Source organism: Poeciliopsis prolifica, unplaced genomic scaffold, assembly GCF_027474105.1.
Source record: "Poeciliopsis prolifica strain line A6 unplaced genomic scaffold, Auburn_PproV2 SCAFFOLD012, whole genome shotgun sequence".
Taxonomy (NCBI): Eukaryota; Metazoa; Chordata; class Actinopteri; order Cyprinodontiformes; family Poeciliidae; genus Poeciliopsis; species Poeciliopsis prolifica.
The window spans coordinates 834,415-906,503 of record NW_026562387.1 but is presented as its reverse complement, the minus strand read 5'-3'; the positions used below and the strand labels follow the sequence as shown (position 1 = coordinate 906,503).

Here is a 72,089-nt window from a genome sequence, read left to right as displayed (position 1 = left end):
TACGCTAAGCCAAAAGGAACGACAAACGACAAGCTTCCTGGAAATGTCGTTGAAATAGTTATATTTTTCTTTGAAATGTGTGTTTTTACATATCTGTGACAGCCAATCACCAATACCATCCTCCTCGCTCTGATTGGTTGTTTCCAGTTAGCATGGCATGAGAAAGACAATCTGTGTCACCACTTTCAGTGGTGCTAAAAACTGTCACATAGTCATAGTTTCAACACGTATGTAAGAAACATAGTGGAGTAAATGTACAACAGCTGGAAATGTAACACAGAGATTTATGGACTAAATCTATTGCATCCAGAAAGTATCAACAGCCCTTCACATTTTTCACATTTTGCTGTGTTAGATCCTTTTATTTCCAAATTGTATTTAACTGATCTCCCTCCTCAAAATTCTACATGTGAATAACCCATTTTGACAGTGTGGAAATTGGAGTCTTTTCCAATGGTTTAAAGACAGCAAGGCGGATGTTCTGGAGTGGGAGAGTTTAAGCCCAGACTCAACCTGATAGCTGTCAGCCAATCCTCACTCATGGAATAGCTTAGACAGAAAGAATAAAGGAAAGCTTTGTCTTGATGTGCAGCATTGAGACCGATGCACACAGATTCCGTGCATCCACAAAATACTGCAATCATTTTTATGGCATTTTATGGCAAATATTTCTTGGTCATTTTTTTAGAAATCAGTTTTCAGTTTGACATTTAAGGTTTTTGTGTACGTTTTAAAAGCTCAGTTTTGTTGATCTTGACTGATTTATGAAAGCAATAAAAAAGCGTAAAACATCCGAGGGGGTGGACAGGTTTCATAGGCAATCTAACCTAAAAGTGCAAATACAAATGTTCTGCTGTAAAGAAATGCCAATGCATTTCTCTGTATGATGTGTCCACATTTCTGTCAAGCTTACAATAATAATAAATGAAATAATAAGCACTGATCAAAACAATTCCCACTGTTGCTTCAGGTAATGTCACATGTTCCTCAGTGTGATTCTGTCTGTTACCATGTCAGAAATAAACACGGAAAGGAAGACCACAAGTTGATACAGTCAGGCTCTTCTCTGCAAACCTTTCCGCTGCCGAGCATCTCCCTGAGCATCTCTTGATAATCTTTATCTTGTTTGGAGGACAGATAAAAACTTCTAATATAACTCATGTCAGAAGAACATCTTGACCATATCCTGTCATAGAATTATCAGATGAACTGCTCAAAAGCCATAGAGATGTGGTGTACCAAAGTTGCAGCTATTACTGAAGAATTTTGTTATATAAGATGTGTTTGGAACTGTGTGCAGACTGTGTCAAGTTCTGTGTTATCATGTTCTGAAATCAGGCAGAGACATGCGCACAGAGTCTCCATCGAAACTTCCTTTCTTTTGGTGAGACAAGCCGCTTAATATCAGACGGACTTTCGCAATCATAGCCCGAAGCTTCTTGGTCGGATCACTGGTAAGAAAAGTAATTGCTGCTTTTGAATAATGCCTTTTTTCGCAGATTTCTATATTCTATTTGCTTACTGTAACATGGTTTCAAAATTATGATTTCCAAATCTCAACACATGGCATAAACTGTGAATTCTGCTTTTGACAGATTTCACACAAAGATGACAGAAACAAACAATAGTTATGCTACCAGCTACGCCTCAGAGGAGCCAGTTGAACTGTGTTTGAGGGATGATGACAACAAACTGGGAGCAAATCTGTCGTACATTTACTACTTCATGTTTGTCTTCAGTGTTATCACCAACCTGTTGGTTCTGGTTATCATCCATCGGTGAGTTATATATATATATATATGTATAAATGCTAAACCCTTATATACTCATAATAGATGAATGTGTTAGCTCAAGGTCTTGCATGAATCTCTGACAGAAAAAAATGAGCTTATTTTTACATTATTAACTCAAAGCTTGTATTATAAAATCCTCAAACAATTTTACTTACTCAACAGTGGGTGAAATAAGTGCTGAGCACTGTATTGTTGTCACCAATTAAACATTTCCAAAAGAGGAGATTAACACAAAATTCACATCAGATGATGGAAACAACTCCAGCATTCCACGACAAATTAAAATTCAACACAAATTATGGGTAAATGTTAGGTTTATTTTGTTCCCCAACCTGCAAGAATCAACCAAAAACACAAGTTACTTTTCTGCAGAAGAGGGGAGAAGAGCTGCCAAACGCTGTCTGGGATCAACTCCTCCGGCTCTCAGTCCCCAACTGCATTTTATTATGTTAACAAACAAAGGGGTTGGTCATTTCACAGAGTCACACATTCTTCCGTGGACATGCCATTACTAGGACCTAAGGATGACCTCTATAAATCCACCCCTCAGGACACAGTTAATAGTTAACACAGCTTTTAACACAAGAATGTATAAACATTTCTAACCCTTAAGGAAACACCTGGAGAAACAGCTAAAAGTATACCATAAAAAAAAGGAGTCAAGAAAACAACACACAGAATATTATGAAAACATAACCTTTCAAATAGAAGTAAATGAACTTAGAGAAAGTAAATGAACTTAGATAATTTTCATAACAGTAAAACATTGGAATAAAAGGAAATATTCCTCAAGAAATTTCCTATTATGAAGATTCCTCATGTGACTTTGTTTTGCAACTGGAGATGTGCTGGCACAGAAAACAAGCTTTCATCAAGAGAAACATACAAATCTATATATTTCCCTGTTGCTAATAATCAGGGGTATTGCAACAGGAAGGACGTCCTCCATAAGATACCCGCCATGTCCATCATGCACAGGGCTGGAGGTTGGCGGAGGCTGCTGTGTGAGGGCGACCCAATGGTGAAAGGACAAAAGCAGAGCATGTTGCCCTGTTCTGACAATGCTTTAGCAACTATTTGTTTTATTTGATTCTAACTAATAAAAGCTCATTTAACTTTTAAGAAAATTATTGTCAGACATTGAAGCCATTCAAATATAATCAAGATTGTTGTTTCTCTCAACATTTGGACATGTAGACAATCCAGTCTAGCAGTTGTACTTGAAGGCACCACTAGAGATTTCCCTAGTGGCGACTGTGGCTGTGTGGCAGAGTTGTCGTCTTGCAATCAGATGGTTGTAGGTTCAATTCCAGCTTCCTCCTGCCATATGTCAATGTGCCTTAACCCCAAATTGCCTACCGGTCTGCATATGGGTGAATGTGACGCTAGTGTAAAGCGCTTTGAGTGGTCAAAATGACTGGAAAAGCGCTATATAAGTTCAGTCCATTTACCATTTAGAGTTCAGCAAGAGGGAAAACATTGTGATGTCTGACCCCTTGTCACAATCCCATGGATCTTTGTTGGATGTCTGCCATTCCTCCAGTGACTGAGTAAAGGTCACTGGTGGTTTACGCTTGGCTCAAGTGGGCAATGGAGTTCAGTTTAGACAAAGCTATTTATTTAGTCAACATCGTATATCAACCATTATGTATTAAGCTTTGGTTTAAGAATCTTTGGAATACAAACTCCAGGGATATGTGAGAACCTCTCTAAGAGAGCTTTAAAGAGCCAAACAATCTGTAATGTGCATTGATACAAACAGAGGAAAGCTAGCATCCACAGTCCTCCTTATTTTCCCTCTTGAGGGTCCAGCCAATCAGAGACAAGGAAAGTAATATGCTGCTCCTCAATTGGCTGCTTTGCATATGCCAGACAATAGCATATCGAGTGGCATTGTATCAAGGGTTTTCAGTTTTCCAAACTGAATTTTATTTGAACACCTTAAATTAAAAATTGTCATGTTCGGCGTTTTTCTGTGTTTGATTTTGAGTTTTTTTTGTGTCCTGAGTCTCCTCGCATTCCTGTCTTCTCCTTGATTACTCCCAAGTGTGTCTCCTCTCCTTGATTACTCTCTGTCTATTTAATCCCTCCTGTGTCCTCTAGTTCACATCTCATTTCATCGCAAGTTTAGCTGTGTGCTGGCCCTCGTAAGTCTGGTGTTAGTGTTCAGCGCTGGCTTCCGCTCCGCTCTGCTGTGCTGCCTGGATTCTGGACTGTTTTTGGACATTTTTCATCATTACACCATCATTTCACTGCAACCTGGGTCTCATAGTGTCTGCCATTATCATTAATTTGGAGTTTTGTTCCATAGAAAAATCCACAAATAGGTGATTCTGGGGGTCCACTGTAGCAGATGATAGTTATAGTGAATGCTTTGTTTTGGTGTTTTTTTTTTTTTTGTTAAAAATGTTGATAAAACTGAATGTGTAAAGGTTTAAAGCTATAGCATATTTGGCTCATGTGCATCCCGAACTGAAATACCTGGACTGAAAATATTCGGTATGAATACCTGCATCATTAAACCCCTTATTAACATCCAACTCTGCTTTTGACCTCTCCATTATGTTCTCCCTGACCTATCTGCTGTGTTCCTTCGCCTTCATGTTGCTGTTTATCCACTCTTGTTCTCTATTGGACCTCTGAGGCCTCCATAGACATCATTTCTATTTGATACTGCTTCCCACGGCCCACTGCTTCCAAGTGGGCCGTGGGAAGCAGTATGGATGAATATAAGAAAAGAACAGTTACACAAAAATGTATCACTTTAAAAATGGTTGGTGGTGTGTTTTGTTGCAACCTGGTAGTGTGAAATAAACTTTAGTGGAGTTTGAAAACCCAATATGTGTTTAGGTTTATGTCTGGTTGAACGATGCGTGTTTTTTTTTTTTTTTTCTTTTCTGGGGGGAATTTATTGCAATCCGTCGGGGGCCTAGTAGATCTTTGGAAACCACTGGATTAAACAATATATAAACTTGGAATGGTGAACAAGCTGAAACGTTTTCTGCTTTTTAACAATATTCCACAAAATTATCACCTTTGGAAACTGAACCAAGAATTTCACCTTAATGTTTTCTTCGACCTGTGGAAGTTTGAGAATGTAACTATGCTTCCAAAATAACTTAATAGCTTTAAAATCTTCCCTCCAGGTTTGAGAAGCTGTACACTGTGATCAACATCTTGCTGGTCAACCTGGTGACGTCGTCCCTGATCTTGATGAGCAGCCTTCCCTTCCAGGCCGTCTACATGCAGATGTCTACATGGATTTTTGGCTCAGCTATGTGCAAGATTGTCTTCAGCGTCTACTACCTGGGTTTTTACAGTTCTGTTTTCTTTCTAACTCTGCTAACACTTGACCGTTATCTTGCTTTTGTACATGTTATGCCTGTAGTACATGTAAGGAGTCGACGCAATGCAATCATTTCCTGTGCAGTGGTGTGGGTGATCAGTGGTGTGGCTTGCATTAGGCCCATGATCCTGCATGGCACCTTCAAGCATTGGGCACTGAGCACTGTGAGGAGTTTGCTCACATTGATGGTATGAATGTAGAGATGCTCAATAGATCCGGATTTTATATTCAGCTTTTTGTCTTCTTGATCCTCCCTCTGGCTGTTATCATATTTTGTTACATTAGGATTGTGGTCACCATTAAAAAATCCCGATCAACTGCTAAATTCCATGCAGTCAGGGTGATATTTATGATCGTAGTGTTGTTCTTCATCTGCTGGATCCCATTTAACATCGTAGAACTCCTGCATTATAAATACGAGTCTGATTTGAGCTGTGAAGCTAAAAAGAGTCTCGGTTACGCTCTTCATGTCACCCGCAACATGGCGTACATTTACTTCTGCATCAGTCCAATGTTTTATACATTTGTGGAAAGGAAATTCCAGGAGCACTTCAAACAGCTGCTGGTGAAATGGTTCCCAGGCCTAAAAAGGCACATTTTGGTCAACGAAGGCGACAGAACAGCAATTCCCACGGTAGGAACTGAATACAGTGATGGTAAGCAAAGTGAGAGTTTCTTAAACACTCCTGAAAAAGCTCTGTGAGTTTGCTCACATTTCCACCGAGTCAACAGAGAGCATAGAAACGAGGGGGGAGGCTTTCATCCTAAAAAACACTGCATGATTGTTACATGCAAGAAAACGTTCTATGAATGGTTCTTGCACTTTATTTTGACATAGTAAGCACCTTAATAAATTCATTAAATAGAGCAATAGTCATCAGACTGTCCAGACTGAAAGTATCTTTAGAGAAAAAAAAATTGCAGCTTTCTTCCCCTGCCTCTACAAGACTGATAAAAAATGTGTCAGTTTCTGTTTCAAGTAAAAAGTTAAGAAAAAGGAGATCCAAGATTTTGCTGAATTTGATATTTCTTTGAGTATCAAATAAATATTTGATATTTCTCATTTTGTATGAACGAAGCATCCCTTTTTATTATTGTGTTCTGTGTTTCTTTCAAAATGGGGAAGCGCTAAAAAAAGAGAACCACTTCAAAAGTTGGAGTTAAAAAATGTAATAATCATTTAATCATTATGATGTAAATTTGTACAAAAGCTTTGCATTTTGTAGGAATTGCTTGGCCTGAAATTCAGCTGGAATTGTTGCTATGAATATAAGATCAAAAATAGGGTTGGCAGTATTAGTCTCACTTTTATATTTCAACATTTTCATGGTCACATGCGAGGTTCTGATACTGCTCATGCAATGCCTTATGTATTACATAAGATGTTAGCAGTTTGTTTTGAACAGATGTGTAAGTTTTAAAAGAGCTCTTGTGTCAGCTTCCCAAACTCCAGTTTCTTAAAAATGTTTTAGATATGGACTCCAAATACAGTGCTAACAGGTGAATTTTCCACCAAAACATTTGGAGTCCACAGAAAAGTCGGGAGACGTTTCCAGTCACTGCGGCTGAAATGGAGTGGTTTAGGTCCAGTGATCAATTATTAGATCTGGTCATAAAAAGTCCTGTTAAACAGTGGCAACATGCCCTTCAAATCCTGTGCTTGTGTATGCTTTCTTCCAGAAACCTTTAGAGGTCGGGTTGGGCAGCAATGTATTAACATGACTTATTCAGGGTGCCGGGAAACAACAAAGATATTGATCGGAATATCAAACTCAGTATCAAACAGATTCAGATAAGTTGAAACCATGTTATGCATGTGTATGTGTGTGTTGCTCAACACCAATGTCTGTGGTTTATGTGAAGAGCAGATGATGTTGGGCCTTCATTGCGCAACGTTATCTTGCCGTGTCAGCATTTTGTGACTTAGAAGGCATTTTGTAAATATGCTGGCCAAAGCTGTAAAGAAAAATAAGTCATCTTTATTTTTATTTTTTAAATATCGGACAGCTTTTAGAAATGAAAAACAAAGCCTCTCCTCCCCATCAAAGAAGATTGAAGTCGGCACCATTCTGTCTCTTACTACAGAATCAGACACACGAGAAGAAATCAAGCAAAGGTGACTGAGTTTTCAGGAACACAGCTGAACGAAAAACGCTTGTCACAGATTTGACATGTTTATGCTGTGGACCTCCTGCAGTTAAAATATATGTAAATTTTTATATGCATGTTTTCCTTTAGTGTCTTTTGTCCTGTGATGTCAGGGCAATGTAAGTCTCAGTTTAGGGTTATCAATATTACTTCACTGCACAAAATGACATAGAGTAATCCATTTAGAGCATTACTCAGAAGATAGTACTACTGTATATTATCCTGTTAAGGCTTACTAGTGTATGTATGTATAAGACAGTATGTAATTGGATTCCACCCAGTCCTTGTTCAGTAATCAGCATGTGCTTGTTTTTGTTTTTGGAATATTTGTTGCAGAGAATCTGGAGTTTATTTCTCAGTTGTTTTTTCTGTTTTAATTTCTTTTTTCTTTTTCTTTTTTATATCTAGAAGTAAGAATGATCTGGCTCCATGAAAAGCCACATGACAATAATTTGTCATTATATTCTTCATGTTATTCATATGTTTTGCTATTGCACAATAAATGTATTGCTTTAAAAATAAGTCCTGTGTTTTATCTTACATGTTATTACTGAAATGAATCCTTCAAACTGACTGACTGAATATTGATCTTATGAAGTCCATCATAAGCTATGTTTACCAATTGATTTTTTTTAAATGAAAGAAAAAAAAATCAACTGAATTTAATTATTACTCAACAAGCTGAACTGAGAATCCACATAATGTCAACCAGGAGCCAATTATATGAAGACGAGGGACTGTGAGGAGAAATTAGTTCTACTGCAGAATCCATCAAATAGATCTGAGAAAGCCTGATTAATTCACAGCAGCTGCGTTTTCATCAAAAATGTGCATGAAACTTTGTCGTTTTTCCACTAACGTAAAAAAACAACAACAAAAAAACAATTTCACAATTGCAGTGTTTCTATTGAATAAGACTTTAGTAGCGCAATAAAAATCAAACATGAATAAGCTTGTTCATCCAATAATTCTTCAAAAATTATGCAGCACCATCATCCTCATCATTCCACTGCAAATGTTTTTCATTGAAAAACTTTTTTTTTTTCAAAATTGCTGCGTCTCTATTAAGCAAATTTATTTTGATTTAACTTTGCACCATTTTAAGGTCGATGGAAATGAAGCCAGTCTGAGTCAATCTGTTTCTTCAAACTCTTCTTGATTGTTGTCTACTTAGGAACACCTTGAAGGCCAGGGAGGAAACACACACACCCACGCACACAAACATGCACCGAACCCCCGAGGACAAAATAGCTGCAGCATAAACACAGAGGAGAGGCTGTCAAATTTCTGTTATCTACATGATGTGTTTCTGATTCCCTTTACATCGCAGTAAATCAGGAGATGCATTTTAATGCGCCTTCTTCGACAGATTAAAAGCACCTTTTGAAAACAACTCTTAACATAATATTTAATAATCCCACCTTTAATCTCCACCTCTTTTCACTGATGATCCTTGGAACAGAAACAACGCTGCAGAATTTTCAAAGAACACTTTATGTAACAATCAACATCTATAAGTGAACTTTTTCCTCCAAAGAGTTTTTGCAGAGCCAGTGATTCGTATTTTTGACAGTAGGCAGACAGGAAGAAGGGCGAGGAGAGGGGGGAAGACATGCAGCAAAGGTCGCCGGGACCGGGAGTCGAACTCGCAACGCCCACGCCGAGGACTAAGACCTCCAAACGCGGGGCTGTGCTAACCACTGTGCCACCCCATCACGCCCCGTCTCTAAGTGGACTTAAGCTGCAGCTCCTGCTTCATACGGTGAGATTTTTTCGACTCACGTAGAAAGCACACATCTCCTGAAAAACACTGACAGCAGTAATTATATGGGTGAGTCACATTTCCTTTGAATGATTTTAATGTTTTAACAATTTGGCTACAAAAATACTGTTCTTTTAATCAAATCAATTGCTTTCCATGCCACTTTCTCTCTGTGTATCATAAGCATGGCGGGCTGCCAGGCTTTACTTGCATCCCGGGCCGGATAAGCTTTGTGTGTTTATTTATTTTAAATATGTTTTTTACACGCCAGGATTAAGGGTTTACAGCTGAGGCTCTGAACTTGGTGCGGCAGCTTTCATTCAAAATGTTTTCTTTGGAAGACGTTCTTTTAGAGCAGGTTTTTCTCCACCAGCTTTTCTTTGATCTCTTTATGAAAGATGTGTTTTGGGACACACACCAACATACTCATCAACTATCAAGGCAGGTGAGAGTTGCAAGGTTCATGTACATATAACTCTGTGAACAAAGAATCACATGTGGCGTGTGTGCTTACACCTCACACACCCTCACTCAGTGTGTGTTCTGCATGCTCTAGCCTGTGTCTACACTTACAACTAAACAGTGAAAATAAATGAACCAAGCACCAGCCAGTCAGACAGGTCTCTGTCATCCAGAGTTTGGTAATCCTGCATTCGCTCAGAAAAAAAGCGAAAAACAAAAAAAAGACAACTAGTCACAGCCAGCAAAGCAAAACGATGCACCAAACGTCAGACAAACAGCTGGATTTTGGTAAACACAAGAAAACTTAACACAATAAATACTAGAGTTTTGTACCATAAGATAAGCATACTAATGTCCTTATTCCACATCCATTTTAGATAAGATTTCTTATGAAAGTTACTTTTCTTTTAAATGTGACCAACACTACATAGCTTATTTTAATGACAGATTACTTTATCAGGATTTAACTGAAGTGCATACATTTGTTATCATTTCTGATCTTAATTACCTTGTGTTTATCTTTTCTGTGACTTTATAGTTAGTAATAAAAGTTGTTAATAACATAATCACCTGATTATGGAGCCTAGCAGCTGCTGGAAGGAAGAATCTATGATAACGCTCCTTTGTGCGTTTCGAATGTAGCAGTTTGTCTGTAGCTGCATTTGTATAGAAATGCAGCTACAGACAAACTGTAACTGCATTTGCACAGAAAACATTCAACATTCTGCTAATATTGAAAAAAACAACAACATAATTTTGCAATTATGCTATTAGTTTTTTGCAACTAATAGCACATGAATAAGGCAAAAAACCTGGAACTCCCTCCTCTTCCCACCACTTTCTATCTTTGCTTTTTTTCCCCTTTTTTTACCCATAACAGGAATTGGTTTGTGATCATGTGACTCATGGGATGGTAGAAAATACATTAACTTCGAAGTGGCTGGAAAGAAAAAAAAACCTCATCCTTGCACAAGAACTTTTTAATGAAACAAAACCCAAGTTTTTCAACTTTGGGATATTTCTTTCCATTGAGCAAATTTATTTTTGTACTTCCAATTTGCACATTTTTGAGGTCAATGGAAACACAGTTAGTAAAGTTCAGAAACAGGTTCATGCATCATGTGGGGCACATTGTCCACACTGTTTAACTCAAGCTAAAACATTGATGCTGTTTTAGCTTGGGTTCTTCTGCCTCCCTCCACCTGCACTGGGTTAGGGGGGCCACCCTGGAGCGGCCCTGTCCAATGTGCTTAACTAACCACTTCCTATTGGATGGAGATAAGCTGCTGCTCTAATAGGCTACACTCTGAGTCAGAAATTTGACCATGAGGAGCGCCGTCCGCACTTTGATAGATCTCAATTTGAATGACGCTGGATGTCAAGTCATTAGGTGTAGCAGCGTTGACAGTATCACATTGTTTTCATGAATATGGTAAAGTGAATATTGTTGAATTCAATCACAAAAGATTATGAGTGGGTTTTTTGTTTCATTGTGAAACAAAAAAACAATGTGAAACAATGTGTTTCATTGTGATCAACATATTTATTGTTAATCACAATACAATCAACAATATTGTGATTTTTTTTCATGCATGGTTTTCATGCCTAAAGAATATGAAGTGTTGGGCAGGAATTTCCTGTTCCTGTTTTTCCAAGTGTTCCATGCAATTTTAGGAAAACAAAAGCTTACAACCATTATGCCCATTAACAGTAAACTTCCCAAATGACCCAGTAATCTTGCTAAGTGATGTCTGCCCTATTTTAGTCAGAGGATGTTCTCTGTGTGTGTATGTAGTGTATGTTTGTGAGACTTCTGACTCCACAAGGATTAACCAAAACTCCAAACAGTTGAGCTCTGGTGGGGCTGCTGGTAATGGGGAGAAATTCACTTAGGGGAATATGCCCATTATGAAATAAGCCCTTATCAATGTTTGATGTAAACAGCTGCTCTATGTCTTTAGCATGACTAGATGGCGTGTCATAAAACAGAGCAAACAGAAGCAGAATGCAACATTTACAATTGGATGTTTTACTTGTTCTTCAGGTGTAAAAGTTAATCTGATTGATTGTAGCAGTTTTAGAATTAATATCAGAATCTATTACAAGTCTTTTCCCCATTATAGTCTTAGCTAAAATGGGTTATTGTCAGTTATTGATGTTTAGAAGGAGCTTAACTGTCGATTGTTGGACTTTTAATGTACCTGAAACTGTTTTTACCGTTGATCCAGTCAAAGTGCCTGATGAGGGATATGCTCCACAAATACTAGTTTTGTTTAGAAAGCATTTTCTAGTTATTTGAATTACTGTAGTTCTGGCAGATTTTGTAGAGTATTATGTAAATTTTTCCTTTGCATTAAGAAACTTTTTTCTCTCTCTTCATCTTCGTCTTCCTCTCTCACGCTTTCTCTATGGTCAAATTCTGTTTATTTTCCATTTGTTCAGTACCATTTTGTTTACAACACCGGGGACTGCAGGAAGCATTTGTCATCCATTTACTTACAAATCGACATTTGTGATTTCAACAAGCAATTAGAGTATGGAAAAGACCAGAAATGTTATTAGGTTTGCGTGCTCTCATAGTCATGAGAAATTAGAAGCAGCAACAGTGGAAAAGCTGTCAGTGCCCACATATTGTCTCTAAATGGACTAAGTGCAAGGGTGCTCAAGTTCCAGTTCTCGATAGCTACCATCCTACAACTTTTAGACTTGTCCTTACTCCAATAGCCCAGGATCAACTCTGAACAAACCTGCAAACAAGCCATTCATGTGACTGAGGTGTGTTGGAGCAGGAAAGCATCTGGAAGATGCAGGATGGTTTCTCTCGAGGACTGGACCCCTGATTTAGTGGTACAAAACAGGATGTTCACTTGACCTGTTAGAACCAACATGTGAAAAAACGTGTGAAAAAAATTGAAGACATTTTTAAGGGGGAAAACACTTTTTCATAACGCTGTACCTACACCATGATCTGATCAAAAAGACTGATGCCAGGCCAGTGGATGTGGAACATTGTGGTGAAGTGGGGCCTGAAGAATCATTCAACAGTGAAAACTTGACCGATAGAGAACATCATGCTGCTGGACCTTTGTGGGTAGTGGAGATCAGGGAGACGCGAAAGACTTATTCCAGTGGGAAGAATGAATGAATACATAGTTCTCTGTTCATTTTCTCTGTCTTCCCCCTTAACATCTAGTGATTGCTTACCTTCAGAACTAAATGGATGTTGATGGGAACTGAAAGAAGATGCAATGAAAGAATCTTCCCAGCAATCAAAGCATGAATCTCAGCTCCCCCTTCTGAGAGTGATGATTATTGATCCTTTGACTCATGATAAACATCAACAACTAGTTTTAGCTAAGACTATAATGGGGAAAGACTCCTAACAGATTCTGATATTAATTCTAAAACACCAACAACCAATCAGATGGACTTTTACACCTGAAGAACAAGTAAAATATCCAATTGTAAACAGTGTCACAGTCAGGCTTAAAAGGTTGTGTTCCATAGAAAAAAATTTTTTTCAGTGAAAAGAAGACATATAAGTATATGCATCTTACACTGAAAAAATGTTTTCTTTATGAAGATTTTTTTGTTTTTGGCGTGGGAGGGGTGGGGGCCGTCTTTTTTATTCTTTGACTGAAAATACTGTGATTTTATACCGATAAAATCACAGTATTTTATCACTGTGATTACGTGACACAGGAATAAATCCTTCATAGCAATCCCAGTAAAAATGTTGCTGATTTTTGCACTGCAATACCTCCCACTTCGGAAGGTGTAAAATATTAGCATAAACTGCAGTGGAAAATAAAACATAGAATTGATTTCAAATGCCAGAAATCATCTGTCGTGCTTCTCAGACCAACAGCAGGTCTGAAGTGAGGGCAGATGGGGAAGTTGGGGGACTTGGGTGGGTCAGGGATTGAATGGGGAGTGGGTTAAGCCTGTGGGTGGTGGGAGAATTTAGTTCATCCTGTTCCTTGGGTCGAGTTGGTCTGTGAAGTCTGTAGGTCCTGCACAGTTGGTGGAATGAGTCTCAGTCTTGTTGAGACTTTTCCGGTGTGAACTCGCTGAAGGAATGGCGCTCCTGCTCTGGCTGGCCTGTGATGGCTTTGGGGGTCCCTGAGAGAACTTTATGCAAGACCATGGCTGAATGGATTGTCTGTGCAGAGCCTGACATCCCCTGAGTACACAGCGTAATAAATCTGATGTGGTGCACTATTCTCTCAGAAATGCTTAGCTGACATAGTTAGAAGAAAACATTAACACAAAATTTCTGCAAAGGTTCTGAACGCTGAAGTTAATTATAATTTTTTGTGTTGCAATGATTGTAAAAAAGTCTTTGCACTTCAGCTCTTTTCTCCACAATGTTATGTCAGATACCAGGCGTTCTTTTCAATAGTTTTGATGGGTAAATGTTGCATTTCTAACAACATTTACCCAGTTTCTAAACTGGAAACCTTTTAGCAGCCTGCTGGGCACAATTAGATTATTGTACTTGCATTCTTTATTCAAATTTATGCCAGCTGCTGCCCAAACTGTGACTCTGTATACTCCATTTTTTGGAAAGAAGGTTGTTGGGTGTGTAACAGTTACTTTGTAGCTGCAGGAAAAGAGTCAACATGTTTTCAACATGATCATCAAAACCAAATTATTCTAGAAATCTCAAAAGCTAACAGCCTGAGTCAACAGATATTCCCTGGAACGTGGAAATGCATGTTGTCTTCAGTTTCATGCACAGACAATCTTTTCATGCGCACTCTCAGATCTCTGATACCACAACTATTGTTAACCCCAAATTATTCAAACACCTGGCATATTTTGGTTTAAACATTTTATCTAAAAACTAGATTTTTTTCAAAATTGGTATGTTTCCATAAAATGTTCACTATTCTGCCAAATTTGCTTTTTGCATTACAGTTTTAGTGTCTACTTCTAGAAACAGTCCAAGAGTAAAACAACAAAAACAAAACAAGAAAAAAAAAAAAAAAAAAAAACGCACCCTGCCATTTTTGGGAATATGTAAATGTTCTGTTGGTGTCTGCAAAAGAACATGTTTCACAAGCCTCTAAATCACAGGTGCCAAACTCCACACCAGGAGGGCCACTGGCCTGAAACTTTTAGATGTGCCTCTGCTGCACCACACCTAAATAGAATGATGACAAGAATAATGTGCCACAAATACTGTTTTTATTTTGCTGCCTTTTAAGTTTTAATGACAAATGAAAATATTTGCTGAAGTACTTATCGCTGGAGTAATTTATTTACTAGGCTAATTTATTTAAAATCCTCTGATGCCCCAGAGGATTTTTCATGAAAGCTGATCTCACTGAAGCTGTTTCCATGTCCTCTTATGGTTATGTCATTACAGTTTTTTCTTCATGCAAAACAGGCTCAGATGAGTTCACAGACACTCCAGTCCAACTGTCTTCATTTTGGTACAGGAGCTCTGTTAGACTCAGAGAGATTTTCAGAGTCACTGCTTGAAGCTGCTGTCAAACACGAGGTAAGAAAATTCATTCTAGATTTTGATTTTATCTTACATACAATCTTCTCTCATACAGTTGTGATTTAGTTATGCTCTGCTTTTTGTAGATTACCATAAAATATTGTATGACCTCTAACTGACAACATGACTTTGTGAATTCTACTTTTGACAGATTTTACACAAAGATGACAGAAACAAACATCAGTGATATTGCCAGCAAAGCCCCAGAACCTGAGTTTCCACCATGTAACAGGGATGATAACAAAGTGCGTGCAAATCTGACTTACATTTACTACTTCATGTTTGTCTTCAGTGTTATCACCAACCTGCTGGTTCTGGTTATCATCCACCGGTGAGTAAATCACTGTTTTATTTTTTTTACAGTAGTTCCAGACACTACTGTAAAAACCTTAGAAGAAAAATAGAACGTTAGATCTTTGTGTTTGGCTGTATTTCTTGCTTTCAATTTAAATAAGTTTTCATTTTGAATGGAACCACTTGTGGTGCAAAGAGAAGCATGCTTCCTTTAAGGCACGCAAAGTTTACAGAAAATATGATATACATTAATACAAACTTTTATCATAATTTCTTCCCTACTTATCAAACATTTACATTGACTAAAAAGTAGGATAGTCAACGTTGATGCGCTAACACATGCGATTAATCTGAACATTACATGACTCAGATTAATCAAACTACTATTTTGACTGAAAAGCTTATAGTTCACAATTATGGGCTTGACACATTGAGTGAAAGACAAACGTTTTCTGAGAGAGCAGACAGCAACAAAAGTTGAAAACGTTTCAACTCTTTTGCTGCAAGTACAGCTATGTGTACGCTCAAAATCTTCCGAGCACAAATTACTCTTGTTGCTCAGGTGGGTGACAAGACTTTTTCACTGATTGACAGAACTAATATTAAAATACTTTAACTCTTTCGATGTTGATCAAATTGATATATTCGCTTTTTGCTGTTTGATGTAGACACAATTTCTAAGAGGAAATTTACAGGCTACTGTAAAGTCTTCAAAGCACTTCACTTTTTCCAATGTTATGTTACAATCGTATTCCAAGATGTATTAAATTAATTTCTTTCCCCAAAAGTGTACACATTAATACCCATTAGAATTTTTTGGAGTGTTTTGCAACTGTATTAAAAGTAGAAAACCAATAAATCGCATCGGTATAAGCCTTGGGTTAATACTTTGTTGATCCACCTTCTAAAGCAATTCCAGTCTCTCACCTTTTGAACTTGATGCCTTCAGCTTTCCTCTCCTTCCTTTAGCAGTTTGGCTCATTCTTCTTTGCAGTTTTTCTGATGGAGCTCCATCCAGCTCCATCTGATGGAGCTCCATCCAGCTCCATCAGGCTGGATGGAGACGTCAGTCAGTTTCAGATCTCTCCAAAGATGTTCATTCAAATTCAGTGGTTCTGAAAAACCTTTCATATTTGGCCATGTGCTTTGCGTCGTTGTCTGACTGTGAAATGAATTGCAGCTTCAGTCTTTGGTCAAGATGCTCTGGAACGACTTTGTCACTGTACATTGCTGCATACAGTTAGATGATATTGGATAGGTTACCTCCAAACATGTCACCTGGCTTTAAGTTTAACCTTTGTCTCATCTGACTGGAGAATCTTATTTCTCTGTTCTGAGAGTCTTTCAGATATGGATCTCTCGCAGTCACCACATGGCTGGAGCAGCAATGAGCAGCCAGGGCCGCCCAGTGCTGCTTACAGCTTCACTTTTCCAGGAGTCTGCAATAATTATATTTAGGAAGTTTGTGCTGTGATAGTAACAGTGGGTGAAAATCGGCATAATTTGTCCCAAAAGGTTTGTCAAGAAGAGATAAAAAAATAACTTTCATTTACACATCATGGCCAAAATTTTGAATTCCAAACAACGAATGAACTAAACTTAATTAAAATTTTCTGGCTAACATACACACAGATCTTCTATGAAAGGTACTTCAGTCTTGTGTAAAATTAAAGCTACTGATAATAATTTGTGCTCTGACTGTTGGAGAATTGATGTTTGTACCAAACTAACACTTTACAATCTTCCCTCCAGGTTTGAGAAGCTGTACACTGTGATCAACATCTTGCTGGTCAACCTGGTGACGTCGTCCCTGATCTTGATGAGCAGCCTTCCCTTTCAGGCCGTCTACATGCAGATGTCTACATGGATTTTTGGCTCAGCTATGTGCAAGATTGTCTTCAGCGTCTACTACCTGGGTTTTTACAGTTCTGTTTTCTTTCTGACTCTGCTAACATTTGACCGTTACCTTGCTTTTGTACATGTTATGCCTGTAGTACATGTAAGGAGTCGACGCAATGCAATCATTTCCTGTGCAGTGGTGTGGGTGATCAGTGGTTTGGCTTGTGTCCAGCCAATGATTCTCCATGGTGTCTTTTCCCAAGAAGACACTGAGCACTGTGAGGAGTTTGCTCACATTGATGGTATAGATCGAAAGATGCTCAATAGATCCAGATTTTATATTCAGCTTTTTATCTTCTTGATCCTCCCTCTGGCTGTTATCATATTTTGTTACATTAGGATTGTGGTCACCATTAAAAAATCCCAATCGACTTCTAAATTCCATGCAGTCAGGGTGATATTTATGATCGTAGTGTTGTTCTTCATCTGCTGGATCCCATTTAACATCGTAGAACTCCTGCATTATAAATACGAGTCTGATTTGAGCTGTGAAGCTAAAAAGAGACTCGGTTACGCTCTTCGTGTCACCCGCAACATGGCGTACATTTACTTCTGCATCAGTCCAATATTTTATACATTTGTGGGAAAAAAATTCCAGAACCATTTCAAACAGCTGCTGGTGAAATGTTTCCCACAATTACAAGATCATATTTCTTTCAACACAAACAACACAACAACAAGAAATTTGTCTTAAGAAGTGAGTTTATCTCTGAGTTTGTCATCATTCACTCTGAGTCAAAACAAATACTTACTTACAACTGCATTCATGCTTTTTAAATTTCAGACCATCTTTTCTGGCTATAACAACCCTCACTTTGACCTAATGTATTGTTATCATACTGAAAAATATTTGTGGATATTAGTGCAACTAAAGCTCATGATTGTGAGTGTTTATGTCATACAGCTAAGCCTTTTGAATCATTTCATGATTTGTTTACAGGTCTACCATGCAGTTCACACACCTTATGGCCAAGTTTCAAAATGCAGCTTGCAAAAGAGTAATAAAGGAGACAAAGCAAATAAATAGACAACAGACTATTTAAAAAAAATAATAAATTTTTTGACCTACATAAAAAATGCTATTTTGAGGCAAACGACAGGGAAACATGGTGGATGTGAAGATGAATGAAGGTAATACTGGAGGAAAATCTGTTAGAGCAGAATCCTGGTCCTAGAAAGGAACCATCTAACAGGCTTTAGATGCATCCCTGCTCATACACAACTCAATCAAATAATTACTTCTTTAGCATCACATTTGACAAAGGCGTGGTAACGATCCATTCATTTGATTCTGATGTGTGTGAACAGCACACACATCAGAATCACACCAAAGCTTAGAGGAGAAAGGGCCTTCTATGTTTCTGCCCCTAAGCTTGGGAACGCGCTACCGTTAAACATCTGACAGGCTCCCTCACTGTCCATTTTTTAAAACCTGTCTGAAAACGTATTTTAATCAACTGAGCCCAATGTTCCCTCTAATTGTTCATATGTCTGGGCGTACACACAAGCTTCCTGGGCACACTGCGGACCACTGTGAGCATCATCAGTGTACACAGCGTGGCCACGCACAAGTATCATAAATCTGGGATCATAGAAAGTTGCATTGCTTATTAAAAAATCAAATTACATCAGCAATTTTCATTCTTTTGCTTTGAATTTAAGTGATTTGCTCAATTAAAATAAAAAAAAAAGAAAAGAAAACATTGCTGTTCATGAGATGCATGCTATAAGTAAGAGTCCTGCTTCAGCCAGGGTGAGAAATGAGACATTACACCTTTCAGACATAAATGTTTGTTCATATTAAAACATTCACATTTTGCACAATGAAATGTTTTCTGTAGCTTGTGATGCAGTATAAATTCTTGTAAAATATTTAATTACAGTTTTTTTTCACGTCTGCCCTTCTCACTTCTTCTCACTTCTCCAGTGGTTGTACACTTTGCCCAGGTTGATGGTCAGTCTGCTTCTTGCTATATCTACTTGAATTCAGCATATTTGACTGTTAATGGCCTCATAATCTGTGGGTGGAGGAGAATGGCCTCATACTTCTTTGCCAGTGTACAAATGTCTGCTTATCTATAGTCAAAAGTCTGAACTCAACATTTCAATATCAATGCAGACCATTCCTTTCATTTGATTTGATTCCATTTGATCTTAGAAGAAGTGAATTTATTTTTTTTTACTTTGGCTTGGTGAGTGGATGTCCCACGTAGACATAATAAGGTGATGGCTTTCACGTTTCCTAACTCTACCGCACTATTCTCACCTGCACGGCGCTATGACCAAGGCACGTAACCCACGTAGCCCAGGTTGATGGCTGATTGGCTACACAGCCAATCAGCACAATGCTGATTGGCTGCGTAGCGAAAGTGAACCGTATCGTATCATTGGCTGGATTCCTGTCACTCACTGAGTTCGATCGCAAAGTAGTACGGAAAAAAAAAAAATTTATTGGTCCATAGTCAACTGATGTCTGAGCTCAATGTCCACTTTACGTTGGACTTTATTTTATGCACTACATAGATTTTCTTGTGCGCAGCTTAGAGGGAACACTGACTGAGACCTGATCTCACTCATTTTATTGGTGTTGATCCAACTTCATTTTTATGCTTTCTTTATCATATTTAACCATTACTGATATTCAACTTTGTTTCAGTTGCAGTTGGTGTTAAAGTGTTCATAAATGAAGTTGATGTTTATGATGACAATGACATGACTTAGAACAAAGTGTGTAAAATAGATCATAATTTACACAATACACCAAAATTCTAAATTTAGAAATTTACAGATAATCTCCCGCTAACTTGCAAAGAGGGATTGATACAAAATGTAGAATCAATATAAGAAAGAGTCATAATGCTTCTCTATAAATATATTAGCCAAATCTCTCATTATATTTTGTGCTGTTCTTTAAAAATGCTTTAAAGTAGTACAAGCTAATAACTCCAAAAAACATAAACAAACACTACCAAAGCAATGCCAAACAATCTCTCTCTAAAGATGAGGTGGAGGAGACCCAACACACTACGTAAGGGGTTCCCAAGTCCAGTTCTTGAGATCCACCAGCCTGCAACTCTCAGATACATCAGATGTCCAACACAACAATAAAATCAATGGCTCATTACCAGGCCTAGAGAGCTGAATGACTGCTGATGAGAGAGTTCAGACATTTGATTCAAGTGTGTTGGACCAGGGATATATTTCAAAGTTTGCTTGATCTTGAACATGGACTTGAGGCCCTCTGCACCGGAAAAAAAGAGAAGCAAAAGCAAAGCTGAGTAATTATTGGGATGAGTTTACTGGCAGAGGAAACATAACTGAGCTGAATGAGTGTTACTGAGAATCTGTGATTAAATGGAAAAGAATTTAAAATGGGGCCCTCTATTGTCATGTTCCCCATGTTACACACAGGAACATTTTTGGATTGGGTTTTTGGATGGGAAGCTTCACAGTCTGCTGTAACTCCAGTTCAAACACGATCGAGACACCAAACTCCAGGCTAATTTCCAATAACTCAGTTAACATGCTTACTTTGTAACCTTAAATGTACAGTAATCACTTCATTCATCAATATAATCGTATAAATCGAGGTGATTTTGTTTTCATGTGTTGTTTAGGGTGCTATGTTCAGTGACATCATAACAATTACAAAAAAAGATCTAACAAAAATCAGCAACAAGAAAAGCTTAACCAGCAACAAACCTGTATATTACATCTTGGTTGTGCTTTGTATATGAATCCACTTTATTTTTATCATTGATGAAAAAATGTCTGTCACATCTGTATTATAATGAAATTAACATCTAAATTATTTTTAGATGTTATAATTATATTCTGTTTTTTTTTTCTTTTTGTCTGCTGTGTGCTGAGCAACTTGCATCATGATGTTCTACAATGTATTTTATTTTATTTTTTGGTATGGAGTCGACAGTAAATTAAGATGTGAATAACTCATAAACGTTCCTACAGACTATGCTATTAATATGTATGGATATAATTTATTTTTGCTCTTGATATTAAATAAATATCTTTAAAACTGTAACTTGTTTTTTTTTCTGTAATATTATTGGGTATTCCAGGAGAAATTAGATTCTATTATGGTCTTTTTCTAATGGAAAAAGAAAAAAAAAGAAAGTCAGAATTATAAAATGATGAAGATGAGTAGAACCAAACAGATGAAGTGGATAGAGGTGGTATTAGGAGCTGGAGTTTTACTGCTGCCCTTAGCTTCATAAATGAAACAATGAATGACACTTACCTCTTGTTGGATTGCATGATCCAGAAAGTAGTTCTATTACTCTGTGTCCAGTCTGGTAACAACTGATCTGGTCTTTTTCAGGTGTCGGTCTGGGATTTCACATTCAGTACCAGTGTTCTGATTGTCTGCGCTACCCAGTGGCAGCAGCAGTAGCAGCAGCAGTAGCTCTGAATTCATCTAACTGAGTTGCTTCTCCTAGCAGCTGTAGCTCTGTATCTTTGGTCCTGTGTTGGTTCATGGTTTCACATTCAGTACTGGCGGCATTCGCAATAGCTCCTTTAACATTTGAGCGCTTGCTGTCTCTGATATTTCTCCCAGCATTTTTCACTCGCTAGCTACTGTTGGAGTTTAGGCATCTTAAAATCTTTCAGCACTGCATTTGGTTTTAGCTCAATCACCTATTAGACCCTTCATCAGTTTTGCTCCAAATCTGTCTTCTGGAGAGAAATGTTGAGGGCACAAATTGGTCTTTTGGAAGTTGTGTTCAGCTCTCTCCCATTGTGCTCTTTTCTTTTCACGTGGAAAGTGACCCAAACTTGCCACTCGCTGTTTTTTTTTAATAACAGCCAACGGTGACACATTGTGGCATTTTCTAAAATTACAGTCAAATGCAAAATGATAAACAACAATTCAGACAAAGTTTCTGTGTTTACGTTGTAGATTCGAGTACAGAACAGACCAAAACGTGTTATCTATTCAGCAGATGAACAGATGGCGACATCCATGGGTGAAAATATGACAAATGATGTACATTTTTTGAAATAATTATGAGTTTTTTCATGTCACAAGCAACAATTCAGATAACAGGAAAATTATATATTTAGGCCAAAATGTTGCACCAATCATTAGATTGCATAATTTACACATTAAGCAGTACTCAATAAGCCCAACAGAATAAATCTTCATAGAGGCAAATAACAAAGATGAACAAAGACATCTGGAATGACGTACACAACTGACATGTTTCACACATCCACACCGCCAGGGATGCTCTTTAAACCAAAATTATTCTGGTAAACTCAAAGCCTAACAGCTTGAATCAACAGATATTCCCTGGAACTTGAAGATGCATATTTGCGCTTCAGTTTCATGCCCAGACAACAGACAAGGACTTCCCTGCAGCAAACAGAAAGAAGCGGGGACAGACTACTGTCAGTCTCATACCTTATTTGGAAATGGGACCAATGTACTCTGGAAGTGAAGGGGGCGGTATTCTTATGTTATTTGCAGCTCCTGTTTTTATTTTCGTTTGAAATCTGCGATATATCTTTATCCTTAGGAAGGATTTTATCACTCTCAACATGTATTTGAACTTCTTTCTTTTATTTACTTCAGTGCAGCTCACAGTTTTTAACAAATTCTGTAACTTCTAAATCTGCTCCTCAGTCACTTCTTTTCAGGTCTCATACTGCCTCTAGTGGCATGTGGGTGGTGACACAACTAATCTAATTACATTACTAAATCAGAGTACCACAAAGTCTTTAATATTTACTATTAATTTCTGCATTTCTGGCACAGTAAAAGATAAGTTATGTTATAAAACACAATATTTTATAAAATTTTCTTAAGAATGGTGAGCTTAATTAAATGACATACATATTTAATTAGGTTTAAGTGTGTGCAATTGTTTCCTGCACATATTCAAATTTCTATCTGATGCCACATCTATTGTTAGACCCCACATTATTCAAACTCCTGGAACGATGGGTATAAATTGACTTTCATTTTCCAGCCTGCTTCTTATGACTGGAAATTATATGAAGATTTTGGAGTCTCATCTTGCATATGATTGGGAATCTGTGGAGGTAGTGAAATATCGGTGTGATGAGTTCCAAATAAAACATTAGAACTCATCAGTAAATGTAAAGAACTGGAGTTCAAATAAAGATTAGCCAGTAATTATTGAAAAATATATAAATAGCTTTTCTGTGTAATGTTCATACATACCAGTAAATAATATGTTTATTTAGGATAATCAGAAACAATAAAATATACTTTTTTATTAACCCTTTTGGTTTCTTGATCTTCATGAGCTGCATTTCCACAACAATGTGTGGAAAATTTTCTGTTTTATTTATTTATTTTTTTACATTAACAGAATTTCAAAATTTTTTCAATGGCTGTGTTTCCATTAAATAAGATACAGTTACAATAAGTAAGTCATTAAAAAATTTACTGCGGCAAGATCCGATTACTTCCTGCTGTCTTCTTTGTCGTTTTCACCATTGATCAGCACCATAATGTCCGGTGCTGATCACAACTCATGTGACATGAAAAAATGTTTCCATTGAAAGACTTTACTTTTTATGCATCTGAAAACCAACTTACTCAAGTTGAGAAAGTTCATGGCCAAAAAACACAACTTTTTCCAATTTTTCTTGTTTCAAATAAACACATTTATTTTCATAATTCCAGTGTGCTGAGTTTTAACTAAGCTACTGTCTCAGATGAGCTTTGGTATTAAATGGAGTACTCCATTAGTTTGAATGCTCTTTTCTTCACCACAGGCGTTTTTGGATTCTTAACGAGTATGTACACTTTTTCATTTTATAGAGATCCATGAAAATGTGGAAACATTCTTCTGTTTGTGGAGGGGTTGGGCTCAACAACCTTCTTGTAATTGTTTTCTTACTAGCTATGAACAAAATCTAAGAAAAAAACATTAAGTATTCTTTGTACATAACAAATTGACATCTAAATAATGTGCCAGGGATACATTACAATAGTTAAAGAAAGAAATGACCTTTTGATCATAGCTTGAGTAAAGTTTTTATGTTTTTACTTGCTACATTAAATGGTTTAAAATGTTAAAATGTTGCTAAATCATTTATTGCTGGAGTGATTCATTTATTAGGCAATTTATTTCTGAATATATGCTTGGTAATGGCAGGATTGGTTCTCCATACTAATTGCCCCAGAGGATTTTTCATGAAAGCTGATCTCTCTCAAGTTGTTTGTACATGCCCTTATCGTAATGTCGTTATAGCTTTTACTTGACGCAAAACAGGCTCAGATGAGTTCACAGACACTCCAGTCCAACTGTCTTCATTTTGGTACCGGAGCTCTGTTAGACTCAGAGAGACTTTCAGAGTCACTGCTTGAAGCTGCAGTGAAACACGAGGTAAGAAAATTCATTCTGGATTTTGATTTTATCTTCTTTCATACAGTGGTGTTTTAGATATGCTCTGCTTTTTGTAGATTACCATAAAATATTGTATGACCTCTAACTGACAACATGACTTTGTGAATTTTGCTTTTGACAGATTTTACACAAAGATGACAGAAACAAACAATAGTTATATTACCAGCAACACCTCAGAGAAGCCGGTTGGACCATGTTCGAGGGATGATGATAACAAACTGGGAGCAAATCTGTCTTACATTTACTACTTCATGTTTGTCTTCAGTGTTATCACCAACCTGCTGGTTCTGGTTATCATCCTTCGGTGAGTAAGCCACCAAATTAAAACAAATTGAACTTGTTTTAATTTGGTGAAATGAGTTGCAAAACCGTACTAACTTTCTTTTATTATTATTTTGCTACATCTAATATTTAAGAAATTTTACAAATCTTTATATCCAATAAAGACAGCTTAACAAAATATAAAATGCAGTTTAAAAAAAGAAGAAATTAATTAATCTTTGATTGTAATTTTGCTTGAAATCACAGTTGCAAGCAGTTAAAATAAGTTTATTTTTCATTTTGAATGGAGCCACTGAGTATTTTCAGCTTTTGTGTTGCAGTACGCTTCCTTTAGGGTATGCAAGGTTCATGGGAAATATGAGCTACTTTCCAGTAATACTGCTGCACCTGAAGCAGTAAAACTGAAACACAATTTTGAGCAAAATGTGAACATCTAATTGTGAACATCTAAATGTGAACATTTAATTTCTAAAGCAAAAGGTAAATGATTTGCAGGTTCTGAATCAAACAGATGAGTAATGAACTGAAAAATGGAACAGGTTGTCTAAAAAAGGTACTATTAACACTGCAACAGCAGCATGGCTTTTTAAATACATGTGCGATAAATATTGTCATTTAGGATGTTTTGTTTACAAAGTAAATATACTTTTTTACATATATTTTCATGTCAAACTTTTATCTCATTATTTCTGATCTGACTATGTAAATGTCAAAACATTTATATAGAGCATGGATATAATTTTACGTTTTGGTAGTGGATCAAATAAATGTCATGTTGCTTATTTGTAGAGAAAAAGACTGATGAAATTTAGAGTGGAGTCTCACTGAAGTCCACATGGGATCAAACGTCAACTTCACGTTTTTTTGTAACCACCAAGAAATCCTCTTCCATGATTCTGTGTGGAAGGGTGATAGCTCCCTTTAAGAAGAGGTTGCCAAACAATCATCACAACCGTTTTAGGAATGGATGAATCAGGTCCTGCTTGCAAGTGAAATGGAAGAAAGGACGTTGCTTCCAGATTAGACTTCCAGATTAGTGGCAGGAATGGCTCTAAATTACAAAACTCTTATAGTGGAAAACCCATCAGCAGCAAATTAACAAATAATATTAGGATACAGGATTATGACTTACACTGGTCTGTTGTCATCAAGAAAACATGCAACTCCTTCAGTTTTCAGCCAGCAGCATCCTGCAGAAATATGTTCGCTGGACAGTCCAGCACAAGACATGCTGTGTAAGAAGAAACAAAAAGTTTGTGATTTTTTTCTATATGACATGAAATCCTCCCAACCTTTTTTTTTTTTTTGTATTTTTTTCTCGGAAGAGTTTTTGCGATGCTAGTGTCTCATATTGTTTTTACAGTAGACAGACAGAAAAGAGGGCGAGGAGAAGGGGAAAGACATGCGGCATAGGTCACTGGGACTCGAACCCGCGACGTCCACATTGAGGACCACACAGCACACCCAACCTTTTCTTGTTTGATTACCAAAATTATTTTTGTTTATAAATTCTTAATATTCAATTATGTATTTCTTTAGAAAATTTATTTTTTTAATAAAAATTTAGTGATTTTGCTGCCAACGGCCATCACTACCTTCAAACACTCTATGAAGAATCTGAATTAATGCACTACAAAAACATGAACATTTTTAATTTGGGATTAATAAAGTCTTTTTGAACTGAATTTGAATTGCTAACACATGCTGAAATTATTAGACCTGTGAATTCCCAGGTGATAAAGTCATTGTGGCAACAATTTATTTGATAAATAAAATGGACATAACACTGTCTTGAATATGACAACAGCACTTATGAACATGAATGAATCTTCATGGATATTTATGACTTTTGTCATTAAGTGTTACTTGGTAAATAATGACACTTTTAAATGCCAAGTTGACATTGTTTAGAATGTTTGTTATAATAACTAGACATTAACCAAGACAAAAAAAAAAAATGTCAAAAGTGCAGCTAACCTTTCTGTAATAGGATTACCTAACATTAACTTATAGAAAGCTAGCATAAGTCTAAATAGCTGAAAGCTAACTTTACCTAAAGAGAGGCACCAGTGCACCAGTTGGTGCACTGGTGCCTCTCACTGGTAGATATGGCATATTGCACTACTCAAAACAAAACCTTAAATTATGTTGTATTTCAAATGCAAAGTTGATAAGTGCTTTGTAGATATTTTTGGTGGAATACTGTAGAATCAGTTAGGTGAAGAAAGTTAAGACTAACAAACAAATGGCATAGAAGGTTAATGTTAACACATAAAGCTACATAAGTTTTTGAAGTTTGATAATTAATACATACAAAATATTTATGACAGATTATGATTTCTTGGTTAATATCAAGTTGTCATAACAAAGACATTGAAACAAAGACATATTTGCATTAAAAGTGTCATTACTTTTACTGTACTGAATTATACTTAATAACAATAGTCATAAATGTTCATGAAGACTCCTCATATTTATGACAGTGTCATGTCTGTCTTATGCACCCCTTCAAATAAAGAGTTAGCACCTCGGTTTTGTGAAGCTTCTGCGTATATTATGGTTTTACAAGGTACTGTTGGTGAACTACTAAAGTTTTCCATTATACCATTCAAATGCTTTAAAGTAATGTAATAAACGCAGAAGTTGCAGAAGCAGCTCAGTTTTCTCCAGTTGTAAGGAGCAGTTTAGTTTTACCCTTGCCTGTCCCAGTCTTTTTTTTTTTTAAAATCTTTGTAAGTTCATGGTGTGGAAGCTGAAGGACTGCTATGACAGAACTGTTAGTATGTCAAGAGGTAGATTATCAGTCCAGGCTAGTCAATGACTGTTGTTAAATTTTGCAATTCTGAGAAAACTCATGTTGGGCCTTCATTTATAGAAAGGAAATTATAAGGCTGCATGTCCCAGCATAGTTTGCACTAGAGGTTATCACTGCAAGCATCAATCCTGCAGTATGACTGAGCTTTACAGATAAGACGAGTCTTCAGTGGTCTTTGACAGAGACAGGCTCGTGAACCATCCATGCTTATTCTGTTGGAATGACAAATGATGAAGGTTTTAATCTTTGAAGATTAAAACCTTTAAAGTGGCATTCTAAAGATCCATCTGGCCGAAGCTGAAACTGAAAAACCCCTGCCATGTCCAACGCACTGGAGAAGCTTGTTGGAGGGGTTACTGCCTGAAGTTGACTTGTGAGTCCAAAAGAGCCATACAGCTGCTCCAGCGACTAAACTGTAACTTTAAGATTGGCCTCCAGGATATCACTTAAATCTACTTTGAGACAAACTTGTATTTTTGTCTGGACGCCGACAGAGTTAATTGAATAAGATGACTTAATCAACATACATAACTTTTTATATGCTGGCTCAATGTTAAAAATAAAAAAAACCCTGAAATTTCTGGCTAAAACTCTCACAAGTCTTATTTGAAAAAACTTCACAGAATAATTTGTGCTCTGACTGTTGGAGAATTGATGTTTGTACCAAACTAACACTTTACCATCTTCCCTCCAGGTTTGAGAGGCTGTACACTGTGATCAACATCTTGCTGGTCAACCTGGTGACGTCGTCCCTGATCTTGATGAGCAGCCTTCCCTTCCAGGCCGTCTACATGCAGATGTCTACATGGATTTTTGGCTCAGCTATGTGCAAGATTGTCTTCAGCGTCTACTACCTGGGTTTTTACAGTTCTGTTTTCTTTCTAACTCTGCTAACATTTGACCGTTACCTTGCTTTTGTACATGTTATGCCTGTAGTACATGTAAGGAGTCGACGCAATGCAATCATATCCTGTGCAGTGGTGTGGGTGATCAGTGGTGTGGCTTGCATTAGGCCCATGATCCTGCATGGCACCTTCAAGCATTGGGGCACTGAGCACTGTGAGGAGTTTGCTCACATTGATGGTATGAATGTAGAGATGCTCAATAGATCCGGATTTTATATCCAGCTTTTTGTCTTCTTGTTCTTCCCTCTGACTGTTATCATATTTTGTTACATTAAGATTGTGGTCACCATTAATAAATCCCGATCAACTGCTAAATTCCATGCAGTCAGGGTGATATTTATGATCGTAGTGTTGTTCTTCATCTGCTGGATCCCATTGAACATTGTAGAACTCCTGCATTATAAATACGAGTCTGTTTTGAGCTGTGAAGCTAAAAAGAGTCTCGGTTACGCTCTTCATGTCACCCGCAACATGGCGTACATTTACTTCTGCATCAGTCCAATGTTTTATACATTTATTGGAAAAAAATTCCAGAACCATTTCAAACAGCTGATGGTGAAATGTTTCCCGATATTACGGGATCATGTTTCTTTTAACACAGACATCAGAACAACACAGACTTCAAGAACAACACACACTTCTTAAATTAGTCTTAAGAAGTGGGTTTATCTCTGTGAGTTTGTCCTCATTCACCCTGAGTCAAACCAAATGCAAAGCATTTATGCTTTTTAAACTTCAGGCCAACTTTTCCGGCTGCAACAACACTCACTTTGACCTAATGTATTGTCATCATACTGAATAATAATTGAAGATATTGGTACTATTAAAGCTCATGAGTATGAGAGATTCAAGTATCGAACAGCTAAACCTACAGATGGTGCCTATAGAATTGTTTCATTTTGCTGTTTCAGTCGACGTTGAGTTAGCATTTCTGTTATAGTAAAGCTGAAAGGACACTCTTTACATTGGGCGAGCCAGTGAGTTTTCTGGGTGTTTTTTTGGCACAATTCTGTATAATTTCCCAAGCGTTGAGCATGTCAAAAAGAACATGTATTCTGTCATCTGAAAAGGGAATGTGGCACACCTGTCGCCCTAACAAGACAAGTTGATCAGTTTAAACTGATAGGCCAACAGGAAGCGCAATAATCAGAGCAGTAGAAAAAAAGAGTAATCCTGCCTGTGGATGGGCTGCAGAGAGACACGATTTGTTTACGGGTCTACAATCTGCCATCCAATTCACAAACCTTGATTTTATGGGAGCATTTCAAGACGGATGACAGTTAAAAGGAAGGTCAACACAGGAGTTGGAGGCTACCTGTATTAAAGACTGCAAACATACAGCTATACCTACAATGGCATGGATTAGAACAAAGGGTGCCCAACTGTTAGAGCAGCATAGATTGTGAGTTTTGACAACGCACAGAAATGGACAAATTCAAAGGTGCGTTCCAGCTTTTTTGCAGAGTAAAATGAAATAAGAATCAGAGTTGAAAGGCTTCGCTGGACATATTTCAGCCAAATTTATCATAACAATACTTATACAGTGATACATCTGTATTGTCATAAAATTCACAGTAAAATCATTTATAAATGGACAACTACAATTTATACTGTTGTATTTAACAGTCTGTTGTTGTGTGTACTGGACAAATTTTATCATCCCCTTGTATTGTGTAGTTTGTTTGTTTTTTGCTTGGTGTGCCGTGCATAGTAAGTGAAAATGTAAATAAATCAGAAACTGGCCTGAAATTATGCAAAGCCATTAATATATGAGGATATAAGCTATTTTTTTGTATCCTGTACACTAAATAAATGTCTTCAAAAGTGTCTTCATCATGACTTGCTTTTTTTAAAAATAATATTGCTGGGGATTCCAGGAGAAATTTACGCTGTCTGTCAGGTGCTGAAAATACAATACAAAACAAACAAACAAACAAAAACAAATGCAAAAGAAAATGCTGCAAACAAAAAATTGCTGCAATAACAGAAGCAAAATCCTCCACTCAGCAAAACAAGTGCAAACCAAACATGCTGGAACCACAAACATTATACTGCATTCACAAATAAGATGCTGTCATCACAAGAAAAAAATGTCCTCAGATTTTTCTTACATCCAAGGATAAAATGCTCAAAATATCAACTAGAGTCAGAGTGACTGGTCCCCGGTGTCTTACACCATATAGTCCCTCTGAGTCCCCTTCATTAGAATCTCAAGACACCTCAGAAAAAATGTCTTCTCCTGGACCTGAGGTTTTTAAATTGATAACTACAGATACAGGCAAATGCTGAGAGATCATGGAGGAAAACCTGTTAGAGCAAAGATCTCCAACTGTCTTCTAAAGAAACTGTCTTACAGGTTTTAGATGCATCCCTGCTCATACACAACTGAATCAAATCGGTGGATGAGTACCAGGACTTGACGTAATTCAATCATTTGACTCTGATGTGTTTGAAGAGCAATGTATCTAAAACCTGGAGAACAGGAGCTCTTGAAGACTTGAGGACGGAATCAAACCGACTCAGGTTCACCTTTCAGAGGGCAATGACCCGAAACACACTGACACACGATGGCATGGCTTAGAGCAAAGTATCCACTTGATAGAGCAACATGTATTCTGTAACGTAGAATAGGTACAAAGAGTAGAATCAATGGGAAAATATGCAAATATGTAAATATGTTAGCCAAATCTATCAAATTAGTATTTTAACATTGTTCTTTGAAAATGCTTTAAAGTAGTACATTTGTTAGAGGTTGAGGAAAAGAGGGAGAATGCACTGGAAGAAAAGAAAAGCAAAATCAAAGCTGAGTAATTATTGGGATCACAGGCAGATGAAACATAACTGAGCTGAAAGGGTGTTACTGAGAATCTGTGATTAATTTTAAAAATTAACAGTCATGTTCCCCAGGTTACACGCAAGAACATTTTGGATTGGGTCTTTCGATGGGAAGCTTACAGTTTGCTGTAACTCCTGTTCAAATCTGATCAAAACAAAAAACTTCAATAACTGTTGGAATTACCAGGCTTACTCTATAACATTATCAGTACAGTAACAACTTCATTCATTTTGTTTTCATGTGTTGTTTTGAGTGTTTTGTTAAGTGACATCATAACAATGACAAAAAAATTATTAATAGAAATCAGCAACATTACAATCTTAAGCAGCAACAAACTGGTATATTACATCTTGCTTACATACATGCACACTTTATGTAAAATCAGTGAAAAAATATCTGTCGCATCTGTATTATAGTAAAATATTTCACATAAAGTCTTTCTAGGAAAACAGCTATTATGTATACAATTCAACAAACTTTATCCAATATTTGTCAGATGATCGGGATGTTTCTGGTTTTGTTTTTTTTCTGTCTATTGTGCTGCACAATTTCTAACATGGCATTGTATTTATTTTTACTTATATTACTTATATTTTTTGTGTATGCCATGCATAACAAAAAAATATGTAAATAAATCACAAACTGACTTGACATCATGCAAAACTATTAATATGTAAAGATATATACATATCTATATGTATATCTGTATATATGTCAGTGTATTGTATATGTAAGGATATAATTTATGTTTGTAATTTCATGTAAATTCACTTCTGTACATTAAATGAATGTCTTTAAAACATTCCTTTATCGTGACTTGCTTTCTTTTTCATATTAATATGGGCGATTCCAAGAGAAAGTAACTAACATTATTGTGTTGTTCAAATGCAAAAGCTGCAAAAATTAATTATAATCAAGATAACGAAATTAGTAAGGATTTAAAAGTTTAACGCATTACATATTTATTAACATGCTGCCTGTCCCATATCTGGTGATTGGACCACATTGACCTGCTTCACATCCAAAATTACTTCATAGCCACATACACTCATTTAAAAATAAATCAGATTCTGCTAACTCGCAATTTTTGTGCAATTATTTCAGCTAGAAACTTTTTGAAAGTCCAGCTGTGTAGCTTTACAGACAGTAAATATGAGGTGGAAGGACAGTAAATGTGGGTAGGAAGAAACATTCAAAATGCTAACAGCAGGTTCCTAAAGGCAGCAGTGTTAAACATGGAGCAGTGAGAAATAAATAAAAGCAACAGTTACAAAGACAGAACTAAAGAAGATTGACAGCCTGGGAGTTCTGGAGTTTTGTGTTTAAAAGCAAGTCCCTGCAGCTCAGCGCCACCTGACAGCTTGCTCCGTCTCTGGTGAACAACGTGTTCTGCTGCTTTTGCCTCGATTTAGCAGAATACAGCCGGATTTATGCGGCTGTCATAAATATCCACAGTTATGACCTGAAATGCTCTACAAAGTGTTTTGTCTCACTCTTTGTTTTCTCAAAGGCTTTGCTGCCTTTGATGATTTTTCATGTCGGTTATTGTGACCTGAAGTCACAGTGGGCCAAAGTACAGACCGGAATTTGGAAAGAGCATGTTGAAGGATCCCATCTTTAAATTTGATTAGCTTCACTTTGGTTTGATCATTTTTGCTCCCATGTGGCGGAAAGAAGCTGCTCATTCATGACCCTGTTTCTTGTAAACACACTTCTTCAGAATTCTCTCCTGGTTTTTGCACGTCACAAGTTGAAAACTCATCTCATTGCCCTGTGGACTTGTTAAGCAACTTGTCTGTTCTTGTCCAGCTCTCACTTTCTCTTTTTAATGTCTGATCAGGAGCTGTTCAGCTCCTTAACTCACTTCTCTCTTTGGAGAGCTTGAGTGTAGTGAGGTGAATAAATAATGATTCATTTCTTGGCTGATTTGAGCAGTAAGGGTCACATTACTGTTTACTCTCGTCTCTATTTTTATTTTGTATTATTATTATCATTATTATGCCCAGCAGAAGAAGGCAGACTGTTGGCTGTTATGTTGTGTTTTCAGTGCCCTGGGTACTCACTCTGTAAAACCAACGTTACACAGTCACTTCCTGTGTAGTGTCGTGGCTGATCTGCGGTTTGGCTTGCATCAGACCAATGCTTCTTCATGGCACCTTTAGGCATTTTGGCACTGAGCACTGTGAGGAATTTGCTCATATTCAGGTTATTAATGCAAAGAAGCTCAAAAAATGTGGGGAGAAAATTTCAGGAGTACAACAATGTTGTGAAGAGGATGGAACACAAATATGTTTATTTTGGTATTGTGGTTCTTTTTCGATCTGACAAATACTTGCATATTAATATGACAACATGTGTCATAACTTTTTGGAGGTGTTACAATGTATTGGTTGCCAACAAATGAAGGCAAACATCGAGCTGGAGGCAGACTACCGACCAATCACGGTACAAATTTGTGGTACATTTACTAACATGTCCAGTGTGACAAGCAAGTATGTTTTGATAAATGAATTTATGTATGTTTATAATTGTTGTTACTTAGTGATACAAAAGTAGCAGCATTTAAATAAGTGTAACCTCTTGATGTTGACTTTGGCATAATTACTTATTTTCACAGGTTACCGTTGACAACCGTATCAGTTGATCGGAATTTACCTCATCGGAAATTTGGTGAAAACACAGAAAGGAAACCTGTACACTTGTGCAATTATCAGTTATTGCACAAGATGGGCATTGTGATGAGGCCCTTGAATAATGCTGCCTGGCGTACGGCAAAGTACTAACCTGGTCCTGGTTTGTCAACAACTCATTGGTGGAAGTGAGAGCGTTGTGCCACACAAATAACTATCTGGCTGAAACAGAGCACACTGATGAGTAGAACAAAATTCTCAAGACAATTTGCCTCGAGGATGTGTAATAATCGAGGTACTGGAAACATTCGATGAATTGTTACAGGCCTGTCCTTCAGCTTGGTCAGTTTGCTGATTTCTCAGCAGGTTTGAAATGCTGATATTGAACGGCTGATTGTAACTCTTTCTCATTTCTGAGAAGCAAAGGTATTTATTTCCATTTCACCAGAAATGTGAACTTGCGCCACTGTAGTTTCACCAGACTGTTGGTGTTAGCCAACATTATGCAACTAGTGTTCATTTGTTGTTGTTGATGACTTCAGGTATTCAGCTTTAGTTCACATGTCACAAAAACCACTGAGTCAGTTTACATACAGACGACAAAGTGCACTGCAACGTGCACTAAAAGATGATTTCTGATAATATTTACCACAAGGAAGAGAAGACATCTTTCAGATGGTAGAAGCAGTAGAAAAACATGTTGGTGATGATAAATTGCTGTCAGGCTGATTGAATTGTTTTTTTTTCTACATCAGCCAAGCCCGTATGTCTCATTTCTGTCGTGAATCCTGGACATAATGGCAATAAAAAGTCAGCATAGAACAATCTCTACAGCCACAGCCAAATAGTCAGCACCCTCTGACTATGCTTATTTTTCCAGTAGTTAGTGACTCACAACAAGAGCAGATTTAGATTTTTAATTTTGCCAACATGTTTTCTTGTGACTTGAAGGAACCTGAAGGCATTTCAGCTGCCGCGAGGACACGGTTCAGATGAAGAATCTTGCTTAGGGATACTTGCTAAAGATTAAGGTGCTGGCAAAGAGATTTTCCAAACTCAGCGGTTTAGAGCTCACCACTAAAACATGAGTCATCAGAATACCAGAGCAAACATGTGTGAACCTCACAGAAATAACAAGAAGGGTTCAATTCCAATGAAGATTTTTATGGTGACTTATGAGAAGGTTGTAAAATATATTTAACAGGCTGTTTTTAATAAAATACTTTAAAAAACACACACACATGCACACCCACACCTTCACACATGTCCTTACATTGTTCCTACAGTTCCACTTTTCATACTTTCACATGTTGACACTAAAAAATACTTTAAAAATATTTGGTTAAATTATTTATATGTCACTTTTTTAATAAATCTTAGAAGTGCAACTTAATTAACATATCTTAAAAATGAGGGCTTCCATCAACAATCATGTTACTGCTCTTAATTCCCCTCTATAATCCATTATTACTTTCATCTAATCTGACGTCATATTTGATTTATACAAGTACATCTGCATTACAACCTCCAGCTGGTTTTTTTATGTGCAGGTGTGCAGGACTCTGTATTTTTCCTGCTGCTGGAGCATCATGAGATCATTTGTTCAACTTCACTTTATTACGAATTCACCTAACTGTGCTAGCAACACCATTATGGTGAGTCACACAGATTGTGGAAAAGTCCTTTAAACACTAAATCAGACATGAAAATATACAACTCCAGCACTCTAAACACAGGTAGAGAGAGTTCTGCTGCCTCCTGGTGCTCATAGGTAGCTGTTACAATCTAGAATGTGAAAGTTTAAGTGTGTAATGGTGTTTGACATTTAAATAAAAATGGAGTTCCAGCTTCTGTCTTTGAACTAGCACAAATGATAAATAAAACTGGCATATAAAACTTTTAGTTCAACCCAAGTGTTTCAAATTTGAAGACATACAGACAGACATAAAGGCAGATTCAGGAATAATTCATCTATGAGCACTAAAAACTGTGTGATGAAAAGTAAACAACATAATATTTCAGTAACAATCCTGCATGGACCCAATATGAATAATACCGTAGAGTTGGACGAACCAGATCACATGGATTCCAGCATCAGTTGTGGGATGAAGCAATCAGAAGTTCTCATGTGAACAATCACAATAAACTAGTTTTATTATGCTTGCAGTGTCCAAGGACTCTCATCATTCCATGATATTTGTAATTGTATTGCAATTTAATACTTATCTACTTTTCAGTAGTCTATAATAGATTGAACGTGGATCCTCAATGATGAACTCAAAATATGACTTTATGTCTCAGTTTGCCAGAGGTGTGATTAATTTGTGGTTTCGCTCTCTGTCAGCCACATAAATTGGCCATTTTCCATTGCAGCAGACTTTCTTGTTGAATGTATATAAAGTGAATTTACGTTGTGCGTTTTGGGGGGAACGTGAAGGTTTATGAACCTCGTGGTGAGTGGACCTGAGCCATCTCATTCGTTCATCTGTGTCTTCTGACTGAGCCGTCACCCAGGCTGCCACTCTGTGTCTGCCTCTTTCAATTTTTTTTCTCTCTCTCCACTAAATATTTGTGTTAATTTTTTGTCAATATTGGGCCTACTACAGTTATTATTAGATCGATGCATCTGTAAGAAAAATAGGATTTGATAATTTCTTTTTTTTTTTACTTTTTTGAACGATATTGTTAGATACCAGACTTGCAGTGCGATGGTTCTGTGTGGTATTGTAAGCAACTACAGTCTACTTCAGCATACAGTCATGTTATGGTGACTGAAACATAACAAATGATCATATTTGACACTGTAGAAATGTAGATGTTTCACACATTCATTATTGCAGAACCTCAACAACAATCATTTCCAGGAAACAATCCTCTCTCAACAGATCCTCCAGAGCAAAGTGTAGTACAAGGGTCTGGATTTCACCAGACTACAGTTTTCCTCACTCTTACTCTGAGGATCCTTACTCTGGACAACGTTTGTCTTTGTGGTTAACCCTGAGGAAGATTTTAAGACTGATTTCACCAACGTTTCCACATTACATGATTCAAGATTATCAGAACTCACATCCAGCCGAGCAAATGCTAAAAATGAAACCCTGACGTTATCTATTCAGCCTCATGGGAAAGCTCCCACGCTTGAATGGCCTGTTCAGGATCTCAGTTGGATTAAAGAGCAGGAGTTTCAGGACAGAAACTCTTCAGATTTAAAAATGAAAATAAAAAAATGCAAGAGAGAGTTGAAGGAGTTATGTTTTAATTGTTTTTAATGATGTTTCATCTGTAAATACACCTGTGCTTTATAGCCTGGATGATTTCAGATTTGCACATTTTGATAATGGAGAGATAAATGATAAATGAATTCAGCAAGTCGAAAACAATTTCCACTCTTGTAGCTGTTGTTGTTGTGCATTTTGAAAGACAAGAATTGGTATTGAGAAATCAGAAGTTTAATCGGCAGCCAGATATTGATCAAGGTTATGGTTAACTGTATGACACAAGAAATGATGGTTTTAAGAACATTTAGCCCTCTGATGTTCTCTTAAAGGTCTCACCAGAAGCATTTGTTATTGTGAATTTATCAGTAATTGTATTTTTTCAGTCAGTTCCTTAGCGACAGCCTCATCACTGACATTTGTTCCCTCTAGTCTGCTCACCTCTGAGCAGCTGAACCATTAGAACAATAATTTCCTTGTATGGAGCTGTGTTGACAAACTGCTGTTTTCCAATATTTTTGTACACACAGTACAACTGAAACTAGATATTTACTTACAGTGAAAATTCATCTAGGAAGATTTTTTTTAGAAATGATTTTATAACTTTTTCATGCAGTTCAAAAACCATTTATCCCTGATGTCTTTTGAGCTACATGTAAAACTGTGGATTCAAGGAAAGTCACAAAAACCCTCTGAAAAATGTTTTGGCCAAATTTTCTGGCATGTAACAAATAAAAATAATTTTAGTAATTCTGAATGATCTAAAAACATGGAAAGTTTGATCTGATTAAACTTCAGACAGTGAGCACAAAAAGGTGTGTCTTTTTATTGAGCACATGTAAATATCAAGTTTCAGCTGTAAACATGCAGGCACAGACCTGCTGACAAAAACTGACCAACTTCCTCTAGTTTGGTAATTTGTCACTGAGGGTTTTAGTTATCAGACACGTCCAGAATCTGAAGTTTCTCAGCTCTTCAAGCCGTAAGTCAACCTCTTAATTTTATATATAATATACATACATATATATATATATTGTTAATCATTTCATATTTTCCTATAAATATGATGTCTGGATGTCAAATTTTTTGTTTTTGTTTGTGGTATTTTTATTAGGTATAGATAGTAATGTCACCAAACAGTACTAATGGAAGTCAAGAGGTTCCACCTTGCAGCAGAGACGGTGACAACAGGCTGGGAGCTCAGCTCTCCATTCTCTACTACTTCATGTTCATCTTCAGTCTACTTGGCAACGGGCTTGTTCTGTTCATCATCTTCCAGTGAGTCGAAGGAAAACAGAAACAAAGCCGATCTAATCAAAAATAACCAGTCAAAACAACACAGAATAATAATTGAACTAGAATCAATTCATCAAACCCCAAAACAGCTGAAAAACAGTCCAAGACATGACACAATGAATATGTTTGACACATTTTGCCTAAAATTTGGATGTTTTCAAGTTCAAGTTGCTAGTGTACATATTAACAAGTGATCTGATTCATGAACGACAGAAGCCTCTGTTAGTCAGAACCCGTTGTTTGTTTTTACAACAGCTTGCTTACAATAATCTGCAGTAACTCTCATTATATTTGATTTGAATTACTAAATACAGGTACAACTTGTTTGTGAACTTCATCCACAAAAACAATTACAATTAAGCTTTACTCCTCATAAAATAGCTTGTTTTCAGAAAAATTTACATTTTCAAAAATGGATCACCTGTGCAGGTCTTTGAAATGAACAGATCCTGAAGATTTGTTTCGTTTCAAAGAGCCAGAAGTCCCATTACTATCGCAGTGATGAAGTCGAACCTACGTTTTTATATCCGGACAAACCAGACTGAATTTACCAAAAGCTTCTCATAAATAATGTTTCTCTCTCTGTCTGTCATCCCAGCTTCGAGAGGCTGACCACTGTGACCAACATCTTGCTGCTGAACCTGGTGGCGTCCTCCCTGATCTTCATGAGCAGCCTTCCCTTTGTGGCCGTCTACATGCAGATCTCTGAATGGATTTTCGGCTCAGCTATGTGCAAAATTGTCTTCAGTGCCTACTACATGGGCTTCTCAGCTCAGTTTTCTTTTTAACTCTGCTGATGTTTGACCAACACCTGGCTGTTGTGTATTCGCTGACTGCTGCCCATGTGAGGAATCGACGTTACGCAGTCATTTCCTGTGCGGTGGTGTGGCTGGTGAGCGGTTTGGCTTGCATCAGGCCGATGCTTTCCCTCAACACTTTCACATATTTAAACAGTCAAATGCATTGTGATTATTACCCCATTGATTCCCCAAATATGGATGTAATGATAACTGCTGGATTTTATGTCCAGCTTTTTGTGTTCTTCATCATCCCTCTGGCAGCTATTATCTACTGCAACGTCAGGATCACAATCACTGTCATATCAACAAGACTAGCTTCTAAATTCAAGACAGTGAGGCTGGTTTTAGTCATTGTGTTGCTGTGTTTTATCTGCTGTACTCCATTCAGTATTGTTGTAGTGCTTCTTGAACATGAACCCAGTAGCTGTGAGGAATCACAGAAACTTGGTTACGCCCTTCAGATCACTCGTAACATGGCGTACTTTTACTTTTGCATCAGTCCCTTCTTCTACACACTGCTAGGAACGAAATTCCGAGAACGTGTCAGACTGTTGTTGGTGAAATGTTTCCCAAGATTGAAGACAGACATTTCTGTTGCTGAAAGCAGCCCAGCTATCCTGCCAACAAAAAATCCAGCAATAGACTAAACCTTGATCAGCAATGCATAAGTCTTTGGGGTCGACCACTGTGTCCCACCAATCAGTAGCTCTCGAACAGGAGAGTTTCTGACCAAGTTACTAAAGTTAGAAGCCTGTATGTCCACAGCTCAGTTGTAATGTATCCAGATACAGAAAACTAATGTAAACAAGAACAAGATGGTGGACAGAACAATGCCTAACCACTTTACATCTGTACAATTTCTATCTTCAAAATATGGTGGTTTTGTTTGCTTTAAAGGTTCAGTTGGTTATGCTCAACTGGCTTTATTTCACTGATGTGAAAGACAAGCTCTAGCTTTCTGACTGATCTTGGGTGTTATGCCAGTTATTTTGTAAAGTGCACCAGTCTCTCCAGCAGCAAAACATAATGCTGCCAAGCCTGAACTTTAAAGTCAGGATTGAGAGAGCAAACTTGCATTGTTTTGATATTATCAATATATTATTTAAAAATGGTCAACAATAAGACAACAATGTTATCGTTTCTTACAATAATTACTGAGGCGATTTATCATACAGCAAAATTTGTTATGGTGACAGGACCAGTTGACAGTATTGTCTCCCTTGCAGAGTGGCCTTTCTGCATACGATGCTATAGAACCTGTTTCTGTGTGAAAAAGAGCTGCAGTCAGATTGTTGGGTTAAATTGTGGGGATGATTCATACATTTCACTCCAAATCATGTTAATCTCTGAAACATGATTGCTGGAAATTCCCATGCTGCTTTACTTCTAGTCCATACATGTAACTGTTTATACGGATAAACACAGGACCTTCGGGTATCTGGAAATTGGATCTAAAGATGAGCCAAACGTGTGGTTCTTCAGTTTACTGATAAAAACGTTTTCCATAGCATTCCATGAGAGAGAAGTAGGTTTTATTTGACGCCTTAAAAATGCATGCTCTGGTGTCCTTCCATTTAACTCAGATGTTGTAAATAAACTTAATACATTATTAATTTATGTTCAATCTAATCACCAAATGACCATTTTCTTTGGCATGCATATCATTTATGTGGTGCAAATGCATGTGCACCTTTCTTGCAGATGAGTCGGCATCATCTTGGATCATCTAACTCTGCTGTACAAACCTCACAAAGTTAACAACATAATCAATGTAGATGGGTTTTTTTTCTGACACTGTTTTATTGTTTTAATATTTGTTTTATGTTATGATGGTGAAAATTATGACGCACTCTGGTCAACTGCTGTTTTAAATGTGCTGTACAAATAAATGTGTGCAAAATCCTTTTTGAGTGTTGCAGACAGAGACTTTGTGCACATTTAAAGCAAAATGTTTATTGACAAAATTTAAATCTTCCCACAATGAAAAATGTCAGGAACACAAAGTATTTGTGTTTTGATGACCGGGCTTTTAGCATTATGTCTAACTTCATGAGAAAAAGACCTTTGTGGTATATGTTGAGTCATGTGATATGCAGTCCAGTGATCAATGGTTCTATCTGCTAAACCCGTATGCTAACGTCTGCTACACACTATGCTGTCATTCACTCCACACCAGTCACCAGGCAGCAGCTCCAGAGGAGACAGGATGCTATATTCCATGTATTGCACCGGCAATGCAATGACCGTGCTATATCAGGCCTTGTTATGTTGCATTTTTGACATACTATCGGTGATTTGTTTACTACTACTGTCATCATATTGACAGTAGTAGTCAACTACAGGTAGTAGTAAACTAGAGGTCGAAAGGTTGAGGTACCAAATTAGCCTGATGAAAACCAGCCTGTTGTTCTACTCTTTGTTTCATCCAAAGGGTCTGGATGGACCCTCAGCTATTGACAAATGATTCTGTTGAAATTTTAGGAGTTACCCAATCACTAAAGTTTGGTGGTGTGACGTATGTAACACTATGAAGCTTACTGGAAATGGACACTACTGTAAATGACAATTCTCCACTCTGAAGAGAGAAGTGCTGAGCTGAACGAGGCGACTGGTAAAGTTAATTCAATATTTAAAATTACCGGACTGAATGGCCTTGTTTATTTCCTGCGCTGGCCTCTAAAACTACAGGCAGACCACACAGAAAATCAATGTCATCGTTCACAACTTCCGCTTTTCTTTTCTGGTTTATTGGATTTTTATAAAAAAATAAATGGATGAACCATGAGGCATCTTCTAAGAATCTTCTTTACTCATTTTCACTGGGAGTTGAAAGTAAATCATGTGACTTGATGGACCTCATGGAAGGTCAAATTAAAATCTGGAATGACAAGATCAGATCCTGCAAACTAAATTTACTGAAAATCTTTGGAACAGGTCTGCAGACAGGAAACGTCTCAAGAGTCTGGATGATTCTGATCATTTTCTAAAGTTCATAGGGCAGACATTTGGTCAAGATGTCGAACAATAACAGAAATATGTCAAAGAAATACGAAATGCTTGAACTGAAACAATAGTATTACTTTAAGCCAGAGCACACTTCTGCAGCCAGATTATTGTTTTAGCTAAACTTTACTGGATAAAAGTCATGTTCCAAACACAGTTTTAATCCAATTACCATCACCTCATATTTTTTATATCATTAAAAGCTGGAAATATAACACAGGATCAAGATCCAGCTGTCTTGTTTGTACAGTTTTATGTGTGAATGTATAAATTTTACTAACCACAGCAGGAGCATAATGAGATCATTTATTTAGCTCAGCATCTTTATGAGTCCATCTGATTAATGTTGCAGAGCCATTGAGGTAATGGCTGTTTGTTAACTCAGGTCAAAGGTGAGTTAGGGTAATATTATGGTTGTTCACACAGGGTGGGAACCCCTCTGAACCAAATCACACATGGAGCGATGGATCTGCAACAGCGAGCTTGTATAGACACAAATCAGAGCTCTGCCGCCCTCTAGTGTTCATAATGAAGCATTACAGCTATGACAGTGGATTATAATAAAAAACATAGATATCAGCACGAGAGTACCACTACATCTAAAACATGCTCTATTGCACATAAGTGCAATATTTTTTTTGCCATTCATTTCATATAGTGAAACTGAGATGTTATATTGAATCATCTCACAGATAGTGTGATATCTTCCAAACCTATGTTTCTTGAAGTTTTAAAGATTATGGATTGGAGATAGAGAAAAAGCAAAGTTCAGTGTGTCAGAACACTTTATATAAAAAAGTTATCAGCCAAAAACAAGGTTGAAACATTTTATTCAATGTGTAATGAATCTATGAAAAATGACAGTTTAGCCATCTGAAATTTTGCACTTTTAAGTAATTTTCACATTTTTCAAGGTGTACCAGTATAATGGAGGGATTTTGAAATAAGACAAACAGAAAATAATGAAACACTCTTGGGCATTTTGATAATATCAGTGAGATCGTAGATCAGCTCAGTTTATTCTGCAAATAAAACCTCCTTCCTCCTCTTTCGGTTCTTGGTTGACGGAAGAGCAGTCATTACTCCTGTGGACACCAAAAAGACGCCCTCTTGTATAAATAACATGGATCCGGGGGCAGTGTGTCTGTAGGCCCGACTGCACCCTCTGAATCAATGCAACCATCTACAGCTTTGGGAAGATAAATACATAAACCTAAGATTCAAATGGCTGTCCGTTGACCTTTCAGACCCGGTGGTATTTCAAACTGGACCACCGGTACTTGTGTCTGAGTTTATTATTGGACTTCTTTTACCTCTTATGGAAGTTTATCCCAAATAAACTAAAATAAAATGCAAAGGTAAAATATCCACACAAAACAATATGCACATTTTTTTTCTAATAACATCTTTAACTGACATGACAATCAATATTTTACAATTTAGTCACTGTAATTCCTGGAAATATAAAAAATTTTTCTTTTTTTTTTTTGCAAAACAGAAATGGAAACAGTTCTTTTTTGCACACAAGTCACATGATCAAAAATCGTCAGCAGCAAAATGTTTCCTCTGGAGCAAACCATGCAGACGACAGAAAGTGGTTGGAGGATGTGAATTTAAATGAATTTCTTACTTAATGGAAACACCTCAATTTATTTATTTATTTTTTTTTGTTTGCTTTTCAACATTATCTGAATATTGACAATCTTCTGCTCATGTTGTGGCTTGTGCCACCTCTCTCCCTTTCTCTTCCTGCTCTCCCCTCACAGCTGGACCCTGCCTCCCAATTAGTACCAGTCCAATTTATAGACAACAAACTCCTGGTATTTAACCTCCTCTTCCCACTCTCTCCTCACTGGGTTGTTGCCTTCATTCAACCCAGTTCCAAGTTCTTCCATATGAAACATGTTTCTCCTTGTCCTTATGGACCTGTGCGCTATATATGGACCAGTCAAAATTGTTTTAGTATGATGCATGATTAAGAGATCAAACCCCCAAAAATAGCCACATACCATAATCCAGGTTGCTGCACTATACTTTACACTCTGCAGCCAGACAGAGGCTCGGGTCCACTCACAGCAAAGTACACACACATAAACACACACACACACACACAGTTTGCATATCCAACAAAGCAGTCTGGCTGCAGACAACGATTGTCTGCAGCCAGACAATCGTTGTTCTGGTAACTGTCTCACCTTGAGTTGTCTTGTATCCACAGAGATTGGCATGATTTCTCACTCCAAAACACACATCCACAACTCTCAAGCTTGGAACGCCAACCTAACGGAGAGAGATTGTGACATCATTATTTTTGAAAAGAAACTGAAAACTCCAAGTAACAACCTCCTGCCCATCATTCCCCGGCAAAAATCATTGCAGCACTGATGACTTCTCTTTGTAGATGACACTTTTTCAGAATGTTGTGGTTTTCAACAACCATTGCACCTTAAGAGTAATTTAAATCACTTTTTATTTCTGTTCTCAGATTTGGCTTCTGCAGACCATCTTCAACAAATATTCCTTCATAGAGCTGCACAGTGCAGCTAATTTGCTGTTTGTATTAACATGTAACTATGCAGTTGTGTGTCAGAAATGAGCAGTGATTGAGAGAAGGAAACAAATGTGCACAAAACGTCTGCTTATCCTGAAAAAACACAATTTCACAATTGCAGTTATTCCATTAAATAAGAAACATTTCAAATTATGCATGAAGTGATAAGTCATTAAAAAAACATAGTCTGCCATGATCCTCCAACTGTGGTCGTCTTTGTTTTTTTTGCCAGCAGTAGCCTTTGGTTGTTGATTAAGTGACTCATGAGATACAAAGTGTTTCCATCACACTTTTGCAAAAGAAACCAATTTTAAGCCACCTCAACCAAGCGTAAAAACTTGACATCCAACAGCGGGGGTTATTTATTTATTTCTTTATTGCCATGTTCCCATTTAACAAATGAATTTTGTAATTCTACTTTTGTGCAGCTGACCACTGACCGCTGCATGGTGAATGGTTCCCATTCACCATGCAGTGGGAACCATTCACCATGCAGTGGTCAGTCCAGTCTGAATTTACTTTACAGTCTTTGACATGACATTTGGTGTGGAATACTGAGGCATGTGGGAGGACACACAAACAACATCGAAAATAGACCCTTCATGGAGCAGACTGCTTTGTTGGATATGCAAACTGTGTGCGTGTGTGTGTGTTTATGTGTGTGTACTTTGCTGTGAGTGGACCCGAGCCATCTCATTTCTCCCTCAGTGCCTCCTGACTGAGCCGTCACACACTCTGCCACACTGAGCCCACAGCGCTGTGTCTGCCTCTTTCATCTCGTTCTCTTGCTCTCTCTCTCTTTCACTCCCATTCCCTCTCGTCTCTTCTCTTCTTCCTTCCCTCTGTCTCTCCGTCCAGAGACTCCCGGGTCCACTTGGAGCGATTAGCCAAGATGCTCCCAAGGTCATTCTGTTCAACGTTATAATTAGCTGTTATGCTAACTAAGACTCTCTCCCTTCCTCCGATGGTTCTCAGAGCGCTTCAGCTTGGTTGGAATCAATATGTTGATGTCCCTGAATATGTGATAAATGTCATTATGCAATGTATCGCTCATAGTTCATGGAACATAATTAAATAACTTCTGTTTAACAAAAGAGCTAGAATTAATTATACTTAAAATGTCTGACACTTTTTATTTTCATCGACAGCAAGATACTAATTAAACAAGAGATTCTTTCTGGCTTTATCAAATGAGATTAACAGAAAAACAAAGGTTTTCTATCAAATATAATTAAGTAGACCTTGTATGAAAGCAGAGAAGGGATTCTTTTTAATCCCACTTTTTCTCCTCACACCTACAGTGTTTCCGAGGACGTTTCTCTAACCCTGTAATGTATATTTACCGAGCCTCTGGAGATTGTACGCTCTGTTTTGTCTATCATACTGTCTTGGGAAGCTGGTTGTAACTGAAAGGAAGATCAATGGAGATAAATGCAGGTTATTGAGAGGAAAAAAATACTCAGTAAAACTGAAATCAGTTCAGATTTCATGAGCAAAGTGACTTCTTACCGGTCATTAACTTTATAACCAAATATTTATACCACAATTCATTTACTCTGCCAGCTGGGAAAATGACTTTTCCCCAGTGCAGTGTGTGCTTCATGGGGAAAAGAGGCCTTACTCTACATGAGTGAAAATAGGTCAATAGCAGTTCAGTCCTTTTTTTCTTATGATATCTGTCAGTGTTTGGACAGGCAGGTGCCGTAAAAGCTAATCTCCCAAACTGGCCTCACATTGTTTTGAAATACCAAAACAAGAGTTAGAGTTTTTCTCACATTTCCTAAATCACAATTATATTTTATAGAGATGTGAAGTGTCTAATGGTGTTGGCAGCTCAAATCTTTACAAAACCAAATATCAGAAATCATCCAAAAAACTTATAGCTGCAGCATTTTAAGCCCAGTCTGCAATCTATTTACGATACTCTAAATTTCAGACTCCAGCAGTGATTGCTTTCTTGCTTAAATAATTTGTGTCCTCTTAATTAACTGTTCTGATGGGCACAGCTGGTTAACTATAAGGACACTGACATTAGGACACACTGAGAAGATGATGAAGGTGATGATATTCCCAATTATCTCCTTTGTGTGTGCCGGCTGGATCCATATAAATGCTAATGGAGCTGTATTTAACCATTTCAGGGAGCAGCACACTGCCCAGTGAAATGTTTAAGTACAGCCTTAGGAGTGGACTCATACATGTCAGGAAGGTCACCTGGCTTTTGTGAAGACCAAGGATCACAGGTCAGTGGCAAAGCTATGGAGAATAAAAGATTGACATCGTAGCTCTGATCAATCCATCTTCCAGAAATGGTAATAAATGGTAAGAAAACCTATCAAATCTGGCCTCCATGCAATAAATAGCAAAACTGACACCGAAATTCACCATCAATACACCGACTCGACAATAACCATGTTTCTCTTTTTGAGGCTGATGAAACAGGCAACATTTGAAGTAACTTCCTCCATTTCTCAAAAGTTGTGTTGTGTGAAGGCGCTAAAGTAGAGAAGGAGACAGATTTTCCAGAAAACCTTGGATGCAGCAGAAGCCACCATCCTCTGCTGGGTTTGTAAGTCCAAACATCCATGGATGTCTCTCTCCACATTTCTGAGCTGTGTGGTCAAAGATGTTAATTTGCAACTTCTACTTAGCATCTTTGAGTGTCCTAAAAGGCACTATATAAGTTTGAGTTCTTGTTACGGTATTATTGTTATTACTTCCTGTCTATTGCAGCCATACGTAGTGTCAACATCTGATGGAATCACGGCTGATTTGCTTTGCACCATTACATGAAAATGCACTTAATTCACATTATTCTTTTATTCTTCTTTTTTGAGACATTTTAAAAGTTTTTCTCAAAGTTTGACAAAAAATGACTGCTGTGAAACATGGTTGTGACAGGATCATGTGTTTTTTTTCTTTAGCTGGTAAAGTGTAAGCTGGTCACAACTGACAGGAAGATGAATGGCGCTGAGTTCAGTGCAGTCCTAGAAGAAACCCATTAGAGCCGACAAAAGATTGGGCACTGGGGCAGAGGTTCCAACAGGATGACTAAAAATACAGGAAGAGTCAGAATGATATGGTGTAGAATATATCAAACCATATTCCTGTGTTACAGTGGCTAGATAAAGTCTTACGTACAATTTTGGTGGTTGGTGGTATGAGTGTGCAGGGCTGCCGGTTTCCTCTCAGGGTGAAAGAGGCTACCTTAATTAAAGATGGTCAATCTCATTAGCCGTGATTCCTAAAACATTTTCTACACACATGTTGATGCTCTGTGTTAGAACGGTTTGAAGGAAACAGCAAAATTCAAAATAACTTCTTCAAGGTATGCACACAGTTCTTCAAACTTTGTGCGCTTGCTTGTGGTGGTTTTATTTTTCCCAGACATGTTACATTATTGTGTTGCTCACCTTTAACCACCTTTCCCATGTTAGAACTACCAGATGACCCGCAACACATGCAGCAGCCATCATCTTTTGTCAAAATCAATATCACAGCACAACAAATAACCCTGACTAACTTTTCAATACAATTAGACTTTAGAAAAACACCCAGCCTTATTGATTCAAAGCATGGTTTTGTGTTGTTTTCTAGTATAACAGACATAATCTGATCTGCACTTAAACCTTTCAAATGGCATCTGACACTTCAAGATTAACTGAATGATCTATTCAATACACTTTTTTCTGATATTTACTCCGGATTATCAACATCATAATATCTCGAGACTAATAGTATATTTATATTAACTCTAATGTTCAATGTTTTGAGGGTGACTTTCTTTTGCCTTCCATTATAAATAAAGGTTCGCAAGATATGTTAACAAGAGTAGGCTTCATCATTACTCATGGATTCATGTATGTGTTTTATACTTTTATGTCTAACATTGTGCTGAAATTTTGGAACATTTAAAGTATTACCAAGAAATGTTTGGAGTGAACAAGTTTCTAATGCTTGAAAACACATTTTCAAAGCCTATGTTGAAGCACGTAAAGAACTGCTGCGGCGCGATTTGAAGCGTTTGGAGCTCTTTGAGTGTTTGACGCATCCAAAGTGTCCAACGAGTCCCAGGTGTCCCATGCGCCACGTAGACTTTGAATGTAAACCAGACGTGCCTGACGTTCAAAACACATTTGGTGTGAACGAACCATAAATATCTGAATGTGAGAGATCCTCCAAGGAGACAATTTAGTCTTTCAGTCAACTAATATTTACTATCTTTGTAATAATTAGCCATCTTGTAGATCATACTCACTGCTGGTTGTAGGTGGCCTGGATTACCAAAGTTCCCCTCAGATGTTTGGGAATTTGGACATTCAGATGAGAAGAGTGTTAATGGGAGAACAACTGGAGAACATTTAACTGTGGCAATGCTACTATGCTAGCGCTATGTGTAGAGGATGTGGGATCTATGGAAAACGTTAAAATTCAACATTCAGATTAATCAAGAAACAACCTTTAACTCAAGCGTCAATGTTCGCAGCCAGGAATTCATGTCACAGATTGATGGGGAGCAAAAAACGATAACATGAAACGAGACTCCCCCAGAACTTTAAAATGAAAACATCTGGAACGGATTTGATCATTTAAATGGTACATACATAAAATGGTAGTGCAGACAAAATAAAAACATGTTTTTCCAAAATCCAAAGACCCTAAAAATAAAAATGTCCATATCTAGATATTCAAACACACCCACACACATGCAATCTTGCACATTCACACACACTCCCTAATCCAAGATTTTGTTGTTTGAAGTGACAGCCAGCTGTGATGTAACATGCCAAATGAAGTTACTGTAAAATAATAATTAAATACAAGCCTAACATGCTGCAGGGAGCATGAACAGATCAGTAGTTTAGCATTCTAACAGCTTGTGGGCGAAGCTGTTAACCAGTCTGGTGGTTCTAGCTTTTATGCTCCTGTAATGTTTGCCTGATGGCAGCAGTTCAAACAGTTTATGGGGAGGGTCTGATGAGCCCCTAACAATGTTCTGTGCCATCCTCCTGCAGTGATTTAGGAAAAGATCTTTGTGAGGGGAAAAGGGAGACTCCAATGACCCTTTCAGCACCCCTGACTGGACTCTGCAGGGCTCTTCTGTCTGATATTCTGCAGCATGGGTATGACACTGAGATAACGTACGTAAAATGGGAATGCTCTCAACCACACCTTTGTAGAAGGTCTTGACAACTTTTGACTCTTGTTTCAGCCTCCCCAAGAAATGTAGTCTCTCCTGGGGCCGTTTGATAATTGCTTAAATGTTCTTATTCCAGGTCACCTCCTGCAAAATTTGCACACAAAGGAACTTGATCTTCTGCCCTCTCTCCTCTGTGCAGCTGCCAGTGCTGAGGGAAGCTTGCTCAAGCCATGACCTATGGAGGTCAATGGTTACCTACTGTGTTTGGTTGACTTTGAGCAGCAGGTTGTTGTTGTTTCACTGGCCCTCTAGGAGGTTAACCTATTCCCTGGCAATGATTCCTCATTCCCAAGTTTGTCATTAAACTTAATGATCTGGCTGCACAATAATGTTTGAGGAGATCTAGTACTCAGGGTAATGGTGTTGGAGATGTTTTTACCAACAGACAGGGTCAAAAAGTCCAGGATCCAGAGACATGTGTTGATGTTTCAGCCCAGTAGGAGTTCAGTAGTCTTTGGAGAAAAACAGTATTAAATGTTGAACTGAAATAAATGTAAGTGTCTTTGTCTTCAAGTAGGAAATGACTGAGTGCAGGGTGGATACGGCGTCCTTAGTGAAGCAGTTGAGATGATAAGGGAACTGAAGGGGCCCAGTGATGCAGGAAGGCTGGCTGTGAGGTGTAATTTAACGAGACATTTGAAATACTTCATTATTATTGACATCAGTGCTTCAGAGCAGCAGTCATTCAGACAGACACCTTTGGGGACAATGGCCTGACTGAAAGAGAAGTTGATAATATCAGTCAGAACATCTGCCAACTCACTAGCGCCGTCTCTGAGCATGTCTTGGGCCATCATCTGAACCTGCAGCTTTTCATGGGTTGACCTTTGTTAAGGTCACCTGCATGTCAGCTCTACTGGTGATGAGGGCTGGCCCAACTAATGGAGGGGAAGGACTGATCCTCTCTCTGGTTGTCGGGTTTGATGCCTCAAAGGTGTAAAGAAATTATCAAGCCTGTCTAGAATAAAAGCTTCTTCATCATCGACCCTCTGTCCAATCTTGTAGCCCGTCATCCTCTTGGTGTCCCTGCAAAGGAACGTTTAACAACACTGATCAGTCCTCTGCCTCGAGGAAGTCCTCTGCCCAGTCTGGAAGGCTGCATGTTGGGCCATCAGCAGCAGGCACACCTGAGAAATCATCCAGGGTTTGTGGTTGCCATTTGCAGTAGGGATCTGAGCTCCAGTAACATCCTTTGTACACTTTCTGGTTCCTGCCTCAGCAAACTCCTCAGTGCTGTTTGATCCCTTTGGGGGCCTGCAGTCTCAGAAAACTCCCATTCAGTGTTTATAAAACAGTCCTGAAGTGCTGAGGATGCACCCTCTAGCCAGATCCTGATTATTTCTTTCCCCAGCTTACTGCACTTCAATAGTGGCTGCTATGTGGGCACTAACATTTCCTTGCACTTGTGTTCACCAAACAGAAATGTACAATGACAATAAAGACTTCACTTTACATAACGATAGGTTACATAAGGTAAAGTGATCTAGATGGCTGAGGTTAGGAGATGAATTGACTTTTGTCTGCATCTGAGAGGTTTGCATAGGTCCATTCAATAAATTAGAATATTATGTAAAAGCATATTTATTTTTGGAACTTTATTCCATCCTTTGTGATCAACAGACAGACATATTCACAGATGGATGTCTCCAAGGCTTTAATTTTGTGAGCTATGATAATTTTCCTCTTATAGCTGATGAAAAGATAACATTTAAAATGGGAATATTATATCAGACAAATAAAAAACAATTTGTAAAAACAGAAATGTGGGCTTTATGACAGGCATGCTTCATACCTGCTTAAAGGAGCAGTATTATATTTTCCAGCCTCAAAAGGGCAATTTTATAGTACAATCAAGTAATTATGTTACCTTCACTTTTTAGAAAAGGGCTGGATATATCAAATATCACTTAAAAGAAATGTTCCTTTTTAAATTAATTCCTTGGAATCAGGTTTCTGTCAATGGCCAATTGGCCAAAATTCCAGCAAACTATAATGAAAAGCTTATGGAAAGAAACCCAAAATGTTTGATCCAAACTAAACAGTTTAAATACATTAAAGTTGAAAAAAAATGATGCTGGTGTTTGGTAAATAGAAACAATTTTAAAAATGCTAACTGACCTGAAACAGAAAAAAATCAGAATGATTAAGAAAAAATATGGTTATATGCCTTTTTATACAGTCTGTGTAAATATCTGGTTTGGACTGTATACAGCATAGTGTTCATCATTTAAATTTCACATTAACTGTATTAGATTATGTCTAACATTGTCCAGTAGTCCATAAACATAGACTGTGAGCACACCTGCTGTACATTTCCCTTTGTGAAGCCGACTTTAGCCAGAAATGAAACTCGCTACAATTGCTACTCTTCCTACAAACTGAAGGCAGTGTGAAGGCCCAGAGGAGCAGAAAAAGACAATTTGTACGATCCAGAGCTGGAGGATGTGACTGGAAAGCCTTACACACAAGGTAAAACGTCAGATTTGTTAAAGGTCACTTCTGGCCAGTTCCTATCCTCACTCTCCTTGGGTTTCCCTTATTGGCTGCAAAGAGTAATCATGACCTTTTCTCCACTTACACCCCCCCCCCCACACACACACACACACACACCCACACACACAGAGTGAAGACATGGACCAATACACAAGATGGCCTGTCCCATAGATTTGCTACACACACCAGTCTAACCTTGCACACACACAAACCAGGAGTCATGCCAGCATGTGTGTAAACAAGCTTAAACAAACCTCGAGGCAATCATGATGTCTTTTTGCAGGGGGAGCGAGGCACTAAGGGAGAGCTAGGGACTGCTGGCGTTAACAGAGAGAGTGTGTGTGTGTGTGCATCCACAAGGTGGTGACAAAGGTTTTGCTTTTGAAAGCTCAAAAGCAGAAAGAGAGAGATGACGGTGAGTATCATCCTGCAACTGTGAAATGTGTCCAAGTCTCGCTCAAAAGGCGTTTACCGTGGCAACGCCAGAGTTCTGGAAGATTCTGTTCAAAATATGTTCCAGTGGCCTTAATGTTGAACTGACTATGAAACATACAACAGGTTTATCAGTCTGGTGTTGCATACACAAACATGGATGTCTGCTTTTAGCCTGCTTTAAGCATGTGTGAACCTGTTGGGGAGCCTGTAGTTTCTCTTGAAGTGCATTTTTAATAGAAATGCTGCTTCAGAGTTTTCTAATGTGTTCACTGTTAAATACTGATAAACACTGAGCTGAAACTGTATGTGGAAAAGAAATAAATTAGACAGGTAAAAATACTGCAATATTTAGATTAGTAAGACATAGTTTTGATTATCCTGCACATCGTTTCTGATTCAAAAAATGTGAACTGTGTTTTTTGCAAATTGTGTGAACATTTCACCCTCTTGTCAACCTGTGATTGTGCTTTATGTAGTCGTCCTTGTCGGATTATTTTGACAAAGTGTGAGCCTTTCACCCTCACTTTAAGCTTAACTAGAAAGCCTAATGGCTCATACCTCAACCATTCACCATCCTGAGAAGTCATTCCATGCTGAGCTTGCCTTCCCAGTCCGTAATGCACCCTGAGGAAACGTGCAGAAGGCAATGAGTCCAAATCTCAGCATGGAGGGAACAGAAAGGTAGAAAATGTTGAGAATAAGCCTGAAGAAAACCTGCAAAAAGAAAAAAAAACTATTTCATTATTTGCTGTTTATTAGGTGTGTACACACTATGCATACACAACACAAACACACCCTTTTAGCTCATACAGTCGTTGGTCCTGCAGAAGATGTTGTCACCGAGGGTTTATGTTGCCAATTAGGGCCAGAACAACAACAACATAGATAAAAGAACATCTAATCTAAGTTAGAGATTAACGTCTTTTACTTTGTGGAAATTGATGGAGGAATGCAACAGTGTTTAATGCATTTTCAGAGACGTGGTAAAACAGTTGACCATGATACCCAACAAAGTTTTGTTTTTGATAAAACATTAAGATCTTGAGCTTTCAGCTTTGATTTGGAGTACATTCCTGAGAGAAAGCCATGCTGAGAGAGTCACAGATGTAAAGTAACTGTACCTGAAGATGATCAAAGACATAGATGGAGGGGGCAAATATGCTACAGCTATATGGCCATTTGTTGGGGAATACCAAAAATGATTCTATTACTCTCCCCATGTCACACAAACAATTGAGGTGCCATGACTTTCTGTGGTGTCAAAGTTCAACAAGGAGATGAAGAATGAGTGGGTGGAATTGGGTATTTGACAATCCTAAATGGTTTATGTCAAATGTGGTCAAAATTGTGGTCAAATGTTCAGATCAAAGAAGCAATAATCTGCTCAATTTGAAACTAAATGTTGCTGAATAGATGGTTTCAATTGGAACTTGATGGAACTGTGTGAAGGAAGGTGAGACTAATTTTGCAGCATTGAAGAAACAGCTGTTTGGCTTTCAACAGGTTTTAATGCTTGTATCCTGAGGCTGACATTAGACTAAAAGAAAGTTGTGTTTCTCGTGTGTTTGCGTGCCAGCATGATAGTCACAATTGAGTGTCCTGTCATCCTGTATGTGCTGCTTGAAGACAGATACAACAATCAAACCTCTGAATATGCAGCTTAATGTTCATGCTCTCTAATTCCACTGCGTTGACTGCAGCCCAGCCTCCCTGTGACACGCGCTCAAGGCATCAGCAGCGACTCATTCTGTGTGTCACTGCACAAAAATAAATTAGACAAGATGTTGTCTAAAGACTGACTTCCCAATTCCTGCTGGAAAAAACAAAACAAAAAAAACAAACAACCTGTGGCTGGTGCAGATGACGAGAGAAGACACGCCTTGTTTACATCTGCAGCTTCCTCTTCACCACTTGATTTCCAATGGGAAATAATAAGTTATTCACATGTAATGTAATAAGATATTCACACGTAACATAATACGTTATTCACATGTAGCTCCTTCTTCAAACTTAATGGACATCACCATATTGGTGCTTGAGCTAAATGGAGGTGCAGGACCACCAATAGTACTGTTGGCATCTGTTTTCACATTTTAAACAGCTTTCTAAAAACATAAATTAGAAAAAAACCCAGAGAGCAACTGTCTGTTGTATACATTTAGGCAGAATGGATACATCACCATTCATCATCCATCTATAACAGTATTTCTAACTGATATTTTTTGGGCCAGGTGTCATTTAAAATGACTTATCTGCTTTGAAATATCAAACAGCTGACTCTCATCTATTTATATGCTAACATTTTAAGGTTTTGATGTGTTTTGATTTTCATTCCAATGACTGGCATTTAAACTTCAACACAATATCAGGTGACATGGATAAGAAAGAAACTCCATCCATCCATCCATCCATCCATCTATCCATCAATCCATCCATCCATCCATCCATCCATCCATCCATCCATCCATCCATCCATCCATCCATCCATCCATCCATCCATCCATCCATCCATCCATCCATCCATCCATCCATCCATCCATCCATCCATCCTGGCCTCCAGAAGCAGTTTGATCCACAAGGATTATTATCAGAACATCAGATAAGAAAGAACATATCTGAAATGATAATTTCTGCTTTTAAAGTTGAAATGAACATTGAGGTTAAAGTTTTTGTGTTCTAACGGTGTGGCTGTAAGCAATAAACAAACCATCCATTTCCATGTGCATAACAACACCATTTAAATTTTTCTGTTTATCTGACTTATCAAATGATTTACTCACCATTCTGTGACAGCAGCTCATACAAAACGAAGCCTGACGCAGAACTCTCTCTTGACCTGCATCATTTGTTTCTGTCACCTGAATGATTAAAAGCGGTTAAAGGCTGCCAGGTTAAGAAAGACGTTTGGAAAAAAATTGAGAAAGTGTTTCGTTTAAAATGGAACACATTCTAACTTCCTGCAAACTCTCCCCCCTGGGTGGCTATTGAAAGATCTAGTGTTACAAATAGCTCTCTCTCGGCACTTCTTTTCTCGACGCCAACATCTCCAACAAATAATGGAATAAATAATATGTTTGTTTTAAATTGTTTGAAAATATGGAAACAAATTAAGATATACTGCAACCTACCAGAGACCTCAGTTCATGCCCCAATGTACCGTAACCATGCTTTTCCCCCATCGCTGTCGGATGTATCATTTAAAAATTGGAGACTAAAAGGCCTAATTACACTGAAAAATTTGTACATTAACAAAAAGTTCGCCTCATTTGCAATGCTGAAGAGCTGTTTTTCTCTTCCGGATGCGGATTTTTTTAGATACCTGCAAATTAGAAATTATGTTCGAACTAACATCCCGAATTTTGTATCTCTCCCGGAAGAAAATAAGATCTGTAAAATACTGTTGGGCTCCCCAGAATCAAAAAAAATAATTTCAAGCTTTGTTGACATCTTTGCAGAGCAAATCAATTTTACTACAGACTCCTTAAGGGCTGCATGGGAGGAGGAGCTGGGATTGCAGATTGGGAGTGAGGTCTGGGAGAAGGGTCTTGGGAGGATCCGGTCATGTTCTATCAACGTACGACATCAGCTAATTCAGTTCAAGGTGTTTCATAGACTCCACTACTCTAAAATGAAATTGCACAGAATATTCCCCTCAATATCTCCAAAATGTGATAGATGTAGGTCCGCTGATGGCTCCCTGGCACATCTGTTCTGGTCATGTCCCAGGCTCCTGCAATATTGATGTGATATTTTTAATTTGTTTTCTGAAGTGTATGGATGCTCGTTGGTTCCAGATGCCCAGATTGCATTGTTTGGATATTCTCCCTCACTCAAGAACTGCGGCATCTCTATGCAAACGACTGTGATGTATGGAATGGTAACGGCTAAGAAAGTAATATTAGGATTGTGGAAAACCGACAAGATTCCTCAGTTTAAAGTGTGGTTAAGTGATTTTACTGGGATCCTCCATTTGGAGAAATTACGGTATGATGCTTTAGGCTCCACTAATAAGTTCTGCCGCATTTGGCAGCCGTTCCTGGACCATCTTTCTTGATCTCAGAGTGACCCCCAACTCGCTCAGTCCCTCAATATGCCACCTGTGCCTCTATAGACTGGTTGTAACACCCGGAAGTGTAAATGGTAATCAGTGAACTGTCTCCAGTTATCTAGATAATTGTCTCGACTTGTTCGTATCTTAATTTATTTTACTTTTGGTTATTGTATGTTTTTATTTGTACTGTTTTGTTGGTAAGATATCTCTCTCACATAGTAATCTGTTAAATGTGTGTGTGCTTCATACTCTTGTGCATGGTTTCTGTATGTTGTATTTTGAAAACTCAATAAACATATATATATATATATATATATATATATATATATATATATATATATAAAAATCGAACACATTCTAAAACTTGCATAACTCGCACCATTTCAATGAACTTTTGGTAAATGTGCCCACATAAACGAGAGCAGGAGAGCCCCACATCAGTGTTTATGAGAGAGAAGGGAACAAAGCATCAGAGAATGCACTTAAAAAAAAACTGAAATGTTTTGAATGTCACCAATTTTGATTGAAAGAACGCTTCAGCCCCAGCAATGCAGAGCAGCAAGAATAGCTCCTCTGACATACTGTCTCAGCTTTTCACATGTAAGAAGTTTCTTACAGTCTCTCCTCTCTTCCCACCCTCTTCCTTCCTGATTTCTTTTCTTTTTACATCAGGGCAAAGCGGGACCCAGGGGATGGAAAGGAAAGGTTTGTCGAATTAGACTTTGCGGTATTAGATATAATCCATTCTGTCTTATTCTGTGCCACAGTGAGAAGCCCTGTCAAGCCTGCCTGGCTGCTATAGAAGACTTATTGAGCCGATACTCTATGCTTGGGGAAATCTGGCCCCCGGGTAAAAAAAAAAAAAAAAAAAGAAGACATTTACATCACAGGAATCATCCTTTTATGTGCACATCTAAAATGTCAAACACTTTAATGTCTGCAGAAACATATAGAAATGCAGAGTCACAAAGTTGCTGCCTTTTAAAGGAAGTTAAAAAAGTATTGCTTGACTTAACTCACTTTTTTGATCTTATGTGAAAAACCAGCAAAGTTACATAGCTAAGCCTATGTAACTCACGCTACCATACTTTGTTGAATTGCATATTTACTGTAAAACAGTGTTAAAAGTCTACATGCTCTGGTTATTTCCAGTATACGGAGTCTTTTGGGTTACCTCGCAATAAGCTTTGTGTTCTCTCACAATGATGTACTGATCAGTTCATGTGGCATAATTGAATAGTGTACGCTGCTATTATAAAATGTATTTGTAAGGTTTTTCCATGTGTGTTCATATCTCATTGTGAAATATCTGAAGTTTTATATTTTTTCTATAGGTTAGAAATGCACCACAAACCTATGATAGAAACAGAAACTTCCCATAAGTAGGAAAGAAAGAAAAAAATGCATCCAAACTGTTTAGACTATTTCTGAGTTATAAAGTTATGTATAAATCAAAGTCCATTAAACAACGGTAAACGCAGCATAGAAAAAACTGAATGGACTTTTGCATCAGTCTGGGACTGAATATTTGTAATAATGGGAATTTTTAAATTTTACCATACAAATACAATAAAATACCTGCAATCAATGTTCCCTCTAATTGTTCATATGTCTGGGCGTACACACAAGCTTCCTGGGCACACTGCGGACCACTGTGAGCATCATCAGTGTACACAGCGTGGCCACGCACAAGTATCATAAATCTGGGATCATAGAAAGTTGCATTGCTTATTAAAAAAATCAAATTACATCAGCAATTTCCATTCGTTTGCTTTTAATTTAAGTGATTTGCTCAATTAAAATAATAAAAAAAGAAAACATTGCTGTTCATGAGATGCATGCTATAAGTAAGAGTCCTGCTTCAGCCAGGGTGAGAAATGAGACATTACACCTTTCAGACATAAATGTTTGTTCATATTAAAACATTCACATTTTGCACAATGAAATGTTTTCTGTAGCTTGTGATGCAGTATAAATTCTTGTAAAATATTTAATTACAGTTTTTTCACGTCTGCCCTTCTCACGTCTTCTCACTTCTCCAGTGGTTGTACACTTAGCCCAGGTTGATGGTCAGTCTGCTTCTTGCTATATCTACTTGAATTCAGCATATTGACTGTTAATGGCCTCATAATCTGTGGGTGGAGGAGAATGGCCTCATACTTCTTTGCCAGTGTACAAATGTCTGCTTATCTATAGTCAAAAGTCTGAACTCAACATTTCAATATCAAATGCAGACCATTCCTTTCATTTGATTTGATTCCATTTGATCTTAGAAGAAGTGCATTTCTTTTTTTTTTTTTTTTTTTTTTTTACTTTGGCTTGGTGAGTGGATGTCCCACGTAGACATAATAAGGTGATGGCTTTCACGTTTTTTAACTCTACCGCACTATTCTCACCTGCACGGCGCATATGACCAAGGCACGTAACCCACGTAGCCCAGGTTGATGGCTGATTGGCTACACAGCCAATAAGCACAATGCTGATTGGCTGCGTAGCGAAAGTGAACCGTTATCGTATCATTGGCTGGATTCCTGTCACTCACTGAGTTCGATCGCAAAGTAGTACGAAAAAAAAAAAAAATTTATTGGTCCATAGTCAAAACTGATGTCTGAGCTCAATGTCCACTTTACGTTGGACTTTATTTTATGCGCTACATAGACTTTCTTGTGCGCTGCGAATATGTGAGCAGTGCGCGATTGCGCAGGCGCGCAGCTTAGAGGGAACATTGTCTGCAATCACAGCTCCTGGTATTTTACAATATATTCAAGATGTTTATTTTATCTTTTTTACAGTGTGCTAATAATGTTCATTGTTAGTCTTCAAAACTAGACTGTGGGTAATTAAAAACCTCTACAGTGTAATGATTCCAAATAACTAGAACATGTTGCCAGATAAAAATAAAATATTTATTTATTTATTTAATTATCAAATGTCAGCTTGTGAAAACCAGAAACTCTTTATTTAAGCAAAATGTCCGCCGGGGAACCCGGCAGCGCTCTCTTAGCTTTGTCATTATTTGGCGACGGCGTTGACTCTCACCCTGAAGTGCAGCTTGAGCACACAGTATAAGCCATGAGTGGCTGTTGTTGTGCATTATTGAACATGCGCTGTGATTGGTGCAGGCACTAAATAACCTGCTGGCTGGCAGGCCATTAAAAATGGATATAGAAATTATCTGCTGAGCCATTTATCATTGAGTTGTGAGTTGGACGTGGCCGACGGGCCTCGAGCTGGACTTGGCTGCTGTGACGTGTTCTTCTGTTTCAGTGGAAAAAGGAAGAAACAAAAAAAAAAACTCTGAAATATGGAAATGGGGATGGTTCTCACTGCCTTACTATATAAAAATATGACAAATGTGATTTTTTATTTTTTATTTTGAAGATAACTATATATATATATATATATATATAAAATTATATATAAAATTATATATATATATATATATATATATATATATATATATATATATATATATATATATATATATATATATATTATTTTTTTATTATTATTATTCTTTTTCTATGTAGGAGTGAAAGGGGAGTCCACATGATGGACGGGACATAGGAGGCTTAATGGCCGAAGTTGCGTTTCTCGGCCATGATGGGTTACCCAGAAAGCGTTAGCTGAAACTCATCCTTGTATACATGCTCCCATAGATGTTAGAATAAGCAAGACAAATGGGCTGACTACAGTCACTTATCTAGTGGCAGCGCTGGGTGACTTATGTTCCAGAGTGAAGCCGATGCGGCTGTCAGTGTGTGTGTGGGGGGTTACATGAAGATGGAGGAGGCCTACGGAGAAGTTCCTGTAAACGGCAGGACTCAGAGGATTGCGGTATTCCCAGTCCCAGCGAGGATACGGCTGAATCCGGGTGTAATCATGCTCTTCGGAGCAAAACCTCCTCATACGAGCGTCGTCTCCAGCTTTGTGTCATTCTGCATTCGGTTTTGTTTTGGTTCCTTACCACACGTAGCTTGAAGGGAAAGCAGGTGTAGCATGGCTACACATTTAGCACCCTCAATCAATTTCCACTGATAAAATCTAAGGAGCTATTTAAGTGATGAATGCCTGTGTAACGGAGAGAAAGGCATAAAGTGCTCTACACAAAAGGGATGAATAGCTTCTGACACCATTACTCGGCTGTAATTGATGGACATCTTACAGAAAGTTGAAATAATCATCAAAATACAATATAACTAGTTAATAGCTTTTATAAGAACAGCTTGATTGCTGTAATGTAAATAAAAAGTTTATGGAAGGTCATAAATTATTCTCAGCATGACTCTTTCTTATAAAATGAATGAAAACAAATTAATGCAGTTTTTCCAAAATTGACACTCTTTTGTATTTTTAATACGGTTTGAGAAATGCTTGTCTCATCCTAACACAAACGATCCTCTTGGTCTGTATGGTTTTCAACCACGTTCAGTGAGGGAAATGAATCATTTCTGATTTAACTACACCGCCTACCAAGGAAGTGTTGCCTGATCAGCTGTAAAGAGAATTCTAAAACTATCCAGAATGCTGTGAATCACAATGTGTCATCATAGACAAGCGTTCAGACTACAGTTCAAAAACTAGAGTCAAAGCTACACAAAGTAGTTTGTCGTACCACATAAAATAGATTGTTAAACAATAAAACAAGGGCGAGAGAGTCGGTAGAGCAAACTCATCTGAAGGAGAGTTTTATGATTTATTGCTACTTAAAAACAAACAGCAGCTGATTAGCTGATAATTCAGAGCTACAGACTGGTAGGCTGGAAACACTGACTCCAAATAACTTAGCAGCCAAAAATTATTTATAAAGTGGACCCATTAATTAATTTCACTCATTCCGTATTAACAGATGCAGACCGCCCCTCTTTTTCCACACTCAATATGTGTAAGCTGCAGCACAACCAACCAAATTAAGAGGATGTAGAAATTGTAAAAAACGTGCTGGGGTAGTGTGAGACGAAATAACTGCTCAAATATGCTTCCGCAAATAATTTATTTTGGCTACATAGGTTATAAACTTTCAAATAAAAAACGATGTGCAAGTTGCAAAACGTGCAAGTCTGTTTCCTGAATGGTCTGGTCAGGAGTCTCCTGACATCTTCATCAGTGTGCAAATGGCGAGAGCAGAAGAAGCTACCTCAAAGCAGCTACTTTAGATCCAGCATTTTCTCTGTTATGAGTGGAACACCAGATGTTGGGCAGTCAGAACATGGAGACAAGGATGACACAAAAAGCTAAAGGTAAAGACTGTATTTAGTGCACTGTTTCTGTATTTTTATTTACTTATTGTCTAAGTAAATTCTAATAAGGGCTTTTTGGTGCTGTTAATTTGATATTTTCTCAGTTCTGATCCTAGAAAATGCTGCAGATCCTGCAAAGTCAGAGCAACATGTGACGTCTGGTGAGAAAAATCAAAAGGACTGCGAAGATGGAGGACTGTTTGCTGCTTACCTTAAGAGGCAGAAGAAGAATGTCCAGACTAGTCCAGTACCTCAGCTGAGTCACTACCTCACAGAATGCCCTCTTGTTCTGGGCAATGAACATGCAGACTCTTCCTTCACTGTTTAATGTTTAACCGCCAGAGTTTTGGCAGTGCCTTGTTGCAGTGCTCCAGTGGAGCGCATTTTCAGTTATGGTGGCATCATTTTACGTCCTCATTGTGCACAAATTAAAGACAAACTTTTGGCCTGTTTGGTCTTTTGCAAATGCAATGCAGAGTAGTTAACTGAATATTCTCAATTGCAGATTCCTGCTAATGATTCAGTTGATATGTTTGTTTTGTCTTGCGTCACTCACACATGGACACAAACAAACAGATGTTCACTCAGTGACAAGGTAAGAGAAGAGGGGAAAAAATGCGGTTATGGTTCTTTGTGTTGTACTGTGAAAATGTCAGCATTTTTGTCTTTTTCATTGCATGTTAAGTTTAACTGAACTTTGCAATTTTAAAATGTTTTTTTATACTTTGTGTTCAGCTGCACATGTTCCATCAACATGTGCAGATTTGAGATTAATTCAGATTTTAAAAAGAACATATGGTATTTTATTTAGATTTTATATATAATTGCAAATTGTTTAAAAGAAGAAAAATAATATTTGAAATGACTTGAAATTAAATGTTCCTGACTTTTACCTTTCTCGACTTGAGACTTTTGAAACACTGATTTGGTCCCACCTCTTGTGAGAAACCTTTAAAAATACTTACAACTGTCTATATGAATAGAGCAAATGCCACATAAACATTAATATAAACAGTAGAAGCCACAGTAGTGTTACCACAAAAACACATATTTACAGTCTTCCTTTTTTTTCTGTGCAGCCAAACATCAGCAAGGAAAACACCTGGCACTATTTGATTTGATTGGCTGAATTGCAAATGATGGCCAGTCATGTGTCAGGTAAGATTGTTCCATAGCTTCCCATGCTAATTTTCTTTCAAATACATTAGATAACAACCCCAAAGAAATTCGCAAATAGGTAAATCAGCTGGTCTAATGGACGGAATGTTATCTGCATTTTATTTTACCATTATGATATATGACACTTGTACTGCCATGTTAGGGGTCCTTAGACATCTAAAACTTGTTTCTATAGATTTCCTAATATTACATTTCTATCAAGAATAACAGACCTTGACTACACCATGTGAAACAACTGAAGTTTACAGATATCTATGTTTTGTGGTTTAGGGCTTTTTTTTTAAACTCAGATTTGTACAACTCTGGTTGAGTAAACTGGTGAACAAAAAATCTTGTGTGTTATCTTTCTTTCCACACATATTTAGTTTCAGTTTTTCTAGTTAGAATTTTGATTTGACTTAAATTTGATGACTTATCTAAATCCAGTGGGTGTTTTGTTCTGATCTGTACTCATCTCTCACCGCTTTGACAATTAGTTAAATGTCAAGGTTTGAAAAACAGCCTATAGTTTTCATTGAATCATAATAAATAAATCTTTTACACCACATTAGTCTAGCTGATGTTTTCTCATATATTAGCTACTCTGCTGCAATTTAATATTTGTATTTTTTTTTAATAAAAGAAAATTTGGGGTTCAGTTTTTATTTTAGTTATAGGAAGATCCTATCAGGTGAAAGAGTAGCAGAAATAGGCAGTTGTAACAGGAAAGCAGAAAAACAGAGAGAGAGAGAGAGAACAAAAAATAGTTTATTAAAATGAATTTCTCCAATGTGTCAGAGTTAGCAGACATCTAGTCAAATTCATAGAATTCAATGTAACAAGAAAAAGAAAAAAAATCTGTCAAATGCTGCAAAGAGAAAACAGGAAGCATGGCAGAAAGAACCATTTGCAACTGATGTCACCATGATGTCAACGCAAACACTATTAATATGTCCCACCAGAAAACTAAACCAAACAAATTGCTCCATCAGTCTTTTGGTGCTTATATTGTATAACATATGGAGTTGGTGTTGTATACTTTTAAAGCACAGAATGTTCTTCATTTGATTAGCAGTCCAAATAAAATGTGCTGTACAAAGAGGATAATTGTGAAGGCCGAGAGGCTCAATTTTTCTGTATACAAAATAACCTGCAGGATTGTGGACAGAAAATTTGAGCCTCTCGGCCTTCACAACTTGGCGCTGCGAGAAGGGTCTGCGGGATTGTGAACAGTGTTTTATTAGACATTTTTTTTTAAAAAAAAAGGGAAAAGATGATGATGCCCATTTATCCTGGTACCCCATGGATTCCTAAATTTGAAGGGCAAAATGATGATGTTAAATATAACGAATGGAAGGAGCAAATACAAGGTCTTTTAGATGCAAATGATTTGCCTGAATCGCATAAGGTAAAAATTTTGATTGGTGCCTTGTCTGGGTTGCCCAGACGCCAAATTAATGTGCTCTGTGATGATGAACGTGATAGGGTGACAAAAATATTTTCAGTTTTGGATGACTTGTATACAAAGAAGGTTCCTGTGTCTGCTTTACGGTCACAATTTTTTGGTTGTGTGCAGAAACCAGGTGAGTCCGTTCAGGCATACGGACTCCGGTTGAGAGAGCTGTACCGTAAACTACAGAAACACAATGCAACTGAAGCACCCACTGATATTCACCTTAGGGACCAATTCCTGCTTGGCCTGGAGGATGGCGCCATGCTTCAGCTGCTAAAGCGAGTTGTGCGCCTAGACCCTGATGCGACCTTCAGCGCTGTTCAACAAGAGGCTCTTCTATTAGAAGAGGAACAAAGTCCAAGATGGCCTGAAGCGACATGTGCCGCGGTAAGGGACCCTAACACTGTTCGATCTCAACAGAGTGATGTGTGGAAACAGGAGCTGAAAAAGGAACTTATGGAGGAAGTAAAGGCCCAGATGAAGGACCTGGCCTGTGAACTGATCAAGGACCAGAGGACAAAGGGTCCCATGCCAACATCAGCGTACCCCAGGATTGTTCCCCCACGTCGCCGAGGGAAATGGCACCCGGACCGTGACACCAGTTACCAATGGGATGAGGATGGTAGGCCTATTTGTAGGGTGTGCAAAAAATCTGGACATATAGCCAGATTTTGCAGAGAATCCTCTGTAAATCAGCCAGCTTTAAACTAGCACACCCTACTGTAGCGGCCTATACAGTGGGGTCAGGTCAGCGAGACCAAAAGGCCACGACCGATTTAGTGGGGAACTGCCCCTATGTGGAGGTGTTTGTGGGAGGAGTCAGGTTGGAGGGACTTTTGGATACTGGCTCACAAGTGACACTTATGCAGCAGAGCCTGTTCCTCGAACATTTCCCTGACTGTGATGTTAGTAATGCACCTACCTACATCCAGCTTAAGGCGGCAAATGGCCTTAAGATCCCCTGTATAGGGTACGCCCTAATGGACTTTAAGATTGAGGGTGTTGATATTAACCAGAAGGGTGTTTTTGTAGTGACTGATGAATGTTCTACTAACCCCTTTGTCATTGGCATGAATGTAATTAGACCCTGTTGGGATGTAGTCTTCTGCAACCCGGGGAAGCCTTTGTCTTTTTGCTGCCAGAGCCCGAGGTTCCAACGGGCATGGCGGGAGGCTTTTTCTCTTTGCCGGAGGATAACTGTTGCCACAGAGGACGACTTCAAAGGATATGTCTGGCCAGCTCAGCGACGAGGGGTTAAGATCCCGGCAAGAAGCGAGGTGGTGATCTGGGGACGAGCTCGAGCAGGACCAGCTGGGAGAGACTATTGTGGCCTGGTGGAAGCCTTGGAGGAGCCCGACACTGTTTCAGTGGCCCGCACCCTCGCTGTCGTCAGAAATGGTAGGCTCCCTGTTCGGCTGAAAAATTTGAATAACTTTCCAGTTACTTTAGGGCGCTACCGGAAAATTGGCCGCCTCTATCAGGTTGATGACGTGGATGTCCATGGAGGTCGTGATGTCGGCCTCACTGTTGATGACGGCGGTGTGGTGCAGGTTGGACTGGTGGAAGCTGTGGATTCCTTAGAGGAGAGCCGAAGCTTTAGCCTACAGAGACTGGTGGAACAACCAGTTTTTAACGCCTGCTGAGGCCAGTAAGTTGGCCACCTTATTACAAAAATGGGAGAAAGTGTTTTCTAAACATGATGAGGACTTCGGTCGGACGGATGCCGTCAAGCACACCATTCCGACGGGAGATGCATGCCCCACAAGGGAGAGATTCAGACCACTGCCACCACTCATGTATAAAGAAATGAGGTCATTATTAGCGGACATGTTGGACAAAGGTGTGATAACTGAAAGTTCCAGCCCCTGGGCCGCACCTATTGTCATGGTCAAGAAAAAAGATGGGAGCTGGAGGTTCTGTGTCGATTACAGAAAACTGAACTCTGTTACTCATAAAGATGCCTTCCCTCTCCCTAGGATTGAAGAGACTCTGACCTCCCTCTCCAAGGCAGAGTGGTTTTCCACCTTAGATTTGGCCAGTGGATATTGGCAAGTCGAGGTTGATCCTAAGGATAGAGAAAAGACTGCCTTTACTACACCTTTGGGCCTTTTTGAATTTCAGCGCATGCCATTCGGCCTCTGCAATGCACCTGCAACATTTCAGAGATTGATGCAACAATGCTTAAGTGGTCAGATCGCTGAGTCTCTGCTTGTATACTTGGATGATATAATTGTATATTCACCTGATTTTGATACCCACCTACAGCACTTGGAAGAAGTCTTCATGTGTTGTGGAAGCATGGCCTGAAGTTGAGACCTGACAAGTGTAACCTGCTTCAGAAAGAGGTGAGATTCCTGGGTCATGTGGTCAATCAGAGGGGAGTTATGCCTGATCCAGAGAAGGTGACTGCAGTTACAGAGTGGAATGCCCCAAAGACTGTTAAGGAAGTACGGGCGTTTTTGGGCCTGGCAGGCTACTATAGACGTTTCATCCAGGGGTTCTCTAAGATCGCATACCCACTTAATTCTCTGTTAACAGGCATCCCTACTGACAAGAAGCATGGTGCAAAATTAATTGATTGGACATTAGAATGTCAAATTGCATTTGACAAACTGAAGGAGGCGTTAACTCAAGCACCAATATTGGCCTATGCAGACTACACCCAGCCCTTTAGGTTGTACACTGATGCCAGCAATTATGGATTGGGTGCAGTACTGGCACAAAATCAAGAAGGAGAAGAGCGAGTAATCGCTTATGCTAGTCGTAGTTTACACCCTACCGAGAGAAATGATGCAAACTATAGCTCATTTAAATTGGAGCTTTTGGCACTGAAATGGGCAATTACTGAAAAATTTAAGGACTATTTGACTGGTGCCAAGTTCACAGTATTTACGGACAATAACCCAGTTGCCCACCTTCAAACTGCCAAACTAGGGGCAGTGGAACAAAGATGGGTTGCTCAGCTGGCCTCATTTGATTTTGAGGTAAAGTACCGCGGGAAAAGAGAATGTTAACGCAGATGCATTGTCTAGATTCCCCAAAACTTCCATCAACAGTGGCTGTGCTGTGGCGACTTTAACAGAGGCGGATACAGAAGACGTGGCTTTACTGGAGTGGGGTGAAGATTGGCAGGCTCTACAGTCGGCAGACCCAGACATACATCAGGTACGAGTGTATGTGGAAGAAGGGAGAACCCCAAATACGACTGAGCAGGCAACTCTAAGTGAACCAGCAAAAAAGTTGTTAAAACACTGGAAAAGACTCTGTATACACAAAAGGATTCTCTGTAGACGTGTGTTTGACTCATATGTATGTGAGCCCCGTTTTCAGATTGTGTGCCCAGATCTTAAGCGTCAGGAGGTCTGGGAGAAATGTCATGAAGCTACAGCCCACGCAGGAGTGGAGAAGACCCTCGCTCACCTAAGGCGCCATTTCTTTTGGCCAAGCATGGAAAAGGGGGTACAGTGTTTCCAGAATGGGTGTGTTGTCTGTAGTTTACAAAAAGACCGTGTAGAACCTCGAGCACCTCTTAAGCCCATAGAAGTGTCCTACCCGTTAGAGGTAGTAGCTCTTGATTTCCTTTCCTTGCGTCGGCCGAGCGACACTTATCAAAGTATTCTAGTAATGACTGATATGTTCACTCGTTATTCATGGGCTGTTCCTACACGGGATCAAACTGCGCAAACTACTGTTCGTGCAATTTGGTCTCATGTTATCCAACAATTTGGTTGCCCAGTGCGTTTCCATTCGGATCAGGGACCAAATTTTGAATCGGAACTTATGAAAGAGCTATGCAGTTTGTATGGCATTTCTAAAAGTCGCACTACCCCCTATCATCCAGCAGGTAATGGGAGAGTAGAAAAAGGATGAACCAGACGTTATTAAATATGCTTCGCACACTTGAGGTTGAAAAACAGAGTAGGTGGCCAGAGCATTTGCCAGAGTTATTACATGCTTATAACAATGTTATCCATAGTGCTACAGGGTTTACGCCATCTTACCTTATGTTTGGGCGTCATCTGAGGCTCCCGGTCGACTTGAGTTTGGGGGTGTTAGACACACAACCCCGTAGAGATTTGCAAGGATGGGTCTTAGAACACCACCAGAAGTTATCTTATGCTTATGAGGTAGCTCGGAATAGGATGAGTAGTGCTGCAAATAACGAAAAACGGCGTTATGACAAAAAAGCCAAGGCCAGTGCGCTTCTCCCGGGGGAACGCGTGTGGGTCCGTGATAGGAACCGACAAGGACAAGGGAAACTACATAGTTGGTGGGATCCAGAGCCATATGTGGTTGTGGGGGTTGTTGGAGATACAGGGCTGGTTTTATCGGGTTAGGCCAGAGAAAGGTGGGAAGGAGCGAACTTTGCATAGAAATGCTTTGAAGATTTGTATTGCTCCTTCCATTGATGTGTTGAGAGAACAACCTTCTGTTGAGACACCTGAACTGCCGTTAATGCTCTATTACCCTGTGGTTAATGAAGAACCGGAACAAGGATTGCGCCGTTCAACACGCGCTACGAGAGGACAATGTCCTTCTCGTTATAGAGACTAAACATCGGCCGGGACGGGCCTCATTAAAGTGTGGGGGGGTGTGGCAAGGTGACCTTGTTTTTCCTTTTGAGTTAGATTTTGATATTGTTTTGGATTGTATATTTTGAAGTTATTTTCTTAGTTTATTTTGGATTAAATGTTTTGTTTTTTGCATGTTTTGATTGGTTGTTGGTCACGTGCCGCTGCGCCCCACGGCAGCAACACAGCTGATCCGCATCTTCATCAAGTTGTTTACAGATCAGGAGGAGTAAAAAGGCCATTGGACTGTGACGGCGTGAAGGAGCGGCAGACGGCTCGGACTGGCTTCAGGCGTTGGCTACAGGAGGGACCGGCCCTGAGGACTGCTAATCTGGTCGCGGCAGAGGAGCGGGCGGCCGGCTAAGGAAGTGGAACTGCTGGGCTGAGAACCGGAGATCAAGCTGGACGTACAGAAGCAGTAAGGACCGTGTTCCCCTGAACGGAGCCGTTGGGCTAGCGCTCACTGAGGTTCGTGCGGACTGGAGGATTGTTTGGACCAGGCTGGACGTGTGAGCAGCAGAGGACCGCGCCCCTTCTTTTTCCCCCGTTGTGGGCCAGTTAAGACTTTTTTTAAAGACTTGTATAATGATCTTTCTTCAGCAATGTCTCCTTTTTAACTAGTTGTTTTTTAAAATAAATTATTGTATCCCTTTTATCAGTTTGTTGCGCCTCTGTCCACAATCCTGCAGGTTATTTTGTATACAGAAAAATTGAGCCTCTCGGCCTTCACATAATCACAATGTTAATTCCTTAACTTGTTTACTTGATGGAGATAAAACACATGTAGAAGTATTTTCCCTTTATATCATATGCAACAGTGCAAGCAAAAACACCAAATCTACTGGAAGAGTCACCATGGACCAACATCTCTGTCACTAAGGTTAAATGTTTTCAGTCTGACTAGCTCTGCCTGTTTGTGGTTTTTTGCACCAGCATGCCACTGTCGTCTCTATCTATTCTACTTATGAGTAAACTTTCACTGTCAGAGTTTTGAAAATGTCTGATAAGCGATGGTGGTCTTTATCTGAAGCATCTTCACAGCCAAAATAGCATAGCATAGCGTCAGAGTGTCTAGTTGAAAGAGCTACAACTAAAGTTGTTTCAACTTCTCCAGTCTGTAACACGTTAAATACAATATATTTAACATCTAGACAGCTTAAAATAATTGTACAGGGTGCAGGGGTTAAGTACAACCCATACAAGGACGCTTTCGTCGTCGAGTACAAGTAGTGAAGAAGATTTGGCACGGCATTGTATTAAGTTACACATCAAACCCACTGTGGTGTTTAGTTTGTCATATACATTTACTTTAAATTAAAAGTATGACGAAACTTGATTTTATTCATTAAAATTCAGAAGTCTACCAATCATATTTCAGAAAGTTGAACGATTAAGGCATAATGGCTTGAAGTAAAAGTAAGCTTGTGAAATAAATTCAGGTGACATTTGATGTGGCTTCTTTTAGTCGGGCTTGCAGGTTCCTTTGCAACAGTGCGTGGGCCTGGACAGGCAGGAACCCACACTGATGGGGATCTGATGAGTCAAGAAACGACAAAAAGTGTGGCTCAAAAGTGATCCAGAAGTTTGAAGAGGCTATTTTTTTCTTTATATCTGATGTGAGCAGATGTGAACTAAATCCATATGAACTGGACAGGCAGGCTCAAATCAATAAAACCTCTGTTGCATCTACCTGAAGGCATTGAAACAAACCAGTAATAAGTTATTCTAAGAGCAGCTGATAGGATCAGTCCCAGTTCTGTGTAATAGTCCCTATTATATTTCATGCATTGTACTTTATTAGTTCCCTTGTTGTAAACCCATTTAAAATCTGTTGACTTTATTCATTTTAACTCCTTTTTAACTACCTTCAAAACACGAAAATAAAGTTTATCTTTCTTTATAAAAATATCTTTTAGGACGATTGAAACAACCATGCAGGACACAGACATTAGACATTTTGATGCTGGATCAACAGAAATAAACGGACTGCATTTACTTCCGGCCCTCCGTCTGCTTTGACGTGACATCGGTGCTATGTCATCTGAAACCCAGCTGTTGGAGAGAGGCCGACTCTTTAGGTCAACCCTAGAGTCTCTGTTCTTCTGCCCGTCACAACTCTGTCACATTGCCTCCTTCAAAGAGTCACTGATGGAGAACAGAGAAAAGACAACATGAGTAAAAAATTTTAAAAAAGTAATTGGACAAGGCAGCAGGGGAGAAGTGGAGAGGAAAATAAATCGAGAAAGAAAAAAAAAGGTGAAAGTTAATACTATTGAGAATGAAAAACAAATCTTAGTTTGGAAAGTCAACATTTTTGTTTTGTTTTTATAGCAATATTTACCCCATTAATACTTGATACTTTACTTAGTTCTGTTTTGGCAGGTTAAGTCTTCCATATTGCATCTGTGTATTAGTTTCAAGATGTTTCAAACTAGAAAGCAAACCAAACACTTCATCTCACCAGTCAGCTTATGAACAGTGAGTTTCTTTGAGATTACACTCTTGAGTTTTCTGAGCAGAAGATCTTTGCTTAGAGACCATT

General features: G+C 38.3%; 3 protein-coding genes and 2 pseudogenes across 3 annotated transcripts; all 5 read left to right on the top strand.

Annotated features, from left to right (window-relative positions):
- Positions 1-1,384: 1,384 nt before the first annotated feature.
- LOC129364780 (C-C chemokine receptor type 8-like) lies at positions 1,385-6,963 on the top strand (annotated as a pseudogene).
- Positions 6,964-9,077: 2,114 nt separating this feature from the next.
- Positions 9,078-18,886, top strand: LOC129364526 (C-C chemokine receptor type 8-like). The gene is made up of 4 exons (XM_055037194.1): positions 9,078-9,118; positions 14,904-15,017; positions 15,172-15,351; positions 17,067-18,886. Exons 3-4 carry the CDS (start codon positions 15,185-15,187, stop codon positions 17,905-17,907), a joined length of 1,008 nt encoding a protein of 335 aa, XP_054893169.1. The 5' UTR covers positions 9,078-9,118; positions 14,904-15,017; positions 15,172-15,184; the 3' UTR covers positions 17,908-18,886.
- A 5,608-nt stretch (positions 18,887-24,494) lies between these two features.
- On the top strand, positions 24,495-32,122 carry LOC129364991 (C-C chemokine receptor type 3-like). The gene is made up of 3 exons (XM_055037957.1): positions 24,495-24,592; positions 24,735-24,917; positions 28,405-32,122. Exons 2-3 carry the CDS (start codon positions 24,748-24,750, stop codon positions 29,258-29,260), a joined length of 1,026 nt encoding a protein of 341 aa, XP_054893932.1. The 5' UTR covers positions 24,495-24,592; positions 24,735-24,747; the 3' UTR covers positions 29,261-32,122.
- A 6,300-nt stretch (positions 32,123-38,422) lies between these two features.
- LOC129364908 (C-C chemokine receptor type 1-like) lies at positions 38,423-40,060 on the top strand (annotated as a pseudogene).
- A 20,842-nt stretch (positions 40,061-60,902) lies between these two features.
- Positions 60,903-68,200, top strand: LOC129364906 (uncharacterized). The gene is given in 7 exon segments (XM_055037858.1): positions 60,903-60,962; positions 65,100-65,598; positions 65,703-66,374; positions 66,417-66,526; positions 66,621-67,260; positions 67,263-67,960; positions 68,059-68,200. Coding segments are annotated over 7 exon segments (2,820 nt in total). The 3' UTR covers position 68,200.
- The last annotated feature ends 3,889 nt before the right edge of the window (positions 68,201-72,089 follow it).

Bases quoted from the DNA above. Each gene is read 5' to 3' on its own strand.
- LOC129364526 (XM_055037194.1), top strand. From the start codon at position 15,185: ATGACAGAAACAAACATCAGTGATATTGCCAGCAAAGCCCCAGAACCT. The intron at 15,352-17,066 runs GTGAGTAAATCA...TCTTCCCTCCAG, and splicing joins GTTCTGGTTATCATCCACCG to GTTTGAGAAGCTGTACACTG.
- LOC129364991 (XM_055037957.1), top strand. From the start codon at position 24,748: ATGACAGAAACAAACAATAGTTATATTACCAGCAACACCTCAGAGAAG. The intron at 24,918-28,404 runs GTGAGTAAGCCA...TCTTCCCTCCAG, and splicing joins GTTCTGGTTATCATCCTTCG to GTTTGAGAGGCTGTACACTG.